General features: G+C 48.8%; 2 protein-coding genes across 2 annotated transcripts in view; one reads left to right on the top strand and one right to left on the bottom strand.

Annotated features, from left to right (window-relative positions):
* Nucleotides 1-2011: 2011 nt before the first annotated feature.
* Nucleotides 2012-31531, bottom strand: WLS (Wnt ligand secretion mediator). Its single transcript, XM_032192092.1, has 12 exons — nucleotides 31374-31531; nucleotides 19748-20020; nucleotides 11938-12062; nucleotides 11032-11193; nucleotides 10048-10184; nucleotides 9482-9650; nucleotides 9192-9289; nucleotides 8826-8889; nucleotides 8328-8471; nucleotides 6555-6638; nucleotides 4886-5039; nucleotides 2012-4334 (listed from the first exon to the last, which is right to left on the bottom strand). The coding sequence occupies exons 1-12, from the start codon at nucleotides 31477-31479 to the stop codon at nucleotides 4225-4227; spliced, it is 1626 nt and encodes a 541-aa protein (XP_032047983.1). The 5' UTR covers nucleotides 31480-31531; the 3' UTR covers nucleotides 2012-4224.
* Nucleotides 31532-56344: 24813 nt separating this feature from the next.
* The window catches only part of LOC116491982 (methylcrotonoyl-CoA carboxylase beta chain, mitochondrial-like), a 12681-nt gene continuing 8077 nt past the window's right edge, over nucleotides 56345-60948 (top strand). The window contains exons 1-4 of the mRNA XM_032192382.1: nucleotides 56345-56373; nucleotides 56838-57161; nucleotides 58861-59057; nucleotides 60167-60345. Coding sequence (XP_032048273.1) covers nucleotides 56842-57161; nucleotides 58861-59057; nucleotides 60167-60345 — 696 coding nt within the window. The 5' untranslated portion in view covers nucleotides 56345-56373; nucleotides 56838-56841. The remainder of the gene's footprint in view (nucleotides 56374-56837; nucleotides 57162-58860; nucleotides 59058-60166; nucleotides 60346-60948) is intronic.

The following is a 60948-nucleotide window of genomic DNA, read 5'->3' as shown; positions in this document are numbered from 1 at the left end:
CCGCCGAGCATCCGCTTTACCCGAATCCTGTCATTAACAGGGATTTCCAGAGACGATTTCTAAAACATCGTTTCTGGTGTTTATGAGGTATTTATTAGCCGCAAGGAAACGCTAACTAGCAATTATTAGCTTACCCGCTCTCTTGGCTAGTCCCTGTTGCTCAGAGGCAGATATCCCAATCCCAAACAACCTTTCCCAAGCGTGGCACGATGTCGGGCGGATCACCGCTCCCTGCCTGACCCTGGCCTCTCCCCTGAGTGCCATGGGAAGGGAGCTGCGAGCCACCCAGCGGGGACACATCTGGGCATGGACATCGCCAGCCTCACCAGGGGAAGGGGTGGGAAGGGCAGAGAGGGTGCGGCGTGGAGCCCCTGCCCTGGGAAGGGCAGAGCAGGCGGCCGGAGGAAGGATGTGGCCGCCAGCTGCTGGCTCCGTGCCCCACTGCTGGTCAGGGTTTGCTTGGGCCGGAGCTGACAGCCACCAGATTTTCCATCTGAAATGGGAAGCAGCCGCTTGCCAGAGCCCCTCGGGCGAGCAGAGCACGGTGCCAGGCGCTGGGGCTGCCCCATCCTCACTGCTCTCCGTTTCCACTGCTTTTCCTCGTGGGACACAGACCTCGGCACGCCGCCTCAACACCGGTTTGGGTGTTGCTGATGCCTACAGAGAGGCACGAGACAGCGGAGAAGGCAGAGAGGGGATTTTTCTCTGGAATTACAGAAATGATTCGTAAAGCCAGAAGGTGCCTGCCACTGGTGCTGGCTTACAAAAGGGCTGTCCCTGCCCAGCAGAGCCCACTCCTGGCTGTCGCAGCGGGTGTAACCATCCCTGGCTCCAGGTGAAGACACAGCCAAAGGGCAGGGCAGCATTTTGACCACCTCAGCCAGGGGATGCTGCCCCACGCCCCAGGCATGGAGGGATGGGGTGCAGAGAAGCTGTAGGATGCTGTCACCCAGCAGTGTGTCACCTTCAAAGGACACCACGAGGGCATCGGGCACCTGGAGCCACTGTGCTGCTGCACGGGGACATCCTGAGCACAGCACCCAGCTCCCCCCCGTGCTGCTTCACCCGGTGGGTGAGGATGCAGCGAGGTGGGAAGCGTTTCTTTCTGGCCCTATGGGACAAGACGTGCTGCTGTGGGATGCCAGGACGCTCCAGCAACGTCAGTGGGAGCCCGTTCCCTCTCAACGAGATCAGGCTGGCCCAAAACAGCGGGGAAATGGCCAAGAGCATCAGGAGATGCTCAGCCCCTGCCCAGCACTCGGGGGAGGCTCAGCCTGCGGAGCTGCGGCACCTCTCACATGTCAGAAGTTGAAGGCAGAAGGAGCCAGTAATTGCAGTCAGGCTAAAATCTCCAATCCCATATAAAACTCGAGCTCTGAAGCCCGGTGCCGGCAGAGGGCGGCCGAGGAGCTCGGCAGCCCCCGGAGCCTGCAGATACCGGGCGGCCTCGCGGCTCCCCGGCTCCCAAAATGTGCCCTGGGGAAACCAGCAGAGCCCTGCACAGCTTCACAGCCCGAGCTGGTGGCTGTCACACTGCAGCCTCCCCAAGCACAAGGGCTGGGAACCTTTCCTTCCCAGGTTACAGATGGAAATGGTGTGATGGTCGCTGCAATATCTGCTTGCAGCTGCCTGAGCTGCTGGAATGGTGCTGGAACGGGCTGGGTTTTGTCCCGTGCTGCTAAAACCCCAGGACCCTTCCCAAAGCATGGGCAGCAAGCGGCTGCGCCTCCGAATTCAGCAGCAGATGGAGGCAGACGCCCAATTTCTGAGGTGGTGGAAGAGCTGAAGGAAAACCAAAGGGCTGTGCAGTGCCAAACCAACACCTCACGTCCTCTCCAGGCTGTCAGCTCCGCGGCAGGACCCCAGCAGAGCCTCCCAAAACGAGGGAGAAGTGGTGCTGCTAACAGTCCCGGAGCAAAGGGCTGAAGGACAAGCAGCCCTTGGTGCCAAAGCCCTGCACTTCTGCACCACAAAGTGTTTGAAGAGAGATGAGAGGGAAAAGCCAGGCCAATGACAAATCCACAATATGGTATATTTTATTTAAATTAACAAATCTACACGTTTTCCAGGTTGCTTAAAAGCATTCTGTAAAAAGTGAACTCAACCTAAACAAAAAAAAAGAATATATTTTAATAAGACCCAGGGACTATTTCCGAGACAGATGAGTAGGGCTTAGGAATTAAGAAATAAAAAAAGTACACACGCACGCGCGCACGCTCACACAGACACACACCCCGTAAACAAATTGTTAGTGTTTGACACAAAATTTGGTTTTAAAGCTGCAATGCCCCGTCTGTAAAGAGCCTTTACAAAACGCAATGCTATCCTAAGCTGTAAAAGAAACCATGGACACATCTATGGGAACAACATAAATATCACGTAAGAACCCAAAAGAACGTTAACGTTGCAAAGTCAAGCGCTCAGCCAGGGCAATGAGGGAGTTGGGGCTGTGGGCATTTGTGTAAGCCACTTTGCACCAGAAAAACTGCTGCTGTGCATCGTGCCTGCTCTCCCCAGCACTCGTTTCTGAAGGTAAATGGGTTGCACATCGCCATCCGTGCTGAAGGTGTGGTCCCAGGAGTTGCTCTGTGCTCTACAGTAAGTGTGCCCCCCTTCCTTTTTCATTTCCTTTAACCATTCCCTATAACCATTCCCTCAGGGGCACCAGCACCCCGCTTTACAGAGATACAAACTTCCCCCATACGGTTGGGGTTCCAGTTCAAGTATCCCAAACCATCCAAAGCTCCTTCTTTAAGGAGCATTTAGCACTTTTTCTGTGCTACAGCAATCCCACACGTTCAGACACAGCAGCACGAGGGACTTCACCTGGCGTGTGGCATTCAGTGTCCCTCACAGCCCATTAACAAAGCCAAGGAAACCCTTCTGTGCATGGGGTCTGCTGGGCACGCTGTGCCAAGCCCCGTTTGATGGTGCACAGCCTGGGGCTCTCAGCAGCTGAGGGGATGGAAGATTACCTGTGCTAGCCTCTCCTTCAGAGCTGCAGCTCCAATTCAGGGCATCTTACTGCCACTCGAGAGTGCTGTTCTTACCGGGGCTGCAGCAGAGCAATGCATTTGGGGCAGTGGTCCCGCTGGGAAATGCAACAGAGAGCAGCAGCAGGTTACCTTGTGGGGACAAAAATGGGGTGGGGAGGTTGAGCTGCGTGTTACTGGGGGGTTTCAGACGTGCCAGTGCCAGGTACCAAGGCCAGCCGTGTCCTCAAGTTCTCTCCCAGGCCCTACAAGAAGGTGGGTCTGGAATAGCACCAACCCTTCTGGCTGTGTCTGAGCCACCAGCACGTCTCGTGACTTGCCCCCAGTACAGCCCAGTTTAAGCTCTGAGTCAGACCAGCAGCCACAGCACGGGGTGCGGGACCACGTCTGAGGAGCAGACGCCTGCGTGAGTGTGTGCCACGTGGATTTCCCCTGGAAAGGGCCCGACTCCCGCCCACCCCGGGGCCCTGCTCTTCTGCCCCTGGTACGTAAGCAGCAGAAAAATGAAGGAGATGTATCAAAAAGGTGAGACAGAGGAAGACTAGAGCGAGGGGAGCCAACGGGGCTGAGAACAGGCAGGAGCTGGCTGTGAGATCAGTACCTCTGGGCACTGGGACAGGAGCACACATTTCTCCTGCAATCCAGTTTGGACATTCCCCTGTATTTAACAGGCAGCTGTGAAGCCTACCGAAATAGCAGGTAGCTGCTTCTTTTACATCTTAACTATGACCAACAGTCTGCCCCCTTCTCCAGCTCTGTTTCATTCAAGTGACAGGTTTGCTGTGGGGCTACAGAGCTGTACCAAAGACCTCAAACACTGTTCGATACAATTTTAGATGAGTGAATTAAATGTTTTCAAAACAAAGCCTTAGTTCTGCTCCATCCTCCCCATCCTCATGCGCAGGCACACACACAGAGCCCAGCAGAAATCGCCCAAGGCCAGCTCTGCCACTTGTACCGCCCGAACGTGCGACTTTGCAACATTAATGCTTTTCTAGCAGATTTTTACGTGCTCGAGTGTAACACAATATACATATCCCTCCCCCCAGAAATAACTACAACATATTAAAGAGTTTACAAATGTTATGCTCGGCGTCACTGCTCTGTGAAAATACACTAGATGCTGGGTGCTCAGAAAGCAAGTTACGTCGGACACATCTCCTGCAGGAGGGCGTTGTGTCGTCCTGTGTACTCCACTTTGTCTCGCGTCTCAGCCGCTGGGATCTCGGCCTTACTCCTGAGCCTCCTTGCGAGCCAGCTTGTAAACCTCCGTGGGGCCGTCCACGTGGGTGATGGTGGTGGTGAGCTGGAGCTCCTCGCCGCTGCCCACTCCCAGGTCACCTGAGAAACAGTGATGCCGTCAGGCTGCCCTCACCATACAGTGTTGTGCAATTAGAAGGCAAAAGGATCTCTTTTGTTCAGCCCAGGCTCTCAGGAGCTACCTGAACTATGTTCTATGCACAGTTTCTACCAACGCTTTTATTTGAGGTCATTTAGATGTGGGCATGTTGGCAGATGAAGATTTTGGTGCTACTGGAGGCCACCAGAAGGAAACCAACAGCACTGCCATTCTCCCCTTGCCCCAGTTCCAACCCTTTTCCCACTCCTATGTTTGAGCTATGCAGTCACAACTGGGCAATAGCAAAAAATAACAAAAACCGAGCTAAAAGGTTTTAGACAGCCGTGCCTGAATACTCAAACCTGTCTAGCCTAGTCAATAATTAAAATGTCTGCTGGAACAGCAGTGCTTTGAAGAACAAACCCTCGTTTGCATAACATTTCAGTGTGCTGCATGGGCACTTTGGCAAGAAAGATACACAGAAATACCCCCCACTTTATGTCGCTGCCTTCCTGTGGTAACCTTCCCATGTAGATGATTTGGAGCCATTTACCATTTGACTGATCCTCCCCGTAGTTCTTGTGTGAGGGCGCGTACAGGAACATGAGCGCAAAGACGTAGAGGTTCCACATCCCGTAGATGCCGGTGAAGAAGGCGCTGTTCACCTGGATCGTGATGTCCCCCCACTTCCAGTGGCCTTCTGTCACCTGCCCGTGAGAAAGCAGACGGTCAGCAAGGCCGGAGTCACACACAGATGTGACCCCTGAGGCTCTGGCTTGGAGCAAACCCACAAAAAAAGCCTCAGTTCCCCAGGATGAAGACAACACGTGTACAACAGAGTCAGTCACCCAGGCAGGGGAGCACTCTCTTCTGCCCCAGCATGCAGGAAAAATGGTACTTAGAGTGGTTGCACCAGGATCCCTATAACTTTGATTCCTAACCGTGGCACAATCCTTCACAGGCTGCAATAGAAGCTGTCAAAGCTGGGGTGTTCAGCAAAGGCTGGCACACGAAGGGCAGTACCTCAGAGACAACTCCTTACATCTGAAAACATCAGACTTCTATAAATAGGCCTCCTGTACAAGGGGAAGCAGCATGAATAATGTGAAAAGCGAACGTGCTGAATGCCTTCTTGCTGCTTCTGCCTCACGAGAGAGGCCCAGGCTGACTGCATCAGCCTTAGACATAGAGATCTGTCAAGACTTACCAAAATATCATCAATATTAATATCACTTGAAGACACACGCACTGTTCACAGTGCAGTGCTGGCTTGCCATTAAAGGGAGAGACACAAGGCAGCAGCATGCCTTTTCCTGACAGGAAGAGCTTTCCCGTGAAAACACCAGGACGTTCTGCTCCAACGAGGAGCCACAGCAGCACAACCTTGCCTTCAGGGCAAGACAAAAGCTCAGCTTGAAAAGAGGAGCTGGACAAGATCGTTTGTGTTACGCCCATACGCAGTGACAGCTACAGTCATTAATACTCGGTGATTAATTGAATTGCCAAGTGGCATTTCTCATACCAGTGCTTCAGCCGAACAGATTTTGACGAGCAAAATCATCTGCTGCTGTGTTTTCCACTGGGACCCACCACATACCCCAAAGCGTAAGGGATGCAGTGAGTGAGACCCTGCTCCTGCAGATGCTGTTCTGTAACGTTGGATTTGCAAGGCTGTACAACTGTTCTCCTGAAACTACAAGCTGCTTACGCTTAGGAACAACCATAAGATAGCATCTGTTTCAAAGATGTCACTTACCAGGAGACTGTTACTTGAAGTAAACCATCAAAGTGCATTTAAACAGCTAGATCAGCTCATGTGTACAGAGAGACTGCACCACAGCTCGGAATAACTGGGTATGTATCTTGCTAGAAACAACAGGGTTGCAAAGTCAAAACCAGGACAGACTGAATTCTGGTATTTCTTTGTGGGTATAAAAGCCACCAGATTCTTTTAATGTGAACAGAACATTTTTTGCTCTTGCTGAGTTCTCAGAAATGACTAAACTGTTTTGGCTGATATTTCAAAAAACACAGACCCTGTGTGCCAAAGGCCTTTGTGGAAGTTTCAAATACATGAAAACAACTTCTTAAAAAGCAACTTATCATAGCGAACTATAAGACAGAGGCCTGGTCTCTCTGAGCTGCAGGTAGCCCAACCTTCCTAGCACGTGGGGAATTTAAGGCTGATGCTCTCAAATGCAGCTGAATTTCGTCACACTCACCTGGCTCACGATGAAGAAGATGACTGTCATTGCTGCGCACGCCAGGGTGATGAGCATCAGGAACTTGAACCTAAAAATCAGCCCCTGTTTAGAGAGAAATGTCACTGGTCACGTTAACAGAATCCACAAAAACCCATTTTTGTTTTTAGCATGTACAAGACACGAGTATAAAAAAAAAAAAAAAAGGAAAAGGAAAAAAAGGGTCCAACCCACGAAACCCCAAACCAAAACAACCTCCACCCACTCCTTCGTGCTGCATTCATGACAGCCAATATTCTCCGTTCCCCACACACGTCTGCATTCCTCCCCGATGCTCCGAGCAGGGTGTGCATGTCTGGACAGCTCTTGCTTTCCATTACAGCTGCCTTTGTGACTGATTTACAAAGAGTTAATGTGAGAGAGGAGGCAGGTCAGTCTGAGCTACGGGTTTCGTCCAAGGGACAGCCTACCTGATAGCTCACAGCTTTCATTAAACAAACATCTGTGGAGAGATTTCGGGTTTTAGCAAGACAACGGGACACTTGTATGGTGATAGCAGGGGTCTGTATGGGCTAATCCCCACCTCCAGAGTCCCTCTGGCAGGAAACTGCAGCAATTCTGAACGCTTGTCAAAATTACTTTGTGCACTACAAAAGAATGTAAATTATAAGAAACTTTATGGCTCAAAATCTCTTGGCTGGGAATCGTACCATGTACTGTATTTGCTCTTGATAGTTTCAAGTTTTCACTTAAAAATTGTTTTGGTTTTGTTTTTCTTCTTCTTCTTTTTTTTTTTTTTAAACCATTTGGGGAATTTTGATGGAAATGTCTGTGTGTGCGTCATTACTGGGCTCCACAGTGACAACAAATGACCATTAGTTTAACTCTTCCAGGCCAGATTCGTGCTTTGCCAGATGGTTGTAGTTACAGCACGGCCGCAACAGCTCTACAACACAAGCTAACATCCTGTGCCTCTTGCTAAAGGGAAAGATGGAAAAAGAAAAAAAAAAAAAGCTGAATATCTTGTGCAAATTCTCTCAAGTCTGATTTTCTATGTTTCATGTGCATCCCTGATGGGTGATAACCAGCCTGTTGAAACCAGAAGTGACCATCGTTATACACAACAATGCTGCTTATAAATATTTACACAGCCATGAAAACAAGAGGCTCTCCCAGCTCAAGCAGCTAGAGAGAGCTCCTCATGTTCTGCAGCAGCTTGAGGACAGCCAGGGCAGAAACAACATACAAAATTACAGGCTAAAAAAGGGGAAAATGAGCTGAGCAAGTCGGGTTTTGACCTTTGTGTGACAGTTTCTCTCCTGCGATTTGGTTAGGACTACCCCATAAATCTGAAATTGTGCCGTGGAAAAACTTGGTGGTTTTGGTAATACTTGCCATTAAACACAATCATTAATATTAGAGAAGGAGAGACTGAGGGACAGGGAGCACTTTCTCCCCGTAGTAATTTAAAGGGCAGTTTCAGCAATTTTATTCTATCCCCCAACACACATCGATAAACTGGGAGATGACAACCACTCAAAAAAAAAAAAAGGCAAAAAGAGAGCTGGCTTACACACCCTCCTGAGAGATTAAAATGTTGTATCAGGACCAGAGAGCCAAATACAGGAAAAAATGTAACAGCAGTTGAAAGGAACAAAAGGCAGCTGGGGGACTTGAGCAGCTGAGGATCAGGCTTTCCAGTTCAGGCCTGTATTGACAGCGAAGGGTTTAGTGTAGTCCTTAAGGGTGAAAACGCATTGTGAAAACACAAATGGTGCAAGAAGGAGTGCCTACCTCATAATGAAGACAGCGAACCTTGCTCATTGCCGGCAGGCTTGACTGCTTTCCATTGATGTTTCTGAAAACTTGGAAGACCATAAAACACAGGAAGAGAAAATAAAGGCACAAGCAGATTCCTGCAACTATAATAAAGGCCATCTGAGCAGCGCAAGTTAAAGGAAAGTGACATGAAGTAGCAGAAAACATTATTAGGGTGATTTACTTCTGATACGATCAGGAAGGTCATCAATAACCTCCCTGTGGGGTGGCCACGATGGCACCCTTGACCTGGATCTCCCCCTGCTGCCTCCCAGACCTCGATGTCCCCAAGCACAGCACCGGTGCCGGAGGCACCTGGCACCAAACCTACCACGACCACCTCTTGCAGCCACCACCAGGGTTCCCCACAACACCCGAGCCCCACCACACAGCTCAGCCAGGAGGAGGAAGGTCTCGTCTCCCCTCTCTACCCACACCGAGCACGTGGGCCTGCCAGAGCCCGGTCAAGGATACAGCCAGCTCCGTGCCGACCTCGGTGGTCCAGATGCTGTAGAAGGGGTTTTTCAGCTGCACTCCCCTGTGAAGAGAGAAAACACAGAGCTGCCACGGAGGCCAAGAGGCTGGCAGAGCCCCGTGCTGCTTTCCCTCGTGGGCGAGGAGGACACGAGGTGGACACGTGTCTTCCTAGGACAAGATGTGCTGCTGTGAAGTGCCCAAAGGCCTCAGCGTCTTCACTGGGAGCCCTCTCCCTCCTCATGAGGCAAGGAATCCAGCCCCAAGGATCGAAGCCCTCGTTCCCCAAGGCAGCTCGAGCCCTGTGCTCAGAGGTGGCCGCCGGCCTCAGCCTGCCGTGCATCCCCAGGGCAGCACTGAACCCACCTCTCGCACATGTCGAAGATGAAGAGGCAGAAGGAGCCGACAGCTATGGGTCCAACCTGCTTCCAGTACCCCGAGAGGCGGTTCCGCTCGTTCTGGTCCTAATTGAAGGGTCAGGAGGTGGGGAGGAGGAGGAGAAATGAGGAAGAGTGAGTTAGCCAGCAGTCCTCTCTCCAGGAACGAAACCCCACAGCGCTGCTTCCAAATCCCAACCAGTGAGGAAAAGGGAGCTGCCAGGCATTGCTGCAAGGGGCAGGGGGCACGGCAACCACCTTCCTTTCTGTCACACCCACCATCATGTGCTCTCCGCAGAAGATGATCCAAAACGACAGCAGCATGGCGTAGAAAATGCCTTGCCGGATGTCTCCGAAGAGCAGCATCCACGTCCAGTCAAAGCCGATGGAAAACCACTCCACTGGGATGTTAATGAACGTCATGGAAATTCCCAGAGCAAAAATCACCCTGGAGAGGGAGAAACACCATCTCCATCTATTTCCAGTTTGCAGGGGGAAAACACAGAGCCATAGCAGCCAGGGGTGTGCCCAGCGGGTGACAAGAAAACCCCACACTGTTCAGGCAGGGGCAGCAGATTGTCACCAGGGCCAGGAGGTGGCACCTCGTGCCAGCAAAGCCCCTGGCACTGAGCTCCTCCAAGCAGCCACGGGTAAAAGCAACATCTTCTCCGGGGGGTTAGTGGGGAAGCGGTGACAATATTGAGGTTTCTGGGTGCTCCTGGGTGCAGGGAGTGGACAGGAGAGGGAGAAGAGAGGAATCCTGTCCCCCAAAGACGTGCCCTGCCTGGGAGCAGCCTCCACCTCGGCCAGGGTCACCCCACCCAGGCACACGCGCCCCCACTCACTTCTCCAGCAGGACAGGAGCCCGTGTCATCAGCGTGATCCTCCTCCAGTACCAGATCATGATGATCAGAATGCTGGGGGTGAGGAAGGTTTTCATGGCAAACCACACTTTTGTGAAGCCTCCGTTTTGATGGATACCCTAAGGAGGAACGAGGTGCAACGTGACAGCTGGACAGGTTTGAACATCATCACTCTGTGCTTCTGCTTACAGGGGTGGCAGGAGAGGCAGGCACGTCGCAGCGTTTGACACGCGAGCACATGCAGACACAACCACCCTTTGAAAGACGCGGCCTGACCACCACAGGGAAGGGAGCAGCTGCCCACACGGCATCCCGGCCATCTGAGCAGGCTTCAAAAGCCCCGTTGGAAACAAATGCCAAAACCCACAGCGTCCATCGCGAGGTGGGAAGCGGTCTGCGAGAGCGGCACTTCTGACACAGCGTGGAAAAAACTGACAGCACGGCTCGGACGAGTAACAAGATAGTCACAGAGCTCAGTCACCGCTGGTGGGCAACGCAGTGGCCAAATTAATGCATTTCTCCAGACACATGCCCTCCCACCGCCGTCTGCAGCCACCACAGCCTGCTGGCTGCCCGCTGCTGGAAGGGACAGCGGGAGGAGGCTTTCCAGCACGGGAGGGCAGGAGCAAGGACAGCTGACTGCCACCTCGAGCATCTGTTTGGCGATAGCCAGCTCTGAGAGAGAGCTGCTCCCCTCTGAGCCCTGCTGTTCTGTGCCTCATCTCCCCGTGCTCTCATCCGTGACAGGCAGACAGGTCCCTGCACCATCCCTCAGAGGGATGGACCCCTTGTGAAGGAGGAAAGTTGGGGTGCCGGGCACATTTTCAGGCAGAAGCTACCCATGGAGAAGAGCAGGACTTCTGCTGTGGATGGAGGAGAACCAGGCAGGGGCTGCGGGTGCCCCAGCTGGTGGCAGCACCGCGGGGTGCAGTCCCTCTGAGGAGGGGCAGCGAGGCAGACACTTACCACCAGGCGGATGTCCTTGATCTCCCCAATGCCCACGTTGATGCCTTTCCTCTCGTTGACGGGCAGGCGGATGTTGATGAGGTAGTACTTGTGAGCCACGCTGCCGATCTCCATGAAGGGGAGGAAGTCGCAGTCGTAGTGACGGCCTTCGGACTCCAGGGTCTAGCAAAAGGGCACAAAGTGGCAAGACCGTGGTCAGCCACGTCCTGTGTGGTGGGCGGCCACACAGGCCCTAAAACTCAGCTTGCCCAAGAGCATTATTGGCACCGAGAGACCATCTGCTCACCCCCACCTTCTCTGAAGGCCTGGGGAGACCCTGTGCAAGTCTGGAGACTCATCAGTGGGTTGGGGACCTTTTTCCTTAAGTTTCTGATTGTTTTGGGTCATTGCTAGTTGTGCTCGTCACTTATCAGATTGCAGTCAAGGCATTAAGAAGTTATTTTAAGAAACTCCCACCCCACCTCTCCCAGTTCTGTGAGTGCTGCAGTGTCCCTGATGGGCTATTTCCTTGCTGCTCCTGAAGAACAAGGTTTTGTCCATCACAAAAGCACCAGATGGGAAGCTCCAAGTTCTCTGGAATGGTTTTGGGTACACAGATCCCAAAGCCTTCAAGTTTCAGCCAGACTACAATGTTAGAGGACAATTCTGCCTGCACCTGGGTCTGTGCATTGACCTCCCACCTTTTCTTCCTCACCACCTGGCTTCACCCTTTCTCTCGTGCCACAAAGGGAACCAAGCTGCATTTAGAGCTCATCAGATTTTCAATTACATTTTCAAAGATTTTAAGCCAAGAGAAAGGTGACAAGCCTGAAAGATACAACTGAACAACCCTACAAAGCACCACAAAGGAAAGGAAGAGAACCACTCCCACCCCAGCCCACCCCCAGCATCATCAGAACACCTTACTTTTGGAGAGCCAAAGGTGCATTTCAGCTTCCTGATCTCTATTGCGTGTGCTATCTCTTCCCATTCATCAAACATGTTATCGCGATACGCTAACGACACATCCAAGGTGATTTCTGCGTTTTCTTCTGCAAGAGGAAGGAAACACGGAGCTCGTTAGACACCGATGGTACAGAAAGGGAGGACAGCCTCTGTATATGGAGGGGACCTAGGAGAGGCACACAGTTATGGAGACAAATGGAAATTTTTGCATTCTGAATAATATGTTTCAAATCCCATTTTTCAAAATATTTATCTCCCCTCTGGTAGAGAAGAAAGAACCCAATTCTTCCTGGTCATGGAGGTCTGATGTCTTGCTAACATACCATGATGTGCCGCTGCACTATGGTTGTGGGCGAAGAGCATTACTTATTCATATAGCATTAGGAACAATAATTGGCATAAAACTGGAGCAGAGACAGTTGCAGAGACAGGCAGTTGACCAAAAAAGTCCATCAGACTTCACTGTGGGTTGGCAGAGCAGCAAGCAGCCAGGCCGGTAGCCACACTTACTGCAGGTAATGCGAGGGTACGCAGCTGGAGGTCCTTCTGCTTCGGGAAGCAGCGACATTGCAGCGCAGGATTTACCTTATATTGACACTGAAATAGCTTTGATTTACAGCAAACCACCCCAAAAAAGAACTATACAACAGTATATACTGCATATGGTTAGGTGTATAAAGAAGATCCATCTTCTACCCGGTTCCTTTAAAAAAAAAAAAAAAAAAAAAGAAAAAATTAAAGTTGGCCCTGCCAGAAAAAAGAAAGTCCTGATAAACAACTCCACATGAAGGAACCGATGTCTCCTACACGAATTGTTTAACCCAGGCAATTCTACAGCAGGGCTTTGGGGTCCTCCCCCTGCACCCCCCGGCACTGGCTGCTTTCCACCCGCACGGCTGCACCAACTTGCACGCCAGCAAGCACACACGGAACGGAGGCACCCAGGTAGGGCAGCCACAGCGAGCTTGGCTCAGCAGTTTCGTACTCTCCCATAGCTGGAGGAAAAACTTGAGGGGCAAATCACGGATTAGGAGGGGTGAGGTGGATGATTCTTGGGCTTCGGGTGCTGCAGCAGGCCAGCAATTCCACCCTGAACCGTGGGGCAGGAGGGATGGAAGTGTCACATGGAAAACCTGCAGCTCCAGCATGTATTTCAGTGTTTTCAGCTCCTCAGAGCACTGCTGTTCGTGTTCATGTGGGAACAGCCGACCCATCCTCTCCTGGGCCCGCTCACAGCACGGGCACGGGGTGTACCTGCCTTTAAACACGCTCTCGCTAGGGTGCAGCCAGGAGGTCGCTGCTGCAAGGAGGCAACAGGGCTGGAGCAGTCTTATTGAGCTCCCCTAAGCCAGCTCGTGAGACTGAAAGAGTTACAGTCCGAGCCTGCCAAGCAGCAACACACAAACACAGCTTAAAAACCCACGGCAAGCCCGCACCAGCTCCGCCAGATGTGAAATCCTCCCAATTACCAGGCACAGCTCCAAGGCGAGGCTCCGCCAGAGGCACGCGCTCTGCAGCATGCTCACGCTGCGGCCTCGCCTGCTTCCCTCGGCCACCCCAGCCCCTCGGAGAGCTGCCGAGGGCCGTGCCAGCTCCGTGCCTCGCTCGCTCCCCGTGCCGGTGCCGAGGTGCCGGCGGGTCCCCTTGCAGGGTGCAGTGGCACGCCTGCTGGCACGGGGACAGCGACGCCTCCGCGGGCAAGCTGACACACACACACACCTCCCAGCAGGGCTCCATCACCACCTGCATCCTGGGCAGGGGAGAGGTGGAGGCGAGCAAAATGTCACTGCCCACGGCTCTGCAGCAGGGGCTGCGTGGAAAAGGGGCTGCCGGCTCTCGGGGCCGCACCCTGCGCACGGGGAAGGGGCTGCGAGGAAAAACATCGGCGCTCGGTGAGCTTGGAAGTTCGGCACGGAGCGCTGCACCACGCCAAAAACCATCTGGTCCTCGGAGCTCTGGAGGGGGCTGCTTGGTGTCTGCGAGCGAGCGGGGACCTTTTGGAGCGCCGCATGTCCCACGTCTCGGCCATCTCCTTCGGCCTTCTTTGCGTGGGGGATATGTGGTGGCACACTCATCCGAAGTGATGGGAAGGGGCGTGGATGGCATCTGTGGTTCAGCCCTGCTATTTATACAGCGTTTGGAGGTGGCTCTGTTCTGCCTTCGTGTGGACTCAACGGGCTTTGTCCGAGGGTTTCTGCGCGCACCCGTGATCTGTACCGGCAGGCTGACAGCGGGCTCCTCCCCGCAGGTCGCTGGGTTTCCACCAAACAGGCTCAGGTCCGCTCTTTAGGAGACCAGCAAAACCAGATAAATGGGAACATAAGGTTAAACTTGGCCCAATTAGAAAGGACTACAAACTTCATTTCAGAAGCCATAAAACCAACTGGAATGCTTGGGAGTAAATCCAAGGAAAACAGCTTTCATTATTTCATCTGGGTAATCCGAACGCTGCTGCTGCCATTGAGGATGAAAACCAGACGGCAGAAAACACACACCAGCGTACCTCTTCAAAGCAACGCGTTACAACCCCCCTCTGAATTTCCATCACGCTCCGCATCGGGGGAACCTCTCCCATTAGGGCAGAGCCTGGGCGAAGGCCCTGCAGGGCCATCAGCTCCCGATACGTAAATCTTTGGAGAGGGGACGAGCAAGGACAGTGAGACGCTGTTTGGCAAGAGATGAATCTAAAGAAGGTTTGGTGCTAATTAATACTAAAACAGAGGGCTGTACAGGCAAGGTGGGGGTGCCTGCCCTCTCCCAGCACAGCCACAGCTCTCGTAGTGCCCTGCGCCTCCTCCTGCCCGCAGACAGGCAGCAGCTGACACCCCGCCGGGCCTGACTTTGAGATAAAGGCGAGGTGTTTCAGAGCTGTGCTGTTTACTGTCAAAACAGTGCATGGGAGGAAGGCGCAGGAGGCAGGAGACTGACAGTCAAGTTGGTTTTTACTTCTGCTTTCTTCTTTTTTTTTTTTTTTTTCTTTTTCCCCAGACACTCAGCCATGCCCTGGGAACGGCGCGCTGCCAGAGATAAAAATCAGCAGCGGGGGGGAAGTCACGCAGCACCCGCACGAGCTGCACAAAGACGGTTTTCTCATTGCTGTGAGGGGATGGCCTCCCTGTGGGACACCTCGGTGCCCTCTGAGCACTCTCCTGGCAGCTCAGGCTCCTTGTCCCCAGCGCTGGGACCCCGATGAAGCAGCCTGTGGCCAGCTGGTGGCAGGAGGGACACAGCCCTGCGGGGGAACGCGGGTGTCTGGGGACCAGGCAGCATTAGAGCAGCCAAATCCTAATGGGGTCTCAGGTCGATGGCAGCAGCTGAAGCCAAGAGATAAGCAAACAGCTTCCTAATTTCCTTTCTATAAAGGAGCAGCAAAGGCAGGCTGAGTTCAGAAGAGCAGGGACAGAGAGCAGAGTACTGCAATTATTCAAGGCTGAGCCAGAGCAGAAGAGGGAAAATACAAGGGAGGAAGGAAGAGGAGAAGCTGGCATCTACCTGCACTCAGGTAGATGCTACTGGAGGGAAAGTCATTACTCAGTTCCTCCGTGCACGCTGAACAAGATTCTCCAGAATTTCCTGATGACAAAAGGTACAAACCCAGAGATAGGAATCTGTCTGACCCAGCACCGAGGGATGGAGCTGTCCGGGCCAGGCCTGGGGCAGAGCAATGCCTCAGCAAACCCGGCCACGCAGACCTCGGAGATAAGGGCTGCGTAACTACCCCTGATACCAGCAGCTCCGGTACAGAGCGACAATCTCGCTGGTGTCACAGGTTTATCTTAATTAAAAAAAATAAATAATTAAAAAAGACAAGTTTGTTTAGCTAACTGCATGTCCCACGGATGACCAAGCACAGTCAGAGATGATCTCGGTGGCGCTCCCAGCTCAGATTTCTCAATGACACCCCAGGCACGGGGCTACAGAAGCTGCAGGAAGGGCTACAGGGCTGCTCGGTGCCTCTCGTGCTCTCAGCCCCTCCACCCTCCCCACCCCTTTTTTCCCTAGTATTTTACTGCAGACTATTCAGTGCCCAAGATCTTTTCCATGATTCACTTTACAGTGTGTTATTCGCACAGGGGATCTTCACTCGCACAACAATAGTCTAAAAATGGAGAAGTTGTTTTGGGGATGGCTCCGTGCCAGCTGCATGCTAATACGGCTATCTGGGAAGAAGTGTGTGCTAGCAAACAGAGGTGTTAGAATTACTTACAATATGCCTCTGTGCTTCGCTGGCTCTCCGAAGTTACAAAAACCTCCAAAGAGACACAAATGACATGACTCCGAACAGGAGCACGCAGCACAGCCATGCTGTACGCCATTCCTTTCCAACAGCAAAGCAGCAAGAAGTCCCTCACGCATTAATATTTTAAGTTCACTAGCTAGAAAAAGAGAGGAAAGCGTGTTTTTTTAAAGAGAAAACTCGCAGAGGCCCCTCCGTGCTGCTACGCCCTCCGATAAATAAAGGCAGCATTATCTGATACCCCGCGCCGCCGTACCCTGTACTCCTGAGGGATGGCTCGCTCATCGATGCCAAACCGCTATTAAACCATTTCATGTTTATTTTTCCCCGAGGTGACAGCAGGGCAGGGCAGCAGCTCTGCGGTGCCTGCGTGCCTGTGGCAGGGCCCTGCTCGGCGAGGGATGGAGGTGCAGGAGCTACAGCTCGGCACGGACACACGGCCACGCTGCGGCACAGCTCGGGGAGCAGGGCCGACGTTCCCTGCTCAGAACACAACTGCTTGCCAAATGCACAGGGGCTGGGGCAGCGTGCCAGGCCAAAAAAACAGCGGTAATAAAAAAAATAACACCCCTCCAGGCTTACAGCACGTCCCACCAGGGTGCGTCCCTGTGGTACCCCATCCAGGGCATGCAGCAGCAAGGAGCGGAGTGAAGCAGGAGGAGCGCTGGCAGGGGACTGCGGTGCTGGGAAGGCACAGGGGACCCAAGGGACCCTCCAGTCCCCCATCCCTCCCCTGGAAATGCCTGCTGGTTCCAACGATGGGAATGAGATGTAATTGCAGGGTAAGAGAGAAACACTCCAACTTCCACAAGCAGCCTGTATGTGAGCTGGTGGCTGAGCCCCAGCTGCTGGCAGCCGGCACGGTGTCACCCCACACCCTGTCCCTGCGACAGCTCTGTGCTCACCCTAACCCTAACCCACAGCCCCCCTGCCTTTGGGGGCAGCACGGAACCCCCCCGCCACAGCTTTTGTGATGGAGGTGTGGGGCAGCACGGCTAGTTTCCCTTTGTGCCTCCTCCCCCTCTTCTGGAGAGGGCCTGCTTTTCAATGACTGCATGCACAGCGCATTGGGAAAGGACAAAGACAACTTGGATGCGAGATTAAGTCCGAGTCGCTGGCAGCTCTGCACGAGGGATAAACATGAGGGAAATAAAATTCAGCTGTTTAACAGCTGAGCTATGTCCCAAGCAGTTGAATGCAGCAGGGCAGCTCCTCTGAAGGGCAGGATCCCAGCAGGGTGTTTTGGGTGCCCTCCAGTACACCCCACTGCAGGGAAATCCCTTCCCAGTGGGTGATGGAGCCTGGGTTCCCCCAGCTGCTCCTGGGGTGCGCAGAGCACACAGATGTCCCCTATGGGCAGAGGCATCTTCCCAACACTGCTCTGAGAGAAGAAATAAGGTGACCTCACCTGCTTTGGGAGATTATTCCAGTTGTCTGATAAACGAAGCTCGTAAAACTAACGCAGAGTTAGCAGCAAGATACAGACACGCATACGTAATTATTTTAGGTTAACAACTTTCTTGCTACCTTTTTTTTTTTAATTTATTACAACACAATTTAGCAAGCAAGAAGTGTGTTATTCACTGGTTGCTTAGATTTCACACTTAATTTACATCTGACTTCAGCTTGGCATAAAGTGTAGGAAAACAGCATTTTTAAGCTTTCCTCAGTCAATGAAAGAAAACCCTGAAGATGTGCCAAACGCTCACTGAAAACAAAGCATTGCATGCCATGGCTCCCAACACTTCTTACAAACCAGGAACACCAGCAGCCACCTCGGACTGCAAAGCTGGTCCAGCTCATCCCCCAGCCCTTGCTTTTATTAACCAGAGGGTGGCAAAAGATGAGTTTTCCGTTTTTTTTTTTCATCTCAAAGAAAATTTGAGTTGCAGTCTGGCACCCTAAGAGCCTCTCCAGGCGCAGCGGCCTGGTGGAGCCAAGGAGCCGAGGCCTTGGTGAAGTTACAGAGCCGCTCTCCATATGTTAGATAATTACAGGGTTAAGAACATGCACGCAAGCTTTAGAAGACCTCGTTTTTAGCTTCCCTCGATGACGACACAGCACACAGCTGGGGAGGAGCAGGCCCCTTTGACCAGGCAGGGCGGTGAAGGAGCCGCAGACGCTTTGCTCCCCACGGGCACTCGAGCCAGGCCTGCAAAGAGGCAGACGGCAGCAGGCAGAGAGCTGCCAAAGCCCCGGGTTGGACCAGTTTGAGAAGTAAATTGTTTATTTGTTGTTAGGTTATGGCTGTTAGAGAGAGGGATTTTCCAAAACACTTCACAATGTGCAAACACGCCTACAGTTGTTCTTTCAGCAAGGGGCAGAGCAGCCTGCCCTTGCTGCTCCTGACTTCATCTCGCAGGCTTTTGTAGGGGTTTTTGCGTATTTCATCTTCTTCAGGTACTGAGGTTGAATCCCAGTAAGACAGCTTCTTCCACGGTTCCTGTACCTGTACAGTTCTGATGTTTAATTTGAACTCTGCCCTTTCAAGGCCAAGAAGTGTTTTCCATCTGCCCTTATCAGACCCAAGCAAGCCCGTACCTCAGCATGTGATGGAAGGCAGGGCAGCTACTGCAGTTTGCCAGTAAGCAAACTCAAATTGCAGAAGAAATTAAAATTGTAATTATGGCAAAGCCTCGTGTAAGCGTGTGGATGGATGATTTCATTTACTGACTACTTCAGCTCACAGTTTAGAAACTGACCATACAAAAGTGCTTGGTGAACATGGAGCAAGACACCACAGCTTAAAATCTATGGCACTGGGAAACAACCAACCAGTTGAACTATCTGTACAAAGGAGTTTTGGGGCAGAGATACAAAAAACATTTAAAATTATGTCCTGAAACTGCTTTTCACCACCTCCATGCAGACTGAGGCAGGGGAACTAGAGTCCAGCAACGTGGCACAGCAGCAGGCGAGCAGCCTCTGCAGGGGTGTCCCCACTGCCACCGCCTCCAGCAGGTCACCGCAGTGCCTCCAGCACCTCCTCGGAGGCCAAACTCCTCCAGCCAGAGGCAAACTTACCCCACGGAGGATGCAGGATTCAACTCATCAAGCGGCTGCATGTGTGCAGAGCCTGTGCAAGGAGCGGGATGTTGATGCTCAGAAGTGGGACAGGTCCCTTTCAGCTTTTAAGAGTTCAATGGTATTACCTACTGCAAACCATTGCTGCGTGCTCAGCAACTTGAGATACTTTGGAAAGCTTTCTGAAACCCAGGAGCGCATGCTGTGAAAGCAACCTGCTGGATTTAGGCCAGTGCAGGTCCTGATATTCCGCGTACTTTAGCACGGAACCTGTTCACCATTTGCTTAGCCGCCCGCTAACGCAGCACAAGCAGCTTTCCCTGGAGACGCCCACGTTGCAATGCCTCGTTCCTCACCCCCAGCCTTGGGGCAGGTTGCTGCATCGCCTCGCTGCGTGCGGGCACGTCACCAGGTAGCATGTGGTGCTGGATAAAAGCAGGTGGATGAAAACAGACACTGGGGAAAAAAACAGCCCACAGCCAGCATGTGATAAAGGGCAGAGCGACTTACTCAGGTCGTTGTCCATCTTGAAGGCGATGTCCAGCTGCATGATGAAAAGCATGAACTGGAACCAGGGGCTCATCTCCTTGCTGGGGAGAGGGATGTGCACGGCAAACACGATGTCGTTGGCCTCGATCTGCCTGCTCACTGCTTCGTCGAAGTCTTTGAGCTTCTCACAGTGGTTGGGTCCCCAGGGCATCAGCCACTTGGTTTTGTGGTGGTTTTTTCTTACATCAATGCACTTCACTGACATGTAAGGGACAGCTGTCGTGGGGCTGGGAGCTGTAAATGAAAGAGAAAACCACATTTTTCGAATCTTTAGATGTTGCACGTAGTGGGTTCCCCACCAAAGTACTCAGCTCCCCATTCAGCTATTTGAAGGCAATTCAAAACAAATGCATCAAATGATGCTCCGTCACAGCTCCACGATCCCATAGTTAAGTAATTAAGTTTATTACGTCTACAGCTGTATTACTGACTTTGTAGTGGGATCAAATGAGAATTAGCTGAAGCAGCAGGAACCCGCCGGCGCAGGCTCCGACTCCTCAGTTACACCAGCAGCAGACTGGAAGTTACTGGCACCTCTCTCTGGGCACGCACCCTTCCAGCTGGCTCACTCAAGCCAACCCCTATGCAAAGCCCATCACCGTATCACAAACCCAGACATGAACCCATCTGAAATCTCATCCCAGACTGCAGTGATCTGAACCACACGTAGCCAAACAACTCCCCAGCAGGAAGGCTTTGCTCCCTGCTGAATCAAAGCTCTTCCTGGAAGGGTGACAGTCCTAGGATAATGTCTTCTGGAGAACGCCAAGGAAGCAAACAGCTCCCAGCACCAACAAACTGAATAATGCTGCGTTTTTCTTTACCGAGTCAAGGCGTGATCAGAGAACCAAGCTGAATGCATGGGCACGAGACACCCGTTGGCATTATAGCAGGGATGTAAAACATCCTGGGTCAGCTAGTTAAAACTATTGGGGATTGCCCTGCTCTGGCTTTACATCCATGAGGGAACAGTCAGAAACATTGAAGCATGGCTGGGGATGCAGCATGCAAATCTCTCTAAGAGAAAGAAGCAGCTTTTAAACTCAGAAGTATTTATCTCACAGTTCTGCCCTGCAAAGCCCTCTGGTGAAAGCAGCTCTGCCTCGTTTCTGCCATCATTAGGGACATGAATATTTTAATGCTACCTGCACACATCGAGGACTGGGAGCTCTAACATAGCTGGTGTAGCTGCCCACGGGTCGGGGAGCCGAGGGGCAGAAAGAAGCTGGGTGACAATTCTCCTGTCCCTTATGGACCTGCTCCCTTTCTGAGAAGGAAGCACTGTTCCAGGAGCACTGTTCTGCACAACAGCCAGCTCAGTACTTTTGAAACACCCGGTATGTTTTGCCGTGATTAAACCAGAACTGTCTGATTTCTGAAGTGCAATCTGTAAGTACCGCTGGATGTGCTTTAATTAATTTCTTCCAGCTTCACAGGTTTAGGAAAGCAGAAGGAAAAGGTTAACTCTTTCTTTATAAGCTATTAAAGTTTTATTTACTTCTGTTTTCACAGGAATTTGGAAAAATTAAAGTTATGTAATGCCACTTTCTTGTGGAATGACAGTTATTAAGGAAAACAACCCCCCACCTTTTTTTTTTTTTAATGAAAACAGTGTGCAATTAAAAAGTTTAGGACAAATTTAATAATGTTAAAATGATCTAATGCAGATGAGAAGCACTGAAACGTTCCTATCCCGTGAACTGAAAGAGGGAGCACGTAGGATAACAGAATAACCCCCAGCCCAGGCGCATCACGGATCCGCAGCACTTTCAGAGCATTTTGAAGGCCCTGTGATCCCCTGGGAGCCACCGAGAGCTGGTAGGTTAAGGCAGCTCCAAAAAAGAGCTTGATATGCCAGAAAGAAGCAGAAAAAAATATTGAGCATTCAAAATAAAACAGTTACAGGATGCTCCCACAATGTACCACGGGCACATTAAACATGCGACTCACGCTGCCACGTTCTTACGTCGTTTCTCGATGCAGAGCCTGGTGACAGCGGCTAAAACTGCAGCCCCACGTGCCTGTGAGGAATACTGGTGAGAAATAAGGCACGTATGCAGGCTGGGCGCTCTCAGAGCTTTTGAAACCCTGAAAGATCTTTGTGTGATGCAGAAGTAGGCATCCCTGAATTAGGAGCCGTTGTTCCTCCTGCAGGGAAGGCTCGCGGTTCCTGCTTTGATGCAGCTCATTACAGCCATAAATACACGTTTTCATCGCTGACTGATTATGATTTTAAAGCCTTGGCGTGCTGACACCCACAGCCCCTCTGCCAAAGCTACAGCTCGGAGGAGCAGGAGACAATCGCTATATATATTCCTTGTCAGGAACTGCACACCAAACAAACGTCGGCACTTGGCTTGCATTACTTGTTTGGCCCCGTTCCCATTAAATTCGAGCGAGTGTTGAACCAAGTGGAAAAAAAAATGCTTTGTGAAGCTGCAGCCAAGTCAACTAACAGCATTACAAAGTGCTATGCAAAACAAAGCTAGCATCAAGGGATTTCAGCTACACGCTGGTGCCAAGCAGGCTGCTTTCAACCATTCTGGCTGTGGGCTGCTAGAGGGTTCAGTTTTACGCATTCGGCGATATATATCTGCCTGTAAATAATTAAATAGAAGCTTTTGCATAAGGGAGTGGAGGAGCCTCAGCCCCTGTCCCCAACCTGCTCGCTCGGAGGAGCAGTAACGCGGCAGGGAGCGCTGGGGTGTGCTGCAGGAGCAGGCGAGGACGGGGCTTTTGGCACAGCTCGGAGGAGCCGTGCTGCCCGTGGATGCCTTCCCAATGCTCAAGAGAAAAAGCTTCGGGGGACGAGCTCACAGACACAATTACTGGCTGCAGAGGCTTTCAGGGCAGAGGCACGGATCTCCATGGAGCCAGCACGCACATGCCCGCGGGGCGCAGGCAGGACTGTCCCCACCAAACCCTCCTCAGCCCGGCAGAGAGGCATCCTCACCCAATCCTCCCCAAACACCCGGGCGAGCACGTACATGAAAACGCAGCCAGCAGCTCGGAGCAGCCTGCCTTTTGTAGCTCTCTGCTTTTCATGCTAGTTTGGGCAGTGAATAGCATTTCCCGGCTTTGAAGCTTGTTTGCACGCATGTTACCAACACCTTTGTCCTAAAGGCTGCTGCAGCCAGCTGGGACAGCCTGCCCGTGCTGCTGGCAGGGCAGCAGGCAGCCGCCTTCCCCTCCTCCTGCTGCAGCCCACCCAGACCCCTCGCTCGCCACGGGCACCCCAAGGGCACCACCAAGCACCCAGTGCCAGGGCCAGCCCCTGCCACGTCCTGGGAGGGCGTCTGATGAGCCATCCACACCGCTGCTTCATGACTGAAGAAGTGCTCACAATTTCCAGCGAGGCTTTTCTCTCTTTTCTATTACGGACCATGCATACGTGGGCTTGAGCGTATGAAATTTCTCAAGCTGTGCCCAGAGGAAAGGGCAGCAGTTAAAGGAACAAGCTAAGGAACAGAGATAAGTAATGCTGGACTGGAGGGGGCAGGTGGAAATCAGCAGTGGAATTGCTTTCAGCTCTGAAGGATCCAGAACTACTCAGCCTCATGTGAATCAGGAGCTGCGATTTGACTGAAAGGTAAAAGGCATCAAGGTTACAGAACAAATCCAAAGAAGAGGGGTTGCATGAAATATCTCAGCATGCTTTGTATCTACGGACAGCAGCGGTCAGAGAAGCCCAAGGAGCTGATTCAGAAAATGACTTGAGGATTTGTTTTCTCAGCACTGCTCACCATTCTGACTGCCAGACACCGAGGGTTTTCCTCCTCCATCTCAACTGGAATCAAAATTCTTTCACTTCCCATAGACTAAACAGCGTGAGAGCTGAGGCACACAGCGAGAACGACTCATTGCACAGCTAGGGCACCTCCGGGCTCGCCAGCACTGCTCCCACCCCCGTGTTCCTGGGAGAAGTACTGCAGTGCTGGCTGAAGGAACGGGGCACCCCGTCCCAAACACCCCAGGAATGGGGCAGCAGCGATGTCCCTGAAGGGACAGGGACCCGTGGGCCCCCGGCGTGTCCTGCACAGGTGCCCTGTGCTCCTGAGCCCCAGGGGTGGATCTCGGTCACCACCACCCTCCCAGATCCGGCTGTCGGAAATCTCAGAACGGAAAGTTTTAATTCAGTTTGAGATGAGCGGAGCACTGCGGCCAATTAAATGAAACAAACAGAGCGAGTTTGGGATTGTTTTTGGCAAAAGTCTGAACTTCAGACTTAACCCTCCCAGCTCGGCTGCTTAAAAAGGCAAGCAAATGTCCGCTCCCCGGCCAACACAAGCACAATTAGTTAACAACAAAATCTTCAATTCTGTTAGCGTACATTTTTAAACAATAGCCAACGCTGTGTGTTACAGAACTGTGCTTCCTTGGCCGGCACATTACAACGTACAACGCAGGTATTTGGGGATGGTGGGGAGCAGCTGCAGTGGTGGCAGCTCGGTGCTCGGCCCTGGCTGAGAGCACACAGCAGCAGAGGGGGGCTTTTAGTGGTAAGGAACCCTTAAGGAGCTGTCGAGCGTGGAAATGTGACATTTCTCCTTCAGATTTCCGAGAGGAAACGTTAAAGCCATCAGGTGTTTAAGAGAGACAGAAGAAAATGAAGCCCTTTCTCCAAATGGATGCCACTTTTTCATGAACACCCTTTCACACCTTTGTTCCACAAGCCAAACTTGACCCTGTCTCTCTCAGGCTGGCTGGTGCTGGCATGCGGGACGGGCAAATGAAACAGAAAACTCTCCAAACTCCAGCTCCATTCGTGGCCCAAGCGAAGGCTGGAAAAAGCCTGAAGCAGCACCACACCTCTGGCAGTCCTACAGCCCGCAGGATCCTTGTCAGAGCTCAGAGCAGCAGAATGAGGGCACGCCTCGGGCATGAGGGGGGAATACAAACGAGCCATTTGTCTGCTCTTGGGATCAGGGACATCACAGCTGATGTCAACAAACAGCACTGATGTGCTGCAGAACTCGTTTTTTGTTTAGTTCTCAAAGCCCCAGCTCAAACTGTGACAGGGGTTAGGACAGTAACCACATAACCTCTCCAGCTCAGCAACGGGATTCTTCTGTTGGGCTCCGGCCAGCCCGTCCCGTCCCTGCAGCAATCCACCTCCTCCACCGTGTGTGTGAGCAGCCACCTGCCCTGCTCTCTTCTGGGATGAAAAGCAGAAAATAAGATACTGACTGTAAGTGGGCTTACCTCAGGAACCAGTCCTCAGAGAGGAAAAACACCTGTATTTGGACTTAGCTTAGCTCTTTAAGTAGAAAAAATTTAAACAGATTTACTGTGAGATAAAAGAGCTCGAGGCTTTGTGAACTTTACAATATTACATATGCCTATTTTTTCTGAGTCACCATCAGTCAAATTACTAGTTTCAGTAAATTAAGTAGATCTTTTAAAAGTTCCTGCAATAAACTCTCAAATTCCTCCTCCTCATTCATGCAAACTAGGCATTCAGCCCACTCGCAAGAGCAACATCCACTCCTCTCCCCCACGTGCACTCACCTCTACGATATATATTTTGTACCTTCTCCTCTCGAGCACCTACAGCATTTCAAATTAACTACTGACCCTTGCTCTCGCACTATAAACAAGCCCTTTACAAAATCTCAATTGCATTGTGTCCACATTGATTAAAGCTTGAATCCTACTGACCTCATGTGGTGTTAACTTCTCCCATGCACCAGGAGCATTCTGCTTTTCTACTCAATTACCCCCTTCTGCGCAGAGCCATCACTACCCAATGAGCACACACAATGGACTTCTGCTTCATTACACTAACCAACAGCAGGGTAGGAATAAACAAGCTAATTTATCATCCCCCGGACTGAGGTTTTCCAGCTGGAGCGGTGAGAACCTGAATCATGTTATATATACTTATGTATGTTTACTGCAGCATAAAAGTCTTCTTCTTTTTCTCTTTGCCAACCTTGCTGCTACCAGTTTAATGCTAGTGACAGTGATCACTAATGCAAACTTTAAATTCCTATTTTTTAATTGCTAGTTACTGTTTTACAAGCCTACATGTCTTTTTTCTGAAGACCAACAGCAGCTTTTACATACAGAATTACCATCCTCTTAAAATAATCTAATTTATTTTCAAAACAAACAAACCCTACCTAGTAGAAGCCCATTCCCCTCGTGAAATGTCTTTCTTTTTTGTATTATTGGACTCCAGACTTTAAGATCAAAGTCCTTTCAAGCCCCAGGATTTATCAAAACCCTGCGAGTGATTTTCTACAAAGATAGCGGGACTCCAGCCCTGCTGGGGCCTCATCAGACACAGCACAGAGCGCGGCAGAGGTTTACCACGAGGCCCACAGCCACATGGCAAGTCAGAAACAGAGCCACGGACACCCAGAGGTGCCAGCTCCTGGTGCCTCACCCTCCGAGCTTTGGGGCTAGAAGCAGGGAAGGCCTCCCGTGGTGTTCATCGCCTTTTATTCTGCTGTTGCTGAACCTTTAACTACACTTCTTTCAAACAAAGCACAAACTGGGCTTAAAACTGGAGAAGTAGTCTCATTCCCAGTAAGGAGGGAATGGGTTTTTGCAAGAGGGGCACTGCTTCCATCCACGGTCACAGCACCGCAGCCCAGCGTGGCTAGCTGTCTTCTCCAGTAGGTTTGCCAGCACTACAAGCTTCTTGCACTACTTTGTTTCAGGCCATGGAAACAAACCTGCCCAAGCAGATGAAGGAAGCCTGGCTGTGAGATTTCTGCCCCAAGCTGAGACGAGCTGCTGGATCCCAGAGGTCCCTGGACAAGCACTAGAGCCAGCAGAACGGCCCTACTGCGGCCGCTGGGACTGCCTGTGCTCGTTAACGCCATGCGGCACGACCGCAACAGCTCTCTGCCTGAGGTTTCTTCTTGGATGCCACTGCTGCATCCTCCTGCAGCAAGAGGCCGTGGAAAGAAGGAGCAGGGCCTCTCAGAGCAAGGCAAGCTGGAGACTTCTTCAGCGGGTCAGTTCTCAGAGAGCAGCAGCAACCGAGAAAAGTACGGTAGAACTGACGTACTAATTGCCACGAAGGCCCTTGGATCTCCCTCCAAGCCATCCTTTGTCAGTTTTCAGCCAGGACCAAACACATTTCTTGCTATGCCTGGGCAAGATGCAAACCCTGTGGAAACGGCCCCAAAACAGCCACAGAGACCCGGTGTCACCCAGCAGTGCCTCAGCAGCATCTGTCCATGGGTGCTGGGACACAGCGAGGTCCCTGCGGCCCCCTCAGCCCCTCGCAGACAGGGGCTGGCACTGGGGTGCAGGCACACACCCTCCTTCAAAGGGCCTCCGAGCAGGCGTGGAAGACAGCTGCCTAGACTTCAAAGGCCGGCAGCTTTATGTGCTGCAGAAAAGACTTCCTGCTAAATCCCTACCCGGGCCTATTCAGCCAGCGTGGTGACAAGAGGAGGAGTGGAGCAAGAGCGCTTCGCATCAGCTGGAGGCCTGCGGCTCCCTCATGCAACTCGCTGAATTAGCTGCAGCTCGGAGGTGATGCAACTGCGAGAAGCATGAAGTAAAAAAAAAACAAAAAACTCACAGGATTTACAGCCCCTACTGCCTGCTCCTCAAAGCCCCAAGCGCATGTCTCTGCCTGAGAACCGCCAATTTGGGCTATGTTTGCCCATTTAGCTGCAGTTTCAGCTCTTAACGAGAAGGACCGGGCGGACACAAGCTGCACAGACGTGACCTTTCACGTCTGCTTTTTCCTCTGCTCCCAGAGCCGCTGCCAAGGCCGCAGCACCGGAGGAATGTGCCCGCACAGGGGCCGCTCTTGGCACCGGTGCCCGCGGCGCAGCCGGAGGGGCCGGCACCAGGCCCTGCTCCGCCACAGCCACCCGGCCCGGGGAGGTAATGAAATCCCAGGAAAGGAAATGAAATCCTGGAAACTCACTGCTCAGGAGCCAAGTCAGACATTTAGATAATGACCCGGGATTGTTGATAGCTGCTCAGCCATTTATACTCATGACTCATTATCTCTCTGGGCGAGACACACAAGCAGGAGTTTTATTTGCTCCAGTCAAAACAATTCCAGTTTTTTTCAACCTTAAACCAAGGCAAGGAGGCAGCGAACCTGCTTGATCACAAATGCAGCCCCCTCATCCCAGAGGACTCGTGCTAAAAGAGACACCTCCACTTTTCCAAGCAGTTAATTTGTAAAATGCACGGGTGGTATGGGACTGCCAGCACTTTGCTCTGTGTGTGTGTGTGCCTGCTCTTTGGCTTGGCTACAGCAAAGTCCTCTTACATCCAAAGCCAGCTCATTTGAACGGAAAACAAGGTAATCTGAATCCTCACGAGGCATCCCTGTGGTCCTAGAAGTAGTGAGAAGTTGTCCAAGGGGGGGTTACTAGTTCCTAGGTGTGCATGCGACTGGGCTCACCCCGAGCCCTCCATCCCTCTGGGGCCTCTCCTGGACACCAGGGGCAGCCCAAATCCCCGGGGAGAAGAGGTGGGTCCCTGTCCCAGACTGTCAGATCAGGTCCAAGGGTGTGCAGTGCCTCATGCAGCTCTCACGGGGTCAGGCAGCAGCTCGCAGCCCGACGGGACACGTAAATCACTGCCCGCAGGCACCTGGATGGCAGCCTGCAGCAGGCTTAGAGCAATACAGAGTTCCCTGCTACGGCCATGAACTCCAGATTTGAGCAGTGGTATTCTTATCTTTAAGTAAAAAATAAAAATAATAAACGGCACACATACAGGAACTCCAGAATGCAAGGACTCTGCGAGCAGCTCCCACGTGGTACACAGAGGACAAAGATTTGTAATCCAGAGCTTTGGTTTAAACACAGCCAAAAGGCATCGAGGTCAGCCTGCCACTGACCGGTTCCAGCACCCGGCCGGCACTGGGGCAGGACACGGCTGTCCTCGCTTGTCTTTGTCCCACTCAAAACTTTCAGAAGCTGCAGGAACCGACCAATGCTGCTGCTGGTTCAGCAGGAGAAGCCCTGTCCTCACATCGAGCCCCAGCCCTCCACGAGCTGCGGGAATGCCAAATGCAAAGCAGACCCAGCCTGGTTTCTCACCCATTAACACTCGACTGATAGCAGGAAGCATCCCTGTTTGATCCTTTCCTCCTGTAATACAAACACCCTGTCCTTTATAGCAGGAATGCAAGGAGGAGGCCTCATTGCGACTGTTTTTATGGATCCCATATTACCAATACAGCCTAACAGCAGGCACAGCACAGGACCCAGAGCAGAGCCTTGCAGGGGCCGCAGCAGGGCAGGGAGCTGGGTGCTCTGGGACAGAGGTGCAGCTATCTGGAGCCCACAGCTCCCCCAGCAGCAGGGAAAAAGCTCAGAGACACGACCCTGCAAGGGGTTTCTTGCTCCTTAGCTTTGCCGAGCTCCCTTGGGCTGCCACAGGAGCTTCACCCCCAGGCGATGACTCCTGTACGCGAACATCCCACACATGCTGCCAACAGGCACTTCAAGCAAAAATCCCAGGGAGTGCTGATAAAAGTCTTATATCTGAATGAGAGAGCTGATGGAAGTCTGCAAGCCTGATTAAAGCTCAGGCATTAACACAGGTCGCTGTTCAGGAACTAGATTGAGAGCTACCACAGGCAGAAAACATGATTTCAGGATAATGAAGCCTTGCTGCCCTATCAGGTACCAACGTGCTGCATTTGTGTATTTCCAACTGGCAAAATAATCTGTTAAAATAGAGCACTTAGTCATTGTTTTGAAACATGACCTAACCGGCTGCTAAAGGAGCGGCTGGCTTCGCTTTGTAGCTGCGTCCCGGTTGTGTACATATTTTGGTTCGTCTAGACCTGGATAAACTAAAATAACCAGATTCTCGGTGCCCGTGCGGTGCGCTGGATCAAACCAGCCCAGGACTATTTCAGTGACCCCTCGGCTCGCATCCCACCGCGTGCTCCACCAGGAGCACCAGCAGTGCCCGTGGGGACGCTGCAGGGGGACATTTACCACCGACACGTCTCTTGGTGGGCTCCTCTTGGGAAGGGGCACGGGCCAGGGGCCGGGCACCCTGGGGTGGCCCCGGGGACACGGTACCGGCCACCAGCCTGCAGCACCCAGGGCTGGGGACCCGGGGAGCGAGGCACAGGCCATGATTGCTCCCCAAAAATTGCACCAGGGAGCCCAGCAGCTCGCAGGAAGGCTTCCAGAGGCTCAGGGGCAAGAGTCACCGCGGTAGGAGCCACGCGAGCCCCTAGGGCAGGAGGGGAAGAGCATTTTGGAAGCCTCGCAGTGGGGTTTTGCAGCAATTAAAGGAAGCCTGCCCCTAACAGCCCCCTGGGGCTCGCTGCCGGGGAGAAGATGCCCTTACCCAACCCACGTGGAGCCGCCCTGGGTTTGGGTTGTGCGGCCCCGAGGCTCTCAGAGCAGGAAAGGCACCCGGTGCTGGGGTTTGTAGGGACTGAGTGATGGACGGGAGGGCTGCTCGGACCCCGCAAACACCAGGCTTATCACGCCTGCCCCCGCACGAAAACAGCAACGGGGCTTTCTAACCAGCGTGCTGCTTTTGTACGTGCAGCTAGCGTTTTCTGAACTTTAAGGGGTTTTTCTAGCAGTGCCCTAAGATGAAGGAGCACTGAGCATGGCTCCTCTGCACAGGCCAAGGAATTTATCTAGTGAATCAGCACGGAGCTCGGCAACGTGCGCCCGAACCAGCTCCTTCGGAAAGGAAGGGAACGAAAAAAAAAGAAAAAAAGAAAAAAAAAAAGCCAGTCCCGCTGGTATTCAGCACGGGGTCAGGCCCGCAAGACCAGAAAACGCTGGGTTTTAGCCCAAAGCCGGTCGCAGACGCCTTGGGGATGGAGGCGGGGAGGAGAGGCAGGGGAAGGAGGGCAACTCAAGTTTGGGGGATTTTGGGTGCGAGGCGGCCCCACCGCCTGGATAAGGGGCAGGGGGGGGGCCATGGGGCCAGCACCCGGGACCCCCGGGCTCAGCACCCCCCGGGGCAGGGCAGGGGAGCCCGGCGGGGGGCGCGGGACCCCCGGGGCAGCTCCCGGCTGCACGGCCCCGATTTTTAACCCCCCCCCAACCCCAGCCCCAGCCCCCGGGGCCCCGAGCAGCGCCCCCGGGGCGAAGCCGGACAAAAGCGGAGGGGAAAGGGGTGGAGGGGAAGGGAAGGGGGTGGAAACAGGGGGGGGGGCGGCCCCGGCGCAGCCCAGACAATGGGAGCGCCCCGAGCGGCATGCCCCCCCCCCCTTCCCCGGCTTTTATTAATTTATTGCACTGATTAATCTCATTTTTTTCCGTCTGGGGGCAGGGAGGGGGCTTCGTCCTCCGTGCAAACGGAGGTGGTGGCGGCGTGGGGGGGGGGTTTGTTCCTCCCTCTTCCTCCTCCTCCTGCGGCTGCAAAGCGAGGAGGGGGAGCAGGGGGAAGGCTCCGGGGTGGGGGGGGGCTCCCAAAAAGCAGCCGAGCTCCCCGCGGCCCGGTCGCCATGCTGAGCGCCTCCCGTGCCAAAAAAAAAAAAAAAAAAAAAAAAAAAAAAAAACACACAAAAAAACTTTTCTCTGCCCCTCCTGGCCGGCGGGGGGGGGGGGAGCAGCGAGCACAAAGGGACCGAGAGCACCGAGGGGTTTGGGGGGGGGTTGGGGGGGTCCGGACTCACCGATGAGCCCCCCCACGAGGAAGGCGATGACCTGGAAGACCAGCAGCACGCCGCCGACGATGCAGAGCTTCTTGGTGCTCATGTTCTCGATGATGGCCCCGGCCATGGTCGCGGGGTCGTGGGGTGCCGGGCACGGAGAGCCCGCAACCCCCCCCACCCCCCCCCCAACCCAACCCTAAGCCCCCAGCCCCGGCAGCCGCCGCCGCCGCCGCACGGCCCCGGCCCCGCGCCGCGCCCGCGCCGGGATGGGGTGGGAGGGGCGGGGCCGCCGCGGGGGGCGGCTGCTGGGGGGGGAGGAGGCAACGCACGGAGGGGCGGGGCGGGAGGGGGGGGTATGGGGTGGGGAGGGGGTATGGGGTGGGAGATGGGGTGGGATATGGGGTGGGGATGGGATATGGGGTGGGAGATGGGATGAGGATATGGGATATGGGATGGGATGGGATATGGGATGGGATATGGGGTGGGATATGGGGTGGGATATGGGGTGGGGATGGGATATGGGGTATGGGGTGGGATATGGGGTGGGATATGGGATGGGGATGGGATATGGGGTGGGGATAGAGATATGGGGTGGGAGATGGGATGAGGATATGGGATATGGAATGGGATGGGATATGGGGTGGGATGGGGATGCAGATATGGGATAGGGATATGGGATGGGGATATGAGGTGATGTTATAGGATATGGGATGGGGATATAGGGATATGGCATGGGGATATGGGGGGGATATGGGGATGGGATATGGGATGGGGATAGAGATATGGGGTGGGAGATGGGATGAGGATATGGGATATGGAATGGGATGGGATATGGGATGGGATATGGGGTGGGATATGGGATGGGGATGGGGATATGGAATGGGATGGGGATGGGGATGGGATACAGGACGGGGATGGGGATATGGAATGGGATGGGGATGGGGATGCGGATGGGGATGAGACTAGGGAAGGGGATGAGGATGGGGCCAGCAGCCAGGCTCTCCCCTCACCAGCTCCTTACCCTACTGACCCCAAGCACTGCCCATGGGCTCGTGCCCTGCAGCTCAGCATGGGAGCGCTGCTCTGCTGCGTGCCCTCGGGGGCTGCAGTGAATCCCACCAGCCAAGGCTGGTGTTGGGTGGGGGCAGCTGGAAACGCTCCTGGGGAGTGTGCCACGGAGGGAGACAGCCGGTGACAAATGGTGACAAACTTGTGCAAAGGAAGCAGCAAAATGAAGGGTGGGCCAGCCATTTAGGGGTGCAAACAAATAATAATCTAAAGCAAGTGGCTGATAACAAGAACAAAGAGAAGAAACATGCAAAAAATCTACAGTAATCAAAGATGGTAAAGCAGTGTAAGTGCCAGCATCACAGTATAGGTGGTAGCAGCACACCCAAACCAGCAGGCTCCAGTGCCACCTTTGCTGGGGATGCAGACATCCCTGTGCTGTTACATCGTGCAGTGTAAGGACAGCTTTGTGTGCTACGAAATGCAGGCAGCAGTGACAGCAAACGCTTTTGGTCATTTTTTTATTATTATTATTTTTTTACATTACAGTTATGACTTCGTTTTTAAAAATAGCTCCTGATGGCCACGTCCTTTGTACCCGTTGTGAACCCAACAGGATCATTCCCACGATGTGCTTGCAAAATCAAAGCCCGTCAGTGGATTTTTGCCGAGACAAATACCAAGTACTTTGTACAAAAATGTAAGAGGTAGAGTGAAGACCCTGCCATGATAAAAGCATTTTTAGTGAAAATAAAAAAAATAAAAAATAAAAAATAAAATAACAGTAACATTGGAAAAAACACTTGGCATTATAAGGCACTTTATATGTGTACCACATTCCTACATCTCTAAAGCCACAAAATTTGGGCACTTTAATCACGTGTGGCTTTAGACACAAGCCCAAAGGGGGCAGAGCAAATACCACAGCGAACTGGGGCCTCTCTTTCGCCAAAAAGTGACCCCACAAAACTCTCAGAGAAGAAACTGGCCCAAGGTGGAGCAGAAAGCACACCCCGAGCCATCGCTTTTCCTTTCCAGCTGTTTACAAATAACAATTCCACCTCCCTAAGGTCTCCAGAATCAATCACCTCCTACCTGCTGGTTATTAAATTACTTTTTCCTTACTGCCCCAGGCTATTTTGAAAGCCTGAGCTGCAAAAGACCTGTCTGACAGTCAGCTCGGGGCAGGGAAGGAGCCTTTCCACAGAGAGCTCCTTGCAGCACTGGGCCTAGAGCCCAGGCTTTCAAAGGATTTAGGGGTTTAAAGCTGCAGGTAAGTGCTTAATGGGATTGTCACAGGCTCCTTATTTTGGTGCTACGTATCCGTGCTAAGAGTGACTGCAAAAGTTTTAAGAAAACCATCTTTGGATGCTCAGTTTTCAAAGAGATCAAACTCGCTGAAAGTTTCAGCATTTTCTTTTTTCACCCATTGTCTCATTTCAGTTGGATAGCTAATGGAAATTGTCAGGCAAAAGTGCTAGAAATTAGAGGCATTTTTCAAACACAATGGTAGGAGGACACGCACTGCAAATGCAACGTGCAGGCTGGACAGAGGAGTGTCGGTGACCAGGACATGGAGGCCAAATGGCGTGATCTTAGTGATAATTTCTGTTTTTAGAAAGCTAAAAAGCCAACCCACCCCGAAATTATTCGGACCTATCTTGCTGCATGGAAGCTTTGTATTGAGCTGCTTCGTTTTCGCTTTACAAGAGCAAGTTTTTTGAACATCAGCAGCAGCCTGCCAGCCCAGCGCTGGGCTGACTCCATAGGTATTTTACAGAGTAGCAGCAGACAAAAATCTGGGTAAATTATGGCCATCCACAGCCAGAAACACTCTGCTGCCCCACGTGAGGCTGCCCTGCGTGCCGGCTGCCCCTGGGCTCCCCAGCACCTCCCTGGGGGCATGGGGCCTGCTGGGCACCAGCACTGCAGCTGCCTGGGTTTTTGGGAACAGTTCACACACAGCACCGAGTTACTGCTAAAAATAAATAGTGGGGAGTTTGCTGCTACAGGGGAAAAACGATGAAAAGCCTCGCAAGCACTGCTTGCTTCTCACTGCTCGCCGCTCGTGTTGGTGACTTCACCTTCCTCGTCTCTTACAAGTGCTGGTAGCAGGGAAAATTTTCTCAGAGAACAGGAAAAGGGCGTTTTGTGTCATTTCCAGTGCACAGATGGAGAGGAAAAATTTATCTCTGTGAGAAAATCCTTTTCTGTGGGGTGTAATGATACTCAAATGTCAAACTTGGTGTGGCGTCTATCAAAAAAGAAAGGGAGGGGGGAGAGGATTCAGATGGGTGAGTAGATGGAGTCCCATGACTTGTAACTGCCCGTTGCAGTTAGGATTAGGAAGAAAATTGACAAATAAGCAGTGTTTCATCTTAAAAAACAGGCAGACGTGAGTGTGCTCAGCTCCTGAATCAATTTCTCTTCAGCCAGCTTGGCTTAGGTAGAACCTTGCCACTGTTTGTAGCCCTCGATTCACAAAGCGAGGTGCTTTATTATTATTATTATTATGATTATTATTATTATTATGATGTATTTATTTGTTTATTATTATGGCAGCTTTTACTGGATTGCCCCCAGCCTGCTGATCTGAGATCCCACGCTGCTCCTCAGCCCTTTACCCGCCCAACCCAGAGCTCCATCCCTGCCGCAGCCCGGCCTCCTGGCACCATCTCTCTGATGACAACACAGCAGGACAGAAAGGAGCACAAAATTGGCAGGGGAACTACCCAGCCACCATGAATACAACCCTAAAGCCCACAGGACCTCAGACACCAAGGACAAGAGACCCGTGCAGGACGCTCCCATTCCCTGCTCTGCCCATCCTGTGGGTGCTGAGCCCCACAGCAGCACTGGGGGTCCCCAGCGTCCCCCCAGCCCCTCTCCATCCTGTGCTCCCCACCACGTCCTGTGTGCCTGGCAGGTGGCTGAGCAAAGCATCTATTATCCACTGAGCGTGGGGCAGGTGAGAGAACTGCCCAGGTAACTCCTGGTGGCTTTTCTCTGCTGTGCTCTGGGCACATGGCAAAGCCTCCCTCGCGTGGTGCGGTGCCCAAAATGCCCCAGAACAGGGCTTCAGCGGGGGCACTGGGGCCTCCAGGCTGTGTGTAAGCCAAAACAGAGCTCGTAATTTGACAGAGCACATTTGAGCTTGTCAGCCTGAAAGTGCAGACTTGTGATATCCTGAAGGAGGGGCCAATAATAGTGCATTAAAATAATTTATATTTTATTAAAGATTGCTTAAACCGGATTATTCAATCTTGTTTATAGTCTTTACAATTGCCATGTGGTTAAAAGGCTCAAGCCATCAAAAGCGAATCTGTGGAAAGCCTGAATTTTCAGCATTTTTTGGAGTCTGCCAAGCTCTCTCTTTTGACCATTAATCCAATCAGCAGGAAGCGAAGCTTCTGCAGCAGGATATCTGAACAAGTCTAAGGCAGATCCATCATCAGTCTGTCACCAAACTTCCAAGTTCTTCCTTCCAAGCCCCTTCCATGACATAATGATCATCTGGCAGTACGTACAGCTCTACTTGAATCCTTCAGCTTGATTCATTAAGCAATCAGCCAGCGGCCCCGGAGCTTTCCCTCATGCAAAGCACCCTCGCCCAGCCCCGCGTCACCGCCTCCCACCTCTCCAAAAACATTTCAAGAAAGCCACGGTTCCAAAGCCACAGGAGCCAGGTGGAAGGTGCTGCTAACCCACAGCTGGGGGCTGAAAGTGGGCCGAATTTGTGGTACCAGTCAAAATGGCATCACTGACATTTTGGACAAGAGCGATTTCGTGTGGGCAGACTTTGCAGAGGGCCGTGCATCACCAGCCGAAGCTGGTGCATGCAAGCGTGCAAGGCGGCCTTCTCCCAGGTTTGTGTCCTCCTCAGCAGCAAGCAAAGTTATTTTTCTATGAGATACAGACACTTTAATATCACAAAATGAAGTCCAGCTTGCTATCACAGCACAATAAGCTTACCATTAGCAAATTCCTTCTACAAGCTGAGCTGCACAGTTGTTTATACTAAAACCTTCATGCTTCCATCCCTCCTGTGTTCAGAATAAAAAGAATAAATTTCAGAGTTTTTTTGACAGCCTCTTACCATTTTTCTGTTAAGCCTTTGTTTTCCCACAAATCCAATCCTTTCCAAGTTCAGCTCTGAGGACCAAATTAGCAGATACAACTAAATGTAGACCAAAGCCATTTTTCATAGTCCCACAAGAAGTGAACAAATGTGCACATGCTGAACACGTGTGGCTGTGGTACCTGCTTCAGAGCTACAGCACCAAGGAACAGAGCTTAATTGAGTTTTAGTAAAAGCTGATACTAGTTAATTCACAAGGCAAAAGCAAGGGAGATTTAATCATATTCCAGTGGCAACAATACTGTAGATGAAAAAGTTAACAAATATTAACTAGTTGTGTCATTTTATTTCTCAGTTAAATAAGATACAGTTAGGTAGTTTGGCTATATTATCGGTTGTTGAAAAAAAAAAAAAAAAAAAAAAAAGAATAAAATAAGATCCCAATTCTCAATGTTTGCGTTCTCTGTACACAGAATTATCAGTTAATGCAAGTTGAAGACTTGGAAGTCTTGAGAAATGAGAAATTTAAAGTTAGACCAAACCAACATATGCACCCAGCTAGTGTCCTTGTGAGACATTCTCGAAATACCAGCTAAAAGCAAACATGAAGTATGTATTAGTTTTAAAGATCTCCTAGAAAGAGACATCTGTTTTGGAACAACCACAAAGGGCTAACGCCAAAACTATCCCGTAATAGTTATGAGCTGTAATTTGACATTTCAGATACACATTCCTCTTGCCAAATAATCTCATATTTTTGCTCTTGGCAGAGAAAATAAAGAGAATCATATATCCAAGATGAGTAATTTAGTACAATGTAATCAAGGCAAGCTGCTCCAGACTAGGGACTGAATTAGAGTGAGTAAGACAGGGTTTTTTTATCCTTTAAAATACAAGTGTGTGCAGTATATGGGGAAATATTTAGAAAGAAAATGGTTTTCTTTTTAATCTTATTTTCCGTCTGAGCCAAGTGTAGGCTCCGATTCCAAGAGCAGATGATGAGAGGTGGGGTGCCCAGAGCAATGCTGCTGCTAGCTGTGCTCCTCGGAGCTTTCCGTCCCTGTGGACACATCCCAGCCAAGCAACCTGCTGCTCCCCAGCTGTCCCAGTCCACGACCCAGCACGTTCCTGTGAACTGCCACGGATGTCACCTTACATCACCACACAGGGCTGCAAATGGAGTGCCCAAAAACCCCTGGCAGATCCCTCTCCTGCTAGGAGGTGATGCACGGCAGCAGAGCGCAGCGTGCAGCTCAGTAATACCTGCCCCAGCTGTCACCAATTAATCCACCTGTAATTATGAGTTAGAGCTCTGTGTCCCAGGGCAGGGAAGTGCCTTGTAACGGGAGTAGCACGTTGCTGTCTCTGTGACTTTTTCAGCGTCATTCAACTCCGCTAGCTAACAAGAATAGTTAATGTGCGTATAAGCAAAAGAGCCAAAGGAATTTGTGTTGCTGAATCTTGTAAGCCTCGTTTTACTCAGACTCTAAAATAAATAAATTAACAAGAAGAGAAGAGAAAAGAAGAGAAAAGAAAGGAAAGGAAAAGAAAGGAAAAGAAAAGAAAGGAGAAGAGAAGAGAAGAGAAGAGAAGAGAAGAGAAGAGAAGAGAAGAGAAGAGAAGAGAAGAGAAGAGAAGAGAAGAGAAGAGAAGAGAAGAGAAGAGAAGAGAAGAGAAGAGAAGAGAAGAGAAGAGAAGAGAAGAGAAGAGAAGAGAAGAGAAGAGAAGAGAAGAGAAGAGAAGAGAAGAGAAGAGAAGGGAAGGGAAGGGAAGGGAAGGGAAGGGAAGGGAAGGGAAGGGAAGGGAAGGGAAGGGAAGGGAAGGGAAGGGAAGGGAAGGGAAGGGAAGGGAAGGGAAGGGAAGGGAAGGGAAGGGAAGGGAAGGGAAGGGAAGGGAAGGGAAGGGAAGGGAAGGGAAGGGAAGGGAAGGGAAGGGAAGGGAAGGGAAGGGAAGGGAAGGGAAGGGAAGGGAAGGGAAGGGAAGGGAAGGGAAGGGAAGGGAAGGGAAGGGAAGGGAAGGGAAGGGAAGGGAAGGGAAGGGAAGGGAAGGGAAGGGAAGGGAAGGGAAGGGAAGGGAAGGGAAGGGAAGGGAAGGGAAGGGAAGGGAAGGAAAGGAAAGGAAAGGAAAGGAAAGGAAAGGAAAGGAAAGGAAAGGAAAGGAAAGGAAAGGAAAGGAAAGGAAAGGAAAGGAAAGGAAAGGAAAGGAAAGGAAAGGAAAGGAAAGGAAAGGAAAGAAAAAAAAGGGCCTTCTCTAGTCTTAACGCAGTAATTCACTTCCATACACAGCAGTTTGAGTTCCCAGCCAGCCCAGCTATCTCCTCTGCCCTTCTGCTCCCAAATGCAACTTGGAGAAATGTCTGCATCCCCGCTGCCCCGGTTAACAGCTCGGTGTTTCTGTGCAAACCCACCTCGCTCAGCTGGAAGGCAGGATCCTGTTACATTACAAGGGGTGGACTTGCTGGAGCTTGTCTGTCGGCATTCCTTGAGTTCTCTGCCCCAACTGCAAGAAGGAATGACCCAGATACCTCTGAATATTGACTGCTCTCACATTCCGCAGTTGGTTTTTTGTTGTTGCTGTTGTTGTTTTAATTAGAATGATTTCCACAGTTTGCTGTCAGGCACGGCTTTAAAGTAAAACCAATTAGTGTAAGCACAAATCTTAAACTCTGACATGGATTTCCTGCTTTATTTAAATGCTCGTTCACTTTTCTGGGAACACATCCCTGGCAGGGAGCAAATATATCTGTTAAACGGTATTATTTTTAAGAGGTCTTAAGTTACATTCAAATGAATCACTCTAAGCAAAGGAAGCACATCACTAACAAAATGACAAATTCCAACATTTACATGTAGATCTAATTTGTACTGTGATGAAGCTGATGTTTACCAAATGCTACAGTACATGCTGATGCAAATCACTATAGTTATTTTGTAACAGAATCACAGGCATTTCAGCTGGAAAAGACTCATTTGGTTATCCTGTGTATTTCATCACAACTTTTTATCAAAGTGTATTTACCCATTCAAGCACTCGTAGATAACGAGACAAAAGGGTGAGAAAAGTAAATGCAGCTCCTTAACTCCAGCGCTGCTCATGGCTTTGGAGAATGAATGAATTTCTAGAGACAGCCACATACGATGCCCATCTCATGTCAGGGACTGACAAGAATGGAAAATCACAGGAAAAGTTGTAAGAACATATACTCAGTCAGCCTACATAAAGAGGTAGTATATTTTCAGGCCATCTGATTTTGTAACTGTAATAAGCCCTGTCTAGAGGAATAATGCAAACCATGCAGAATGTGTCACAGAAGACCACGTTTCCTCCTCAGGCAAAAGAGAAACCTGAAATCATTGTCCTGGAATGCGCTGAAACCTCTTAGCGCAAGTTCCTGAAATATTCATGAACATTAAGAAAAGAGCAAACTTTTTGGAGAGCGTACTACTTAGAGGTAACCTGCCATGTACGTGCCATCCACTAAGCTCTGAAAATGCGAGAGGAAGGCTTTTTGCAGATAATAAAGGCAGCAACACGGGCGTGGGAATTTTATCTTCTGGCTGCCATAATGTTGATTAATTCAATTCCTCAATAACTCACGCTAACTGGGGAAATTCTTATGGGACGGGTAGTTTGCTAGCGTATAGAAGTGAGTAATTCAGCATTTCAAGATGAACAAAAGAGGCTAAATGTGTATATTATTAATAAATAATAGAGGAACACTGAGCTCTAACACGCCAGCTGGACTGAGCTTTTAACATTAACTGGGTCTAAGGGTGAGGCACAGGACAGTGTATGATGAGGTAGAGGAGGGTCTGATGCTGCCCCCCCAGCTTCGGGGCTCAAACTGCTCCCCGACTTCTGGTACTTCTGAACAGGACAGAAACAGGCACCTTTTCAATCTCAAATTCCCACATTAAGCACTGTGGGAGTAGATAAAAGAGGAAAAATAAAGGGAAAAGAGAAATAAGGCGATGAGGATGCTTCTTGGAGCTCATTTCTCCTGCCGTGGGGCTACGTTGGGGCTACGTGCCTCTGGCTGGGCAGGTCAGGAGTTCGCCCAGCAGGAATTAGTCATCTTTAGGGAGATTTGGGACCACGGAACACAGCAACTTCACATTAAGTGCTGGCAATAAGTGCTAAAGAGACCGCTGTTGAAATGTTTATGCCTTTTGCAGAGACATAAATATTTGGAGTATAGCAAAAGACACTGCTTGGCATCAGCAGGCAGTAAGCATTTTACCTGATTACTTGGCTCCGTTTCCAAAGGCATTTCTTTTGGCAGCAGTATCAGCTCAGACAGCCTCTCCTCTCCCCAGCCATGGCTGTATGAATTATCCTTGCTCCATGCTGGTAAAGCAGGTTGTGGTGCCGTACAGAGAAACCCGACAGAAAGAAAGCTGCAGAGAGAAAGAGAGAAAGAAGGAAAGAAGGAAAGAAGGAAAGAAGGAAAGAGAATAAAGCTGTAGAGAAAATCACTTCCAGGTGCAGCCCTGGACTGTTTGACATCCAGTGTCTGGGTTTCTCAGGGTGCAGCTCCCGCAGCCACCCCGTCCTGTCTCTGCACAGCTTCTCCTACAAACACAGCATGAGATGGACTGAGGAGCTGATCTGGCTGGAGGATAATTGTTTTGTTGGGATGGGGATGGGGAGTTTTGGTTTTCCTGCTGTACTGTTGTCCCTTCTGGGTCACCAAGAGGCTGTGCAAAATCCTGTACCAGCGTTTCGTGGGGTGAACTGGATGAGGAACTCATCCACCTTAAACATAAGGAAGGGGAAGACGGCGTGTGGGATGTCAGTGCTCCCAACCTAATTCTCAGCACAGCTACACAAACAGCTTCACCACGATCGCAGCATGACGCAGGTCGGAGCAGCAGGGTGCTTCATCGGGCCCTGTCCTCAAAGGCAACGTCCCCACAGCGCGGCCGCGGTTGCAGAACCACCCCGCAGACCTCGGCCAAGCCGGCACACCCTGCAGGGCCTGGCTCCCTCCTGTCCCGAGCACTTTGTGTTTTCCTAAATGGAGGCTACCGTGAAGTCCTGCAGTTCTGCTTCCTAAAAAGTGCCCCATAGCGCTGGAGTTTGGCACGCACCCGCCCCAGAGCACCGCAGCTCCCTACCAGGGTTTGCACTGACTTCAGCTGGCAGCAAACGGCCCCGTTCTGCCTCTGGGGTCACTCTTTGATGTCTGACGCTGGGAAGATGAAGATATAAGAAATAAGAATTCGCCAGAGTGGCCTTGGCACAAAAATTCATGTTCCCCCTACCAAAGCCATTGCCAAGTTCTCTCATAACCCAAGTTCCTCCTCCCTGTCTGCTGCAGACATGGCAGATGGAAGCAGTTTTTCACGGATCCCTAAAGCAGCTGATCCCTAGGTGTAGCTGGGCTCATGAGCCTGTTTTATCCCTGTTCCTCTTACCCAGGGACCTCGCATGGTGCAGGACGGGCACAGCTCTGCGTCCAGGGATGGCCCTCACCCAGCCCCGAGCATCACCTGGACACCAGGCAGCAGCATTAGGTCCGGGCACAAACCCTGCAGGTGGTTCAAAGAGATCCGCATCTGGGCCATCAATTTGTAGGCTTACAATAATATAAATAAATAAATAAATAAATAATAATAAAAAACCCACATAAGTTCTGTGGAACAGCTGCACAGGCAAAAGCTTCCCCCTGTTTTTAATCTGCTGATTTATAGTTGCATAAACACAAGTATTCTTGGAATGAAAATTGCTTCATAAGGCGAAGGCAGAGTTAAAGGTCATTTCCTTCTAGTGAGCAAACGATACTGCTATGCAATCTATGAACTTGGAGCTTTTTTTTTTTTTTTTCTTCTTCTTCTTCTTGTTCTTTGAGTTGCGTTGAGTGACTTTGCTTCTTTCGTATGTATTAGGAAAAAAAAAATCCAATAGAAACGTTGCAGAGTGACTGGGTCACGAACTATTCTGAGCTAGCAGGAAGCAAGCACCACGTACACTCACCATGGCAGGACTATTTGTAGCAACATTCTCTCGCAGATATCGATCACACGTCTAATGCTGCACATAACAGTCTGGTCTAAAAGTCTGCCTGTAATTGCTGCCTTTTATAGGTGCGGCTAAATTTCTTTTGGATTCACTTACTTAAAAAAAAAAAAAAAAAAGAAAGAAAAAAAAAAGAAAAAAAAAGAAAAAAAAGAAAAAAAAAAGAAAAAAAAGAAAAAGCAGGCAGGCCTCCTCAGCTGTGGTTAATAAAGTTGTGTGAATATCACACAATGATCACACGTGATGCTCAGTGAGATCCCTGGGTTGTTTCTGAGTGCTTGTTACTGCCCCATCCTGCTGGGACGATGAGAACCGCCTACGCCCCTACACCAAGGAATGCTGCTCGCGGGAAGCCAGGAGCTGTTCGTGGAACAGCACCCATCTGATACCAGACAGAGAGGTCACAGAAAAGAAATAGTCCTTTTGGGAAGATGTTTCTAAAGAAATTTGCATTTCTGTCCAGGTGTGATCACTTTTGTTGACCCTGCATGGTTCAGCATGTCCATTACCGTCAGTTCGTTAGCTCTCCTCAAATCAAACTTAGCACTGGTTTTTAACCCAAACCTCTCATTTTATACCATCATTTTACATGTCTGCATGAAATAGGAATAAGGGAAAATTATTTCTTTACATACATTTGTAATGTTTACGACCATTTAGTGACCAAAGGCGTTATCTTCTGAGGCTGTTATCAGGACCTATCTCAGTCAACAGGAAGAAGGAAAGGGAATTTTTACAGTGGGCATTCATCATCTTTACAACTGACCTATCGCTATGAAAAACCCCTGTCAAAACATGTGAAATTTAACGTACATAAGACACATTATTCGTGGAACTTTATCAGGGAAATGGACACAATCAGCCAAGAGAGGTCTGTTGGGGAGGAACGGGAACTCTCCTGACCCGCTGGCATCAGCAGCTGAGATCCGTTTGTTTTTATCCTGCTGGTCTCCTCGTCCTGCACCAGCCTCTGACTTTGAGAACCTGTTCACTTCTTCTTAAACAGCTGTTTCGATTTGGCACCTGGTGGGAAGCTCAGGGGGAGGTTACAGGAGATGGAGCGAGCTGCCCTGGTAGCCTTCTGACACTGCAGGGGGAGGCACCGTCCTCCTTCCCTCAGCCACACATTCCTCAAGCTTATCACACATACTTGTTGGGCCCCTCCAATCGCCAACCAAGCAGAAAGTACATTTTTATCTTACAGAGCCAACAGTTTCTTGCCAGACTGGAAGTTAAATCAGCTCACCAAAAGGTAAAATGAGTGTTGTACTTTGAGCTATAGAGACGAAGCAGAACGCTTGGACTAAAGGAAAGGGAGAAAAAAAAGGAATACGACCTCTTCCCCTTAGATTGCTCATCAAATCGCACAACAGTCCCTGCACGCCTGTCATCTGTAAAACAAAAAATCTGTAAAAATTAACAACAAACTGGCCCCAGTCCACCTAGCACAGCTATTCCAGCAGCTAGGAGTGGTCAGTGCTGCAAAGATATTGCAGTGCCATCAACCTGCTGTTAAAAACAGTTTCAAATCTTAATTTTGGTGCCTAGTAAGACACATGCAGCCACAGCCCCATGGCGAAACACAATACAAGCAGTCCTGACAAGGTTATGATGAATTAGAGCTGCCCCAGTCCCGTAAGAAGATTTTGCCAAAGCCCAGACTTGGAGCCACTCCGTTCTTGTGCGTTGGCAAAGCACAGGGATCGCAACAAGCAGGTAGTTTTAACATCTTTTAATCATTAGGTAGCCCTAAGATTCCTTGTCTGTTGGGCTGTACAAGGGCACTGCCTCAGCAGTAAGAGCTGTCGTAGGAAACCCAGGGGAAAGGGAAGCACCATAAGGCCTCCTGCCCCGCCGCCCTGCTGCCACCGCTGCACCAGCTCGGGGCCTCCGACCGATCCATTTCCCTTATCAGAAAAACACTGACTAGCTACAGGGAAGATCTTGCAGAGCATAGCAAAGCCTGCTGCTGCCAAGGAGTGATTGCTGCTAGCTAACATTTATTTTTCCACAGTTATATTCAGGGCTGCTCAGGGCTCGCTTGTCCTTTCGAGGCAGACCAGACGAAGGAGTGGTGCGCGCAGTACCTCATCCCCGGGTAAGGCCGGGGAGGCTCTATGACTCACTTCTGACTCACTGCTCCTCCTCTGTTCCTTCCAGACTCTTGGGGGCGTACTAATTTATTGTTGGTCTGTATCTGCACTAAATTATTCCCCCCAGCTCAGCCATCCTGCGCGGAAAGAAGTCAGACAAGCGCCGCTCACCCCTCGCCTCTCGGACGGGGTAACCGGGTGAGCAGCACACAGCGAGACCTCCGTCCTTCCTACCCCCTGGAGAGATTTCAGAGGAAAGGAGAGAAATGGCAGAGTTATTTTTTCTTCCTGGGATGACACGCCATCCGAGTCCATTATTTGCAACTGGGCTGTTCCTACCAACCTCAGAAAATCCCAACTGCTAAACTAAGGTTAACCTTTCAGAGAGTTATTTCGAAGAACGCGGGTAAAATAAGATAGTATGACTCAAATCAACAGGAGGAAAGTGTTGATCACAGTTAATCACAGTTAATCCACACGAATTGCTTTCCCTGACAGAATCAGGTTTTCTTTAAAAAGCCCAGGAATGATTAACCTTTCTTTCCCTTTACTGAGACAGATTGAAGCGTTCAGCAGAGCGCGGCAGGAAGCGTTTTAACAGTGCCTGCCCGGTGCCGAGCAAGCATGCACTGGCAGGAGTACAAGCTTTAGGTCAGAAAGGAAAACAATAACTAAAATAAGAGATTTTTATATACGCGTGTACAAGATCAGTATATTCAGAGGATCAGGGAGAAGCATGAAAAGCGACTGAATAGCAAAGAGGCCTGCTCGGCTCTTCAGAGCCAAAGCTCAGAGGCCTGAGGACATGAGGTTACAGCAGAAAGGCATACAAGAGGTTACAATAGAAAGGCAGACAAGTATAATTTTATTTTTATTTTATTTTATTTTATTTTTATTTATTTTTTCAACAGCAAAGCCAATTTAGGATTTTCTTCCCCCAAGTCATTAATCTTCATCCCCATGCTCCCTCTTCCAGGCCCCCAGCTGTGGTTCCGTGAGAGCTTTCAGTGGTTTGAGGTATGATCCCTTTGCCATCTCCAGCTGCTTCCCCCCGTAGCCACATCACCCTGTGCCACACGGACACAGCTGGATGTGGGAGCTCCTGCAACTGCAAAGCCCCCCCGACGTCCTGCAGGACTTCAGCCAGCCCCTACGGACACAAAGCACTGCACTGACTTCACCAGCAGCAGAACGTGAGGGCAGGAATGTGTGAAAAGGAAGGAGCTGCTTATGCTAACACTGCTACCAAAAATAAATATTTACTGCACTCTTATCTTAGGAATCAATTCTCGGTCCTGACGGAAACTGACAATCAAAAGATTTTGCTCTCAAGCACCTAAGGTCTACCTATATCCAATGAAGTGTGAACATAGCAAAGCACCTGAAGGAAAATTAATTTTCCTGGTATTATATTATTAAAATAATATTTGAATTAAAATTAATGTTCTTGGCATAATAGCACTATGGAAAACTAATCCAAATTAATGCCTTTTTCTGATAAAAACAAAATGGTAGCCGTGGCCTGAGCTGCTTGCAGTCACATAGTGTGCTCAATTGCCTTTGGTGCCTAAAAGTCTTAAGGAAATGCTTTGAAACCTTTGGAACCAAGGAATCTTTGAAATCAAAGAAAAAACATATATACAGTTGCAAAATGGCAAAAAGCAATAAAGAATCTGAAAGAGAATGAAGATTTTTGGAGTTAGATATGTTAAGCTGGAAATGATTCCCCAAATCCCAAATATTTAAATATTTGTGGCCAGCACAGCAGGGAAATCGCTGCCTTAATGCCTGAAAACCTGGAAGAAAAGCTTTCTGAGCAGTGACACTGCAGCCCTAACCAGTGCCCAGCCTAACACGCTGCTCCAGTGTTCATTTATCGCACTGATTCTGATACGTGATCAATGTTTGCCTTTCAGTAGGGCACTCATGATAAATATGCTACAACAAACGACTCCTAACAGCATGGGTGCTACCCAGTGACTCCTACATACAATCACAGCACAGCTAGGTAACAGCAATACATATGGGACTGGAGAAAAGAAAATGATTAATACACGCAATATTAATCATTTTAATGATTCATCAAAAAGAAAGACAAGGAAAATTTCCACTCTATTGGTTGATATTTTACCAATATTAAGAGCTACAGTAATAAGTCATAGCTAAACAATGACATCCTATAGAAAACTATTTCCCATTAAAAAAAAACCTCCTTGAGAACAGCTTTCCTGCTATATCACGGGACCCTCATTTAGCAAATTTAAGATGAGAAAGAGATCAGCTCTGAAGCGGAAAGAAGACAGGCTGTTAATAAACCCTCCCATCTCTGGTGTCTACGATGCTGTGGTCTAACGTTCAAAAATGCATCCACTGCGATTTTGTCTTGGAGAGTTTGGTAATTCCTAAAAATAGCCTGAAAACTGGACCACCGAGGTGTGCTTGGATTTGGATTCCTCCTGCATATAACCTGGCAGGAGGAAGCAGCACCAGAGCTACCAAATGAGGCCAATTCGTTCCCTGGAATGCAGCCGCACAAGTAACGATGATGGATGGTGACAGCGCGGCTTTCATGTGGCACTATCCCCGCCACCAGCTGTGCCAGGGAAAGAAAGAGCTCGCTGGAATTCACAGCATTCCCCCTCCGATTAATCCCCGGCCTTCCTGCTGCGCCTGAATGAATTGTGCTGGGTATTCGTAGCTCTGCCGGGGGAGCTTTGCTGATTTCTTTGAGCCCCCTGGGGGGAAGTGATATAGAGAGCAAATAACCAGCATGCAGCACCGAAGTGATGTAATGGGCAGGGGCGTGAAAACCGCTCACCTCGCCCTGCTCTGCCCACGTCTGCTGCTCTGGTCTCTGTGCTGCGGGCTGGGGGCAGAGAAACGCCTCACGCTGCGTCCCCAGCTGCAGCTCCAATTAGTCAAGTCGCAGGGAAACACACACACGGTGCTCAGGGCAAGAGCTCGGGAGCACAAAGACAAGCTGGCTGCAAACCGAGATGGGTGGAGGGTGAAGACAGGAGGGTCAAGGGTACGAGGGTGCAAGGGTGTGAGGGTGCTCCCACCACAGCTGCCCCAAGTCCTGTGCCCTGTCCCCACCCTTTTTGCCATGCGAGATAAGGACGAGATACCACATTACAATGTCTCTTTCAAATGAGAACTAACAGAGGTAGAACAGCAGGAAGGCTCCGTAATGCCACACTGCAGACTCACCCTGGTCTTAGAGGAGAGTCCGTAAGGGATCCTACTGATTGAACAGGCACCAAGGGATTATTTGGGAATGAGCGGTTCAATTCTGACTATAATTATACAGGACTTGCTATAAAATAACATCATCGCAGTATGCTGATGCTTGAAAAAAATGGTAAGGTTTCAAATGCTTGTAATTAAGACGGAAATAGATTTTAGGTACGTGCAAAGGTTCACATCTCTCACTGCCACTCTCACTAACTTCCCCCCCAGGTTGAGTTTCTCTAAAAGCAAACTTCCTTGCAGAGCACCCCCGCACCAGTGCCTCTTTGTGCTTTCAAGAGGACGGAAATGTGACAGCTGGCCTGTTTTTCCCACCTGTGATTCACTGTAATCTCAGACATTTACAGAGCAGCAAATACCACAAGATTCTGTAATTGTTTAGTCTTCCTAATGTCATGCACATGTTTTGAAATCTAGTATAATTGTGAGAATAAATATTGCTTTTGTATATACATGTAATAATTATAATTCATAAATAATCACGGAGAAAACAGCAACTAGCATCTGGATTGTTTGGCCAATTATAAATACGAAACAGATCGTTCGGAATATCACGTTGAAAAACTTCACCTTGGGAATCACATTGCAGCAAGGGGAGAAGTGAAAAGGCATCACTTCAAATATATCAATATTCTGTTACATCTCAGATTTATGTGCAGACAAGGTGGACTCGCAGGGTAAGCCACTCCTGGGGACGAATTCCTCAGACCAGACAACAGCTCCCACTTCTGCCTTAGTCTTTCCTGGGAATGGATGGACTGTGACTTATCCTGAGCAGCTGGAACTACCCTATCACTTCGCTGGGCTGACAGTCTCTCTTTTTTTTTTCTTTTCTTAATACACAGATACTGTTTTAGACTCAGATTACAAAACCCATTTCACTAATTTTGTACTTTAATGAACATTTTTCCCAAGTTCTGAAGAATCATAATGCAATGGGAGTTCTGGTACAAAAATTCCCAGTGTGATAGCCACTCCTGTGGTATGTAATTATTACTCTGGCATTAATAGAGCTGTTAAATATACTGCTGTTCTTCTGTTGAGACCAGAGGATAATCAGATTCCTAAAAATAAAAAAAAAAGCTGGATTACATACTCAAAGCCATAAACATTTACCTGGAAATCTTTGAGGTTCTGTGGAAAATTCACTCTGCTGCACACAGCATATTTCTTGGCTTTCTGGAATATCCTTCCTGCTAGAATATCCAGCTCTTCTCTGGTCCTTCCAAAGAAGGATCAGCTCTGGAGCCAGCAGATTTCTGCTTCCAGTTACCGAGCTCTTTCTCCTATAGTCCTGATTTTACAGTGCTGCTAGGATTGTATCGAAGTGTCTTGCAAGGACATTTACATTTCCTTCAAATTCTTTAGCTCTGCTCATTCAGCTAACCAGAATGGCTTCTTAAAACTCCAAGGTTGTTTCTGATTTGAAAGCCAGTGTTCTTTTTTTTTTTTACTTTATTATCAATAATAACACCTAAAAAATGACTCCATCAGAACTGAGAACACACTGTTGGGTGTTTCTGTCATCTTGAACACATAAATTGTGGTCATGAAGGATGAATGCTGAAGAAAGGATTGTGTCAGGCAAAATGGGTGACATTTGAAGGCCCTTTTTATGCAACAGAGAGCCTGAGAGCTGCGAAGAAGCCATAGGTGACCGTAGTTCAAATGGATTCCAAATCAAAAGATGTACCCAGTGACTTACATGGAGGTTTCAAGAAGGCTTTATCCCTTGCTGTGCTTTAACAGCTGTATTGAACAGTCTCTGTGAATCTTGCAGTCCTCTCTTTCCAGCCCAGCCGAAGAGCTCCCCTGCAGCATCGGTGCCTGCAATTGTTGAACAAATATTTCTCACACCACAATGCAGTGAGTCAAGGATGCCAGGCAGAAGATGAGCCAAGTCACTAACCCGTACAGGAGCAGTAACCCACAGGAGGCTGGAGAATTCAAAGCCATTCCCCCAATCTGTTAAACATACTATAAGATTTCACAAGACGTTCTGACTCCGTTTTTCAACCTTTTTCTGGTGATATTAGTTGCTCACTCCATTACACAATCAATGTCATGGATCACATACATAATTTGTAGTGCACCAAACTAAGCTAAACTTGTTACCAGTAAATAAAATTCTAACAAAGCAGTGAACCAGGGTATAATATTGCAAGGGAGTGTATTTGAACCAAGTCTAAACCATATAAGATACAACATAATTTTCTGTGAAGATCTACCAAAATATAAGCATCAAGTAAAGATCAGAGATGACTATTAATTTTTTATCATGTTTCCATTTTAGTCGTAAATGTTTACACAGGTGGTTTCCACCAGGACAAACGTCATAAGTTCATTACTTCCTAAAGATTGCGGTTTCCTAGTGCCGCTGCACGTCATGGATTTAAATGTTAAATTGACTTTTCAGAGCACCGCTTCGTATTGACTTTTGTGCGCTCTGTTCTTCTGCTGTTTCAAAATGTTAATTCACATGTTACCAATTACTGGATTTTAACAAAAACAAGTAGCAGCAAGAAGAAACCCCTGTGGTTTTTATGGCAATACTAACTAGGAGTCAAGATAACATTTCATGGCATGCGGATCGGGAAAGCAGTAACTGGAGAAGAATTTTATGGTATCACTGCAAGATCTTACCTTATTTTCTATGTGTTGCTGTTTAATATTCAGTCCCTTGCCAACACTTTGCGCCAGATCTCAAGTTAGAGATATTCTACCAAACAGGCAGAGTTCAAAACTAAGGCATGTCTTTGTCTTTGAAAAATGTCTTCAGTGACTTGAAAACAATCCAACTTTGCTGAGAAGCTGAATTTTAGCTTTTGGGGAGAATGAACAGAGTTACTTTTAAGGCTCTGAAAAGATAGAAAATTCTAAGGACTTGGCAAGTTTTTGAGGATTATGTTATGGCAAAGGTCAGTGGCAGAGCAGGACCAGACATTTGGGAGCTGGGGATGGAAACTGAATGGGACACATGCGTGTAACTGCACACACATGAATGGAGTGTACCAATCAGACATGAAATAAGTTTTGACCTTTTTTCTAAATAAAGATTTTTCACTGCATATAAAATAAACACTAGGGGCTTGGAGCACTCATTTTGGCACATACACATACATACATATGTACTGATCACATATCTATGTTTATTAACTCAGTTGCAATAAGGAAATCAAACACTTAATTTGTCTTCTAATCAGGCTTTTTTTAATGGTTAAATCCTCATCAGGAATGAACAGCCCCTTTACTTGGGTGCACACAAATGTTGCCGTCAGCCATTCTTCCTCGACTCCTCTTTCCTCTCAGTGCAGCTGATGGCTCAGCCAGGGAAGGGGGGACCAGGCTCCAGGCTGGATGGCTCCAGGCCAAGCACCAACAGAAACGTAAGGCTCTGCAGGTTTCGGGTACCTAGTAAGATCCTGAAAAATTGCAAAAGGGATAAGAAAACTACTTGAAGGGCTTTTCTCAGTGATTTTTATACTATATCACTCTCTTCTCTTTTTGTGGCACCAAATCACAGTAGAAGGTATTTTTAGCACTTTCTATGTCATGTGGGCGCAAACGTTGCTGACAGAGAATGCCAATGTGCTCCACTAACAAATATAATACTGTTTTACTGCCATAAATGCCTTTTCACAGTAAGGCAGGCTGTCTACTTCAGGGGCTCTTAATGATGCATCTGCACTGCTATTTACAGCAGTGTAGGCTTCTCTACTATGCCCTCAGACTGATGGACCAAATTCTAAGGGGTTTGTAGGAAGAAGTAGTGCATGGTAAAAGCTGATAAGTGGTTAGGAGTCTAAGCTGAAGCAACATATGCATCTAGAAGGTGTGGAAATGCAGAACTGGAACTACACGGTTAGATGCAATTCTTCTTTCAGGTAACATTTTCCTGATGACAGAAAATAGGTACGTCTTATCTGCCACACATGCACTGCATCAGCAGTTCCTGCAGCATCCATATGATATTTTCTTAATGATTCATCCTCTTCCTCCATATGTTTATTTCACTACCCTGACCACATCCAGTTACCAATTACTAGCTAGAAAGAGCCTTATAAAACCATGTTCTGGAGACTGTAAACAGCCCAACGCGGTCTGAGGCTTTGGTGTCACCACTCATCAGCAAACATTTGCAGAGGAAAATAAACCGATCGGCTCTTGCCCAGAATAAAAGACCAGCGAGAAACCTAGCTGTTTGGAGCTGAATCTCCATCTCCTCTAAACAATAAAAAGCTTTCAGATGACTTCAGAAGAGTCTTAATTAGGCTTTTAAAATGGAGGAAGCAGTAGATCTTCACATAGTTGTTGCTGCATATTGAAACTATAAAACGGTTCCTCAGAAGCCATTCCATGATTGAGATAAGTACATGGCTAAAATCAGCAAGAGATTTGCCAACTCTGCCATTCCAATCCAAACCATGAAAGTCAAATTTATTTTTCCTCTGGCTCTTATCGCCAGCTACGTGGACTCCCAGAACTGAATTCTCTTCTCATCAGCGTGTATCAGCGCAACTCAGGACAGAGCCCAGTCCTGCAGCTGGGACTGGATGTGCTGTCAGGCTACTCCTTTAGTTCTCTGCATTTTACAGGGATAGGACAATCGGTGTCTTGCATTTTTCATTACTGCAGCAAGCGCACACACTCCTTGTCTTTTCCACTTGAGCTGTTTTTATAATTATTTTTATTATTATGTAATTATTCATGGCTTTGTAAGTAATTTGTGGCAAGAAACAAGTACCCAGCCCAACTGCCTGCCACTGTCACAACTCTCCCTCATCCCTTTTAATCTCCCCAGGAGTTCAGTTTCCCAGCACTTCTACGAGAGGGGCAGTCTGAGGCAGAAGAGCTTCCACATATGAACTGAGTTGCATAGGACTTCATTCTTTTGGGACCTTCTTTTTTAAAATACTCCCAACACACATGTAGTCCTACATAACAGTCTGTTTCTCCATGAGAACAACCTCCCAACGCTCCCTCTGCAGTCAGTGCAGAAATGAACATTTCCACAGTCCTGTCGCTGGCTACCTTGCTTTCTCCTCCTTCTCCTGGGACTTCAGAGGAGAGCGATGGAGGTTAGTCCTCCTGAGCTGTCAGAGCAGGCCAGGAACATCCAGATCTCTGCTTACCAGCTCGCTTGTCTATGTGGCTGTGAGAGCTGACATCTTGTGCCTCTTGAGCTAATGCATCTGTCCTCAAAAATGCAGCAGTGCAGTGACAGAAGTAGCACAGCTAGCGCTCCCGGGCTGCCAACTACCTTCCTCTCTTCACAGCTTTCAGTTCCTTCTGGCTTTATGTGCTCATGGGCTTTTCCTAGGGACAGACTGAGAGTCTGGGAAGGACAAACTGCAGTTAAAAACAGTGATTCTGCTTTTTCTTGTGTGATAAATTAATGCGCATAAGGATTTGGTGCTAATATGTAACTTAGGTGTTGTAATGCAGCTCCCCCATATAGCTGTAATGAACAATGTAATGTGGGAATTCATAAAACTCTGAGTAATCCGAAATGAAAAGATAAACAGCATGGGACCAGCCTTACATCCACCTGATATATTCTGTGGAACTGAAGGGACTGAATGTCCTTAAATTTACTTACGTTGGCTGGGGATCTGGCTCCTAACTTCTCCTGCATTCACTCTCACACCTTCAGACCAGTTCATTTAAACCCTGTGTTCTCTCCTATCTTCCAGCAACCAAAATAAGCTTCTTAATATTTCATATCAATTCCAGATACCGTGCTGAGCAAACCAGCCAAGGCTCAGCCATTCCTTTTGTATTTATACAAATACTCCGAGTGGCCAAAGAAAATTGCTTTTTGTCAAATTTGTTTTGAATCAGTTGAGCCCATTTCAGAATGATGTAAGCCCTGAAAAATGCTGTGGGGCTGTCTGAGTCTGTTAGTAGTAATAAGTAAACAAACAAAACCTGCTTTAATTTAGATGAATTTCCAGGCCACAATTGTCAAAATGCCACTAAAAGCTTTTCAGTATTAGGAAACAGAATCTAAATAAGAAACAGAAGCTACATAAGGAGCAGGGCCCTGTGGGAACCTTCCTGCCTTTGGTCTGACAATCTAAAAAGTGTGTTCTGGTTTCCCCGAGCATCCGGTGCACTCCAGCAAGTTTCTAAATAAAGTTGAGTAAAAACTTAACTCAAAGCTTTAGTGTTCTTTAAATGGCATGTTTCTTTGTTGGCATAGCTGCAGTTCATGTTAAAGTAGGCAACCACATTAACATTTTTCCTAAATGCTACTCTATATATTCTAAATTTTCATCATTCAAAAGTCTCTAAAATAAGCACTTGAAGTAACAACTGCAAACACTTGCACAGGGCTGCACCCATTCAGAAAAGCTATTTTTTACTACTTCACTCAAGTTATCTTCCGTGTTCATTAACCAAAGGATGCTCCATGCTATGACAACAGAGTAAGGCTAGATTTCAGCCTGAGGGCTAGCATAAATAAGTTAAAATCCATCAGCTCCTTATTACAGGATTTGGTATTCACACCAGGATGCCTCCCAGTACAAAAATAAGGGTGACTGATGCCTTATCTTTGTGATAAACTTTCACTTAGGTACACGTCAAGGCTGAAGGCAATGAAGAGAAAATCTTTATTTATCTGTTACTCTGAGCAAGCAGTGTTTGGCTTGCATGACAATGCTTAATCCCCTTTTAAATCCGAGTCAAAGCAACCTGTATCACATACAACATATTCTCACTGAGAACACAGGTTCTGGGAAACCTGTTAAATAAGCCAACACATTAACTGAGAATGATATTCTTAAAAAAAAGAAAAAGAAAAATCTCCACAAATTAAAATCACATAAAATGAACTTACTGTGCAACACCAGCATTTAGAGATAATGGAAGTCTAGCACTTAATTATGGAAAATGAAATAAGAAGCATGAAAATCATAATTGAACAGTAGTCCCTCTAACACATTCACAGAACAGAGTACTAAAAAAAAAATAAATCCAGGGAAATGATATATGGGTCAACTTCAAAAAAAAAAAAAAAAAAAAAAAAAAAAAAAAAAAAAAAAGGATCTCACTTTAAATACATACTCAGGCATTTCCATCAGCAATTCCCCCTTCGGAAAGCTGAGCACCCAGCACTGTCACTACCATCAACACATCTTTGAAGTTCTGACCTCAGATACATTCTCCTGCTTTACATCAATTTCTGTCACCACTCTTTCCTTCCCCATTATCACCTGCTCCACAAAGAGCTCAACATTTCACATAAAATCCCCTAGGAAATGCCAGAGCCCTATGTAAAGCTGCGAAGTGTCTTCTGCCCTTCACCTTCAGCGCTTTAGAAGTTTCTCAAAATGTTGGGAGAGGGGAGTTCTGGTTATGCCATGGAAGGAGGAATGATGTGAACCGAAATAATCACAACCCCCACAATAAATGCCCCAGATCAGCCTGAATAGGGGGTCTCCCTGCCTTCCCCAGGTCACCACAGGGAGCCTCCTGAGCAGCTCCTGGCTTTGCTGAAGCCCCACAGGGCCACAGGAGAGGTTTCCTGCAATCCCATCCTCAATAGGAGGGAGAACATCACAGACACTCCTGCCTGTTTCCAGTTTAAACGAGAAACAGGGACTATTTTAAATTGTTATAGCACATTGAATCTTAATGATTATTGTCAAGAATTTTTATTAACATATACAACGTATTTACCTACAAAATCTTCCTCCTGCCTACGCTGGATTCTCACATTCACCAATGTATTAGTCACTGCTTAATTATCCCTGCGAAGCCTCATTAATATGTATGGCCGAGAGCTCTCTGGCAGGAGCGCATTTTAATGAAGCGGCTGCAAGGCAACAAGCTGTAATTTCTCGGGGGTTATGCCATGACTAACAACAGCAAACTGACTACAGCGGCCCAGAAACAGTGTGAGGTACGGAGGCAAGGAAATCAAATTCATTTTAATATTTTAATTATATGCCTAATTAGAAAGCGTTTATGCATCTCAGCTGAGCAGTTGCGGCACCGAACGATGGAGAGCTATGGACAGCAAATGTTGCTGGAAAGTGTGGATTTCCTGCAATCTGCAGCTTTTTGTGGTTCAGTGGAGGACTTGGGTTAGGTCAGGGGCTGCGCTGGGTGATCCTGGAGGTCTCTGCCATGGCTCTGTGGTGATTCTGTGTAACGCCCTGCATGAAGGGGGGGACGTGGAAGACCAGGCACTTTGCGGCCATCCTTTACCATTCTGTATTTAACAGAATACAGAATTCTGTACTTAACAGAACACTGAATTCTTTATTTATTTAGTGAGGTCCCAGTGTGGTATTTCTGAGGCACCATTCTACAAACCCCGTGTAATCTCCACACCAAACACCCTGTGTGTGTGCGTTGTGCTTATCGCCGACACCGGCAACTCCTTTGCCACTACTGGTACAGCCCCGGCACTCCAAAACGCCGTCCACCATCAATTTTTTTTGCCTCTTTTCCCCAGGACAGTCCTGGAGGACACCGTGAGGCCGCCCTGAGGCCTCCGGGGCCGGGCGGGTGGCGGAGCCGCCCCCGGGGCGGGCCCGGTGGGGAGGACGAGGCGGCGGCTGCCCGCGTAAGGGTCGCTGGAGCGGTGGAGGCCGCGGCGGGTGCGGGGAAGGAGAAAGAGAAAAAGAAGGAGAAAGAAGGAGAAGGGAGGAGGCGGTGGGACGAGCCGAGCCGAGCCGAGCCGGGCAGAGCCGGGCAGGAGGAGCGGGGCCCCCGCGGCTCGTCCCGCCCGGCCTCGGTGCAGGCCCCGCGGCAGCCCCGGGCGGGCTCCATGCGGGGTGTCCCGGAGCGCAGGGGCCGCGCTTGCAGCTCGGGGGCTGTAACGCAGAGTTTGGGAGGGGATTTTTGTGCCCCCCGCCGCTCTAACAGCGCTAAACAAGTTGTTAAAAGTGGAAGTTTCACCATTCGTGGCCGCACTCCTGTAGCAGCTGCCACCTCGCTGATTTCTGCCTGTTAATCCTTGCCTTTTCCGCCCTGCGGAGGCTGGATTTTAATTTGTAAATGCGGTTTCTCCTCTCTTTTAACTCCTAGGGCCATGTGGAACAATCTCACCTTCTGCTCCGTGTGCAAGCTCGCCCCTAAGCCCACGCCGCTGCTGCTGCCCAGATTCCTGCCTTTAGCTCATGTGTTCAAAAGGAGGTGTAAGGGCCTCAGTGGCAGTAAGCACCCAGCACAGACACTGCAAAGCGAGGGGCTGAAAAGGACGTGCAGCCTGCTCCCCGCTCGTTTAGTAAGTAGCAAAGCAAAATGTAGGCGGTATGCAAAAACCTACCCTGTGTTAGATGGACGCGTCCTGTCCGTGTACCGGCATGTGTTTGAAGAAAATTTAAGGAACAGTGAGGCTGTTGTTAAAAGGTAATGACTGATTTTTGTGACGTTTTCAAAGTGTTGATACGTGTGAGGTGGTGTGAGCGTTACTTACAGGTGCTTTTAGCAACTTTGAACCCAGGAAGATCGCTAGTTCAAAACTCCAGAGATGAAAAATAATAATAATAATAAAAAGGTTGTTAGTATTTTTTTTCTGACCACTTTGAAACTTTAGTTTCCTTGCTGTCTCCTGGTCAGTTTCTGTTGACTGAGGTGCCTGAAGCTAGGTGCAGGCTGTATTTAAAATACTGTCATATGACATTGTTCTGCACATAATGCCAAGAACTATTTTTAGGCCTTCATAAAATTTACTCAGGTTTGATTTTGAATGTAAAGAGGTAAATGGTGACCCGTGCACTTAAAGATTGCTCCTGAATGAGGGGGTAACAGTTACTGAAATTAATCACGGTTCACTGATAAAACAGGAAAACGTGTTTCATGCATTTGGCCTTAAGGATCAGATGGCAAAAATTCAAAGGCCTTTGTTCAGAGGAATGATAGGGGAGCTGAAAGCCCAGCTATGGAAAACACACTGTGCCCTCCTGTGGTGGCATTTACAACACTATTAAAATCCTTAGTTTTTTCCTGCTGAGGTTTTTCGACCTCTACAGTCTGCAGGAAGCCATAAGAAAGTAATGGAGTCATGCACAGAGTGATTTGTAAATAGTTACATCAGATAGTATTTTTATTTAAAGATGATGCATCTTGGTGAAAAATATTTGACTTAAAATAAATATAAAGCCTTGCTTGTTTAAGACCAAAGTTATTGGAGGTACCACGTTTGTTTCCAGTTTTGCTCAGTTCATTATCTGTATTTTATGCTGCCCTGATAATAGCAAATGGTAATCAATGCCTCTTTTTGATGATTGTAGTGACACTGCAGTGTTCACTCTGTTAAATTTCATCTTCCATGCTGTTGAGTATACGTCAGGCCTGTCAAAAAAGCTTTCACAACATGTTGAGGGGGAGCAGAGGAGGAATTCATTGGATGGGTTCTTCCCTAGAGTAGTTGGAACCTGGAGTTAAATGTCCATGCTGAATTAGGAATAGCAAATTATGACAGCCTTATCAGTATTTGCAAGTTTATAGACCAAAGATGTAGAGCAGCGTCTCTCAAAGTCTGCTCTGGTAGCTGATGGTCAGCCCCTCCTCAGGCCTCCATGTCTGGGGTTGCTGACGGTGATTGAAGTAGGGTCATATATTGTGAAATGCTGCGTTGGATGCATAAAGGCAACACGTGGGAGGGACAGGTGTTAATTAATATGGCTTAATATTGTCTCCTAGCTATGATCAAAAAGCTACAGATAGAATTATATTATTTCTGTTTATGTGTTATTTCTGTATAATTCTAATGTAATTAATTTATATTATTTCACTCTTCTTGGCGGGTCTTTGTTGGGTTTGGAAATGTGACACCTGAATAATGAAACTAAAACGACACATCTCTGCTTTTTGTTACACTTTGGAAGAAAACTTATGCCTTTGAATTGAGTGCTCTGTTAAGCAGACCTTAACTGTTATTAACAAGTTCCTTTCACTAATGATAATCTACAAATGTGGATTAATGTTGTTCATGGTGTTGGTATGAAAGCTGTGCAATACGTTTAAGTCCTGTGCTAAGTCTCCGGAAGATTATCTCGTAAATTAAGGTGGCTTTCATTAATTGAAACTTTCTTTTCTAAATCAGATACTCAGAATTGCTAGATTTGGTCAGTAAAGGAGGGGGAGAGAATGCCATCTTGCGTCATACTCAGAGAAACAAGAAGCTGTTTGTTCGTGAGCGCCTGAAGCTGCTTCTTGATGATGAGTCTTTTCTCGAACTGTCTCCTCTCGCAGGCCTCAATATGCCTTATGGTGATGTTCCTGCTGCTGGATGCCTTACTGGTAATTGCTGGAAAGTTTCACGTTAGAGGTTATGGAAAATTCGTGAAGTTCATTTGCTTAATTGTTTGTATCTTTAAATATGATTCAAGTTAGATCTAAAGATGTATATGGGCTGAGGGCATGGGCTGAAGCAGCCCATGCTGGAGATGCAGCCTGGAAGGAAGAAGGGTTTTGGGCCATTGTGAACCTTAACATAATTTGAGGGGTGCTGTCTGGGTGCATTGAGTATGTAGTGTACGTTAGTTGTGGTCTGCGTGTGCTGCACACCTTCCCATAGCATCTGGCCTTCCTCTCCGAACTTAGGGTGTTTGTTCTTACTGGGAAACGAAGAAGGGTACGTGTAGTCAGGTTTGTGGAATATAACATGGAAGAGCTTGGACTCTTCCCAACATGGAAGAGTTCAGCCACTGATGTATTATTTTCCGTTGTTCTTTGCTGGGAAATCTGGAGGAAACCTTTAAAGAAAAAGCTGTTTTAATTTCTTCTAGATCTAATAATTTATTTGACATACCAGTTACTGATTTTTGTGTCAAAAATTTAGAATGATGAGTCATTTAAGCTGATGCCTGTTGAATGAAAGGGGACCAAGTCGATGTGTGACACAGGCACTAAGACATTTATTTTGTAATGCTTTTCAAATTATGAACAATTCATTGCACTTCAAAGAGCAGTTCCAGTTTAAAAAACAACTAGAAGAATGGATTGTGAAATCCTGTCTTTTCTTGAGTCACAGACTTACATTTTTCAGTTTTATGTAGGTAATTTTTAATTGCCTTCACTGTTAACTCAGTCCAAGAGCTGTAAGTCAAATTAAGTTTTTTTTTTTTTTTGTTGTTTTTTTTTCTCTTATAGTGATACCAGGAATAAGTTGTATTTCAAGTTCAGTATTCTGTCATTTAGATTTTTTTTTTTGTATGTGTGTGTGTGTCGTTAGCTTTCATTTTCTTATTCCAGAGAAGAGCTACGGATTTCTTCCCTATGTGGTATTTGCCAGTTAATTTGCAGCTTATTGATATCACCACAATGACATCCTAGCTAAGATTTGGCCTCCTTGTTTCCTCTCTGGTGTCTCAGAGAGTCCTGATAAACATCTGTGATATCACTTGTAGGAATTGGAAAAATCTGTGGGGTTTGGTGCGTCTTCACGGCAAATGATGCAACTGTAAAGGGAGGAACTATTTATCCGATTGGAGTGAAGAAACAGCTAAGAGCTCAGGAAATAGCCATGCAGAACAGACTGCTGTCTGTGTACCTTGTCGACAGCGGGGGAGCGTTCCTACCACTTCAGGTAATAGCAGAGCCAGTTCATAGAGGAAAATACCTACTCCTTGTTTCAGTCATAGTCATTTTCTAGAAATAAATATCAGATTTATGATTTGTTTTCTTGGCTGCCTGATTTTCATTCAATTTAAGTTGTACTTAAATGGAGTTTTGCCTGCAAATCTGAGTCTAGAACATGATCTGAAGATACATAACAGTAGAGACAGCTTTGACTAATCTCTCATCTAGCATCTGATCGAAGTTTAAAAGCTTGACTATCAGCATTGGGAAGAAAGTGCAGAGCAAGCAGGTATCATGGATACTCCTCAATGTGCTGAAACATGTTGGTGTCCTTGAGAAGTTAGAACATTGTTTGAAGTTTCCATTTTCAACTTCAGAACCTTTAAAATGAGTCTGTATTTTGTTATGAAGTCTGTTACAGTGATGCGCAAGCCTCCATGGCCTTTAAAAATGCAGTTTTTAAAATTCTTGCTGTAGTGGAAAAACTTGTGCAGGTTACTTTCCAGTGCACAGAGGTCACATTATCACAGACTAGAGCTATTCCCTCTCCAGACTGAATCCAAACACATAGAAAAAGGTTTTATCCAAATTCAAGAGCTGAACTGAAAAC

Source organism: Aythya fuligula, chromosome 8 (genome assembly GCF_009819795.1).
Source record: "Aythya fuligula isolate bAytFul2 chromosome 8, bAytFul2.pri, whole genome shotgun sequence".
NCBI classification, from domain to species: Eukaryota; Metazoa; Chordata; class Aves; order Anseriformes; family Anatidae; genus Aythya; species Aythya fuligula.
This window is presented reverse-complemented; position numbering and strand designations above follow the sequence as displayed.

Excerpts from the sequence above, each read along its gene's own strand:
- WLS (XM_032192092.1), bottom strand. The coding sequence starts at position 31,479 with ATGGCCGGGGCCATCATCGAGAACATGAGCACCAAGAAGCTCTGCATC. Across the intron at positions 9,290-9,481 it reads TCTGCGGAGAGCACATGATG|GACCAGAACGAGCGGAACCG; the intron begins GTGGGTGTGACA and ends CCCTTCAATTAG. Across the intron at positions 8,890-9,191 it reads ATCTTCGACATGTGCGAGAG|GGGAGTGCAGCTGAAAAACC; the intron begins GTGGGTTCAGTG and ends CTCTCTTCACAG.